General features: G+C 34.2%; 4 protein-coding genes across 8 annotated transcripts in view; 1 reads left to right on the top strand and 3 right to left on the bottom strand.

Annotated features, from left to right (window-relative positions):
- Positions 1-5,224, bottom strand: part of LOC117333230 (universal stress protein PHOS32-like) — a 10,745-nt gene extending 5,521 nt beyond the window's left edge. The window contains exon 1 of the mRNA XM_033892420.1: positions 5,037-5,224. Within this exon, the coding sequence (XP_033748311.1) occupies positions 5,037-5,115 (79 nt within the window). The 5' untranslated portion in view covers positions 5,116-5,224. The remainder of the gene's footprint in view (positions 1-5,036) is intronic.
- Positions 5,225-13,650: 8,426 nt separating this feature from the next.
- Positions 13,651-19,702, top strand: LOC117332530. The gene is made up of 4 exons (XM_033891477.1): positions 13,651-13,977; positions 15,480-15,694; positions 15,981-16,097; positions 16,578-19,702. Exons 1-4 carry the CDS (start codon positions 13,729-13,731, stop codon positions 16,696-16,698), a joined length of 702 nt encoding a protein of 233 aa, XP_033747368.1. The 5' UTR covers positions 13,651-13,728; the 3' UTR covers positions 16,699-19,702.
- A 470-nt stretch (positions 19,703-20,172) lies between these two features.
- LOC117332528 (B-cell CLL/lymphoma 7 protein family member A-like) lies at positions 20,173-32,105 on the bottom strand. 5 transcript variants are annotated; one of them, XM_033891471.1, is made up of 8 exons: positions 31,900-32,105; positions 29,327-29,385; positions 29,034-29,056; positions 28,479-28,572; positions 26,388-26,525; positions 24,268-24,444; positions 21,805-21,861; positions 20,173-21,535 (listed from the first exon to the last, which is right to left on the bottom strand). In XM_033891471.1, exons 1-8 carry the CDS (start codon positions 31,989-31,991, stop codon positions 21,444-21,446), a joined length of 732 nt encoding a protein of 243 aa, XP_033747362.1. In that variant the 5' UTR covers positions 31,992-32,105; the 3' UTR covers positions 20,173-21,443. The 5 variants fall into 5 exon arrangements, with proteins under 5 accessions (XP_033747362.1, XP_033747364.1, XP_033747363.1 ...); XM_033891473.1 differs by having other exon boundaries at positions 26,475-26,525; XM_033891472.1 differs by lacking the exon at positions 21,805-21,861.
- A 23,121-nt stretch (positions 32,106-55,226) lies between these two features.
- LOC117332526 (alpha-(1,3)-fucosyltransferase C-like) lies at positions 55,227-69,747 on the bottom strand. Its single transcript, XM_033891468.1, has 3 exons — positions 69,528-69,747; positions 61,043-61,128; positions 55,227-57,206 (listed from the first exon to the last, which is right to left on the bottom strand). Exons 2-3 carry the CDS (start codon positions 61,063-61,065, stop codon positions 56,027-56,029), a joined length of 1,203 nt encoding a protein of 400 aa, XP_033747359.1. The 5' UTR covers positions 61,066-61,128; positions 69,528-69,747; the 3' UTR covers positions 55,227-56,026.
- Positions 69,748-72,089: the final 2,342 nt, after the last annotated feature.

Below are 72,089 nucleotides of genomic sequence, written 5' to 3'. Positions count from 1 at the left end.
AGGATTCCGATGGATAAATTGACGATAGAATATTATAAAGAATGAAGTGTGGTAACGGAACGTATTCATTTTCGAAGATTTTAGTTATTGTCCAATTGCAATGAAATTTAAATTTGGTATGTAGGTACATCATGGGACACTGGCTACTCTTGTATAACCTCACTTAACAATAATCATATTTTACCGAAAAGGTCGCCATTTTCTAGCCTCTGATTGGTCCAAATCCTTTAGATATTGTTTGATTTCATTGAAATAGGGGTATTATGGGACAGAAAATTAAACTTAATGGGTTTCATTTTCTTGGCAACAACACAGTTTTACTTATTTTTTTAACGTCCTATAAAATGCCAGGATCATTTAAGGACGTGCTTGGTTTTCGTGGTGGAGGAAAGCTGGAGTACCCGGAGAAAAACCACCGACCTAGAGTCAGAACAAGGTATCTGCCCCTTGTTTGTTTCGAACTCACAACCCAGAGGTGAAGGGCTAGTGATAAAGTGTCGGGACACCTTAACCACTCGGCTATGGCGGCCCACAACACAAGGTCTTATCTTATTGGTCGAAATGTAGATAGAGAGCGATTTTGATGAAAACTGCTGGAACAGAGTTATCGCCCCTCACTACACTTCATTCTTTCTGTGACATCCTTCAGGTGTCACCCCACTAGTAATTAAATAAGAAGTCATAATCTGTATCTAGGACCATATAAACCAGGTCACACGTGTAAACTGTCCGAACTAACTGGGGAAGCCTAGACACCAATTGGGACTTAATATGATATGTACAGTGCATAATGACATAACGACAGAAGGTCCATTTGATCACGTGACTAGTTAGCTTACCTATTGATGTAAAGTACAATATTATAGCAAAGGATGTGAAAACCAAAATCAAAACTATATGTGTAGAGTGTTCGGGATGATATCTGAAATCAAACGACTCAATAACGGATTTGATAATTTTAAAAATATTCTGTAAATATCAGATTTTGGTTTGCCTTACAACATGATAAGCTGATCATGAATTGAACTAGGCTCCAGACGTCGTTTGTATTTCCTGGAAAAATCTATATCACTGATGCAATTGTAAAACATCCTTTACCAACGCTATCGATCTGTGCGTTACGGACTTAATTAGGTCGTCACAATATTCACTGGTACAGCCTCACGCAATGTCATATAATAATCCATCAGTTCCATAGGCTGGCTTTGTGTCTGTCCCAAGACATTTTAAAAACTAACATTGCATTTTTATCACCGCTGACTTTCTCTATCTAATCAGGGTTTACTCAATCGTGTAGTCTGAGCATATATTGACGCTTCACGTAGTTTATGAGTAATAACGGTGTATTCACGTGGTTTGTGAGTAGTAACATGATGTATCCACGTGGTTTGTGAGTAGTAACATGATTTATCCACGTGGTTTGTGAGAAGTAACATGATTTATCCACGTGGTTTGTGAGTAGAAACATTATGTATCCACGTGGTTTGTGAGTAGAAACATTATGTATCCACGTGGTTTGTGAGTAGTAACATTATACATTTGTATATCCACGTGGTTTGATAAAAAAAACATGATGTATCCACGTGGTTTGCGAGTAGTAACTTGCTGTATCCACTTGGTTTGTGAGTAGTAGCTTGGTGTATTCACGTGGATTGTGAGTAGTAACATGATGTATACATGTTGTTTGTGAGTAGTAACATGATGTATCCACGTGGTTTGTGAGTAGTAACATGATGTATCCACATGGTTTGTGAGTAGTTACATTATGTATCCACGTGGTTTGTGAGTAGTAACATGATGTATCCACGTGGTTTGTGAGTAGTAACATGATGTATCCACGTGGTTAGTGAGTAGTAACATTATGTATCCACGTGGTTTGTGAGTAGTAACATTATGTATCCAGGTGGTTTGTGAGTAGTAACATGATGTATCCATTTGGTTTGTGAGTAGAAACATTATGTATCCACGTGGTTTGTGAGTAGTAACGTGATGTATCCACGTGGTTTGTGAGTAGTAACGTGATGTATCCACGTGGTTTGCGAGTAGTAACATGATGTATCCATGTGATTTGTGAGTAGTAAGATGGTGTATCCACGTGGTTTGTGAATAGTAACATGGTGTATTTACGTGGTTTGTGGGTAGTAACATGGTGTATCCATGTGATTTGTGAGTAGTAACAAGATGCATCCACGTGGTTTGTGAGTAGTAACATGATGTATCCACGTGGTTTGTGGGTAGTAACATGATGTATTCATGTGGTTTGTGGGTAGTAACATGGTGTATCCACGTGGTTTGTGAATAGTAACATGGTGTATTCATGTGGTTTGTGGGTAGTAACATGATGTATTCATGTGGTTTGTGAGTAGTAACATGATGTATCCACGTGGTTTGTGGGTAGTAAGATGGTGTATCCACGTGGTTTGTGAGTAGAAACATTATGTATCCACGTGGTTTGTGAGTAGAAACATTATGTATCCACGTGGTTTGTGAGTAGTAACATGATTTATCAAGGTGGTTTGTGAGTAGAAACATTATGTATCCACGTGGTTTGTGAGTAGTAACATTGTGTATACACGTGGTTTGTGGGTAGTAAAATGATGTATCCACGTGGTTTGTGAGTAGAAACATTATGTATCCACGTGGTTTGTGAGTAGAAACATTATGTATCCACGTGGTTTGTGAGTAGTAACATTGTGTATACACGTGGTTTGTGAGTAGTAACATTATGTATCCACGTGGTTTGATAATAAAAACATGATGTATCCACGTGGTTTGCGAGTAGTAACTTGTTGTATCCACGTGATTTGTGAGTAGTAACAAGATGTATCCACGTGGTTTGTGAGTAGTAACATGGTGTATTCACGTGGTCTGTGAGTAGTAACAAGATGTATCCACGTGGATTGTAAGTAGTAACATGATGTATCCACGTGGTCTGTGAGTAGTAACTTTTTGTATCCACATGGTTTGTGAGAAGTAACAAGATGTATTCACATGATTTGTGAGTAGTAACAAGATGTATCCACGTGGTTTGTGAGTAGTAACAATATGTATCCACTTGGTTTGTGAGTAGTAACATGATGTATCCACGTGGTTTGTGAGTAGTAACAAGATGTATCCACGTGGTTTGTGAGTAGTAACATGATGTATCCGCTTGGTTTGTGAGTAGTAGCATGATGTATCCACTTGGTTTGTGAGTAGTAGCATGATGTATCCACGTGGTTTGTGAGTAGTAACATGATGTATCCATGTGGTTTGTGAGTAGTAGCTTGGTGTATCCACGTGGTTTGTGAGTAGTAACATGATGTATCCACGTGGTTTATGAGTAGTAACATGATGTATCCACGTGGTTTGTGAGTAGTAACATGATGTATCCACGTGGTTTGTGAGTAGTAACATGATGTATCCACGTGGTTTGTGAGTAGTAACATGATGTATCCACGTGGTTTGTGAGTAGTAACATGATGTATCCACGTGGTTTGTGAGTAGTAACATGATGTATCCACGTGGTTTGTGAGTAGTAACATGATGTATCCACGTGATTTGTGAGTAGTAAAATGATGTATCCACGTGGTTTGTGAGTAGTAACATGATGTATCCACGTGGTTTGTGAGTAGTAACATGATGTATCCACGTGGTTTGTGAGTAGTAACATGATGTATCCACGTGGTTTGTGAGTAGTAACATGATGTATCCACGTGGTTTGTGAGTAGTAACATGATGTATCCACGTGGTTTGTGAGTAGTAACATGATGTATCCACGTGGTTTGTGAGTAGTAACATGATGTATCCACGTGGTTTGTGAGTAGTAACATGATGTATCCACGTGGTTTGTGAGTAGTAACATGGTGTATCCACGTGATTTGTGAGTAGTAAAAAGATGCATTCACGTGGTTTGTGAGTAGTAACATGATGTATTCACGTGGTTTGTGAGTAGTAACAAGATGTATCCACGTGGTTTGTGAATAGTAACAAGATGTATCCACGTGTTTTGTGAGTAGTAACAAGATTTATCCATGTGGTTTGTAAGTAGTAACATTTTGTATCCACGTAATTTGTGAGTAGTAAAAAGATGTATCCACGTATTTTGTGAGTAGTAACAAGATGTATCCACGTGTTTTGTGAGTAGTAACAAGATGTATCCACGTGTTTGTGAGTACTAACATGATGTATCCACGTGGTTTGTGAGTAACAAAATGGTGTATCCACGTGGTTTGTGAGTAACAAAATGGTGTATCCACGTGGTTTGTGAGTAAGAAAATGATGTACCACGTGGTTTTAGAGTAGTTACATGGTGTATTCTCGTGGTTTGTGAGTAGCAATATGATGTATCGACGTGGTTAGTAATAAGTGCATTATATGTCTACATGGATTATGAGATCTAAAATCGATACAATGATTGTACTAAGAAGAAAAACAAAGATGTTGTCAGATCGTTAACCTTTTGACCTTCAGGCTTTGATAGCTGTCATGTACGAATGTTAGCTCGTTCACGCACGTCATTCTACGAAAAATATGTAAATGCTAATTGATTTAAAGTATTACTGGTTTTGTTTTAAATATTGTCGTGGTTTTAGACCGAATCGTTTGAACACGGATATTTTCGATGAAACCAATGTATCATAATAGTTCAATATTTTTTAGTTTCATTGGGATATGGAAAAAAAAATGTTAGCAAACTGTATGAATCCGCAAATTGGATTTTTACAAAAGTTGGCAAACATTTTTTTTCATACCCCTATGAACCTAAACAATATTGACACCAATGCTGATGACTTATTTCTAAAATTGTATTTGGAATTCAAAACACATGCGTCGTCTAAAATATCTGTAAAAATGCAGCAAAAAGGAATTAAAACATTTTCGCTACATGTAGCTACGTATACATGTAGTTAATTTAGGTAAAAAGATGAATTGTTGTACCTTGAAAATGATATCAGACAAATTTCTGTAAAATCAATACATATATATACATATATAATGACGTGCATTTTGTAATTGAATGATATTGTTCACGTGCATTTTACCTATCTACTTACATTGGAAAGCTTTCTTAGCGCTAGGACTGGTATCCATTGCTATGACGACTGATCGGCTTTGTCCAGCTTTCCCCTCCATCTTGCTACAGGTCTGTCTAACTGGTCAGTACACGGCGATATGTAGGAGATGACCGGTTGCTCACCTGTGTATCTACCAGTAGCATTCCCTCTCCTGTCTATTCCGTTTTGACAATACATATAATTGCTGCGTTAACATCCACTACAGTCGCTCTGTGATAAACACAGGGGCTTGGCACAGACACAATCTGCAGTCACACATGTACATTTCGTATATATTGATTATGACTGGGTTACGACTCAGTGCCATGCCCCTGTGATCGGCCAACGAGATTATTTAGATTGTATTCGTCTTCATTCTCAGCAAATGTACAATATGTGTATTGTGATTTCCCTTGGTTTGAACCTCAGGGGTCCGGGAGACAAGTAGGACCCCGGGAGGACTGTATTGCAGTGTATGGCACAGGGGCTTGGCACGATTTTCCAAATGATAGTCTATCTTTGGAAAATCGTGCCAAGCCCCTGTGGTGTATGGTAGAGTATCGTAGAGAAATGGTAATAACAAGTCTAATTTTAATTAGATTGTGACTTTGTAGTAACGCATTTCCTGCAGCATAAAGGTTAATAAAATGACAAGTTTATTTAGACTTCTCAGTGACAAATGTTGACATGTATACAAAAAAGGTTTGCAGAACTAGAAACTTCTTCAAAAGGTCAGTTTTATTCCAAATTAAAAAAAAAGAGTTTACATTTGAAATTTATTTAACAAAGATATCAGATCAGAATAGAACCACTATTACAAAATTACGCACTTCAAATGTTAAATTTCCCATTGCAACGGGCCCGATGGCATGGTATTCCAAGAAAAGACAGGCTCTGTAATTTATGAAGACAGTACATGTATTTAAAGCAGAATGTATATATACGAGCTCGTACATGTACACCTGTAGTTACCCTACCTCTGGGTTGCGAGTTCAAAACCTACGTGGGGCAGTAGCCAGGTACTGACCGTAGGCCGGTAGTGTTTTACTCCGGTTTTCCTCCACCTCCAAAACCGGACGAGTCCTTAAATGACCCTGGCTGTTAATATGACGTTAAACTAAAAACAAACCAAAGTTATCTGTGTCATGGACAATGTATAACCATCGTGTCATGCTTATTTCTTTTGTTTGTCACAAATGTCCTCATGTAACACATTTGTATGCCTCTGAGTGAATCAATAAATCCCATTAATACCTTATAAATGTGTTACTATTAATTGTACATTGTATTGATGACAAAACGAATAAAAAGAAAATTATATATTAAAAAAACCATGTGTAAATTAAAATATATAAACTGGTTGAGAGTTTGTTCAGAGATGGAATAATAGTATCTGCTGCAGTCAAAATGAAAAAAAAACAAACAATTTTTTCAAGTTCATGAAGCTTTAAGCCATTTCGATAGCGCGATACTTTATTAAATACCATACATCAGCTGTGATATTTTGGCAATGCTATACAATATAATTTATTATTGTAAAAGGGGTAGGTATTACACTTCAAAAGTGGCCAGATGTTTGATTTTTCTTATTTGTTTAGATCTTATAGGTGGTTAAAACAATATTTTACCAAATTTTGATTGCAGTATGCATTTTTTTCTGTTATAATACTAATCAATACCATTCCAAAAAGTAAAAGTTAAAACATATTGAAAATTCCTTTTTGGATAAAAGCTGTTTTTTTTTTTTTTTTCTTTTCTAATAAACAAATTATAAGAAACTCATTTTTATTATAAATGATACAATTGAATAGGATAGCAATTGTTTGCTTTACACATTTTTTAAAACAAATATGAAATAAGCACTATCTTTTACACCTACCAGTCTAGTAAAAATAATTTCATCACAGATTTTTGAAGACATAAGATTAACGAATTGTTCTCAGAGATTAAAGGTGTCAAAAGTGTTTTACAATATCGTCATCCAAACGAACATGTAACCATTTGACACCAGAAAGTGGAATATTATATTTGACAACATAGATGAACTGGCTGGTTTATCTTAGTACCAACAAATAACCGAGTCGATGAAATCTGGAGTAGTTATCTCCCCTCTTTGTTTCAGAAACAATAATACTCATATTTTTGACATGATAACAACAATATTTCCTTTTTTCTTGTGCCCAGCCTGTGGTATCTTGGCTGTATGGACTTAGTTTGAATTTGTCTATATGGACTTAGTTTAAATTTGTCTGTATGGACTTAGTTTGAATTTGTCTATATGGACTTAGTTTGAATTTGTCTGTATGAACATAGTTTAAATTTGTCTATATGGACTTAGTTTGAATTTGTCTATATGGACTTATTTTGAATTTGTCTATATGGACTTAGTTTGAATTTGTCTATATGGACTTAGTTTAAATTTGTCTATATGGACTTAGTTTGAATTTGTCTATATGGACTTAGTTTGAATTTGTCTATATGGACTTAGTTTAAATTTGTCTATATGGACTTAGTTTGAATTTGTCTATATGGACTTAGTTTGAATTTTGTCTATATGGACTTAGTATGAATTTGTCTATATGGACTTAGTTTGAATTTGTCTATATGGACTTAGTTTGAATTTTGTCTATATGGACTTAGTATGAATTTGTCTATATGGACTTAGTTTGAATTTGTCTATATGGACTTAGTTTGAATTTGTCTATATGGACTTAGTTTAAATTTGTCTATATGGACTTAGTTTGAATTTGTCTATATGGACTTAGTTTGAATTTTGTCTATATGGACTTAGTATGAATTTGTCTATATGGACTTAGTTTGAATTTGTCTATATGGACTTAGTTTGAATTTGTCTATATGGACCACTATTGTCCCACTCTCTAAGCTAAATTAGTATCCTTGACTTTATAGGTAGGTTTATTTTTAACATATGTTTGGCTTTGAGTTACATAATTCAAACGTAATACCAAATGTGTGTGGTTCTCGTCAGTGGCATTTACCTGGCCTGGCCTTCCGGTGTTTACTCAAATGTATCTCTCTAAAACCTATGAGAGTTATCTCCCTTCCCAGTGCCAGCATCCGAACCTATGATCGGAGATCTCGTGTATTGATGGATTGATGATATACATGACAGGCTGCAGGACCCCTATAGTTTCCAATGTATATAAAATTGCCAAATATGGAATATATTGGCCATTTCATGATTTCACTTGTAATTTTACATCTAACACGTGCATATACATGTATTGTTTAAATACTTAAAGAGGTATGGTATGGTTATATGTTATAGATTTAAGGTTTGTATTCAAAAACTCAGTTTTTAACATTTATTTTTTTTAGTTTGAAAACGGTCACCGTTATGTCGAAACAGGCCAATTTGCGCCATATCTCTTTAGTTGATATACTTGTGTGTGTACATATACTTTGTATTAATAGAATTGTTTTACTATACTGTACGTGTATTTGTCATGTAAATATAGTTCATACATGTTGTGTGAGCCAATCACATATCCATTATCCGGTTAGATAAAACTTTATATCTTTCATTTCTTCAATCACAGACTAAATAAGTCCGTGTTTCCATTTACCCGTTGGTATTCTAAATATCATCAAACTAGTCTGATCATTCATATCTTTTTCCTCTGTACAAGTTACTGAATTTATAGGCTTTATACAAGGATTGTATTTTTTTCAATTTCATTTTGGAATATAAATAATTCTGGGAGAAGTCGTTTATAAGTTGGTAAAACTTGCTGACTAATCCCTTTGTCATTATTATATGTCAATACAATATGTTTAAAGTAATAATTCATTTGATGATATGATTAAATACGATATCAATATAATGATGGAACCTGGAAAGGCGATCACCCTAAAACATATATAAAGTCAGAAGTGATAGTGGAGGATTTATTTTATATTTACAAAACTCAATTTCGGGGGAGTTGGACTAATTGAAATTGCCTAGTTAAGATAGACTTTGGGTTAAACAAGATAAAAATATATTTGGTAAAAGTAAAGATATAAGTATATCTTTGTTTAGTTTACATACCTCCGTATCATCTAATTAATATTCTAAAAAAATCTAATTAATGTGATGATGATTACATAGGTCTAGAGGCAGAAATAATCAAGGAAGACAATTACTAAACATGTAAGAATTCTAAATGGCAGGTTTCATGTTGTTTAATTCTAAGGCAGTCATTTAACTTTATATATACCTATCTCCTCCTCCCTCTTGCCCCCCTTCTCTCTCTCTCTCTCTCTCTCTCTCTCTCTCTCTCTCTCTCTCTCTCTCTCTCTCTCTCTCTCTCTCTCTCTCTCTCTCTCTTATTATATTTTCGTTTCTTTATCAAATTTCTGAATATTTGTATATGCCATCATGTGACTATGTTATTGTTTATTATTTTGTTATTATTATGGGAGAAGTCGTTTATAAGTTGGTAAAACTTGCTGACTAATCCCTTTGTCATTATTATATGTCAATAAAATATGTTTAAACTAATTCTAAGGCGTCTGCTTCTGGTTAGTATTTATAGAAAACATATTAGCCCCTACTCCCTACTACATCAACATAGTAAGAGTAGGGGCTATTTTTTTTCTATAAATACTAACAGAAGCAGACGCTTGTGGGTAATTTTAACTGCTTTAAACATTCGGGGTGTCTCGTTGTTGATTATTGTTTCATGGATGCTGACCTGCTTTCACTGCGGTTCCATGTTTTACTGTTAAAAACCTTAGCTACATGCCAGCTCGTCATCAAACTGTTACCAGAATTCCATGTAACTTCAAGAATCTGTATTTCATAAGCCTAAACAAAACCACATTGAAAATTTAAGTATGTATAGTGACAGGTCCAAAGCGATATTACTTTCTGCACTATCAATGCCATAATCAAGTAATGGATAACGTTTGAGACTTTCACCAGCAACTTTCGAAATTGTGAAAAAAATTATTGAAGCGTCAACGAACCGCCTAGCAAGAGATCTACCACAATCTGCAAAATTCATGTATGAATATAAAGAACAACAAAAACAAGACAAGACAAAAAGATAATAATGAAATAAAATGAAATCAATAAAATAAATAAATTAAATAGATAAAAGCGCAAAATATTAGTTATAATAATAATAATTATGGACAGATAGAGAATATATCGACCTGCGCAGTACGTTGCCAAAGAACTAAAGCAGTGCCGCAATGCCCAAACAATACATCTCCTTCGTCAAAGTTTGTATTTCAGTCAAAAAAGAAAGTTTTCCGCAATAAATCACGTGACTAAATCAATAACATTTCACCACACGATTCCAGTAAATTCCGGACTTTTCTCCAGTCAGCGAGTAAAAATGAGGTTGAACAAGAAGACCCAGTGAATTGACAAGAATTTGTAGAACATCCTTGATTTGATGTTGATAAAGATACTGGCCAACCTACTACAAAGCTTTTTGGTATCTTCACTTAGATATTGGGATATCACCGAGCCTATTAAATAGCGCAGTGATACGGAGATCCTACTTCAGACCTGTTTATTTATTAAGCAGTCGTTAGAGCTGGGGAAGAAAGGTCTACATCCAGTTTTATTGAATATATTATGGGAATGTCAAGAAGGACAAACATTACCAGAAAGTCTTGTTCCATTACTGAAAGCTATTTTAATCCGATTTTTTCAGGAAAAAACAAACAAACAAACAAACAAAAACAAACGACGACGACGAAAAAACAACAACAAACTTTTTGGTCTTCAGAATGTCCTGCCCAAAATTCCCGATGAGTGATTACTGTCTAATAGGTTAAATGTGTTATGTAAAGACATGAGCAAACTGGAAAAGTTTAGATACGTAATGTGTGCACCAGATATCCGAAAAAATGTAGCTACCCAAATTTCACACACGTGGAGAAGGAGAAACATATGTCTCCCATCTATAGCTTCTGTAAATTATTTTTATTATTGATAAAATGTGCAAGCATGGGGCGAGGGTTATATAACTCAGTCAACCACTGTCTCAATCTTTCACCCTGTAATGAGTACAAGGTGATAAGATAATATTTTCCTGTTGCTGGTTATAACAAGTAACATGTACTTTTATTTCGAACATATTGTTTTAGTTTTAAAAACCCGGTTATTGTTATCACATGTCCGAGACCGTGCTGTGAATGTTTTAAATAGTTGATAATTAGCTTGTACTTTAAATGTATCTAGTGTATCAAGCTGGATAATATATACGTTGTAGTGATATCAGGTATACTATGTGTTTTACACGGAAATAAAATATTTCAACTTGAACTTGGACATTATGAAATAAAATCATGTATATTGCTGATGGTAAGGATGAAAAAGCAGGACATGAATTTGAAATTGACGGGGACAAACTAATTTAGTTATAACTTTTTTATGTAATAGATTTAATGTACTATTTGTTGCCTACTATTTTAGAAGTGAAATAATTATATAGCTATATATAACACATCCGATTATTTGCAATCTTATAAAAAAAATGAGAGGGGGTCGCGGTGACCGAGTGGTTAAGGTGTCCCGACACTTTATCACTAGCCCTCCACCTCTGGGTTGCGAGTTCGAGACCTACGTGGGGCAGTTGCCAGGTACTGACTGTAGGCCGGTGGTTTTTCTCCGGGTACTCCGGCTTTCCTCCACCTCCAAAACCTGGCACGTCCTTAAATGACTCTGGCTGTTAATAGGACGTTAAACAAAAACAAACCAAATAAAAAAAAATGAGTAACTCAATTGTTGTGTTTCGTCCGTTATAGGATCAGATAAATAAGAACAATTACTGAGTGGACCAAACTTGAAGTATATCAACATCTTGTGTAACACATGTAATTGAGAAGTTAACGGTTTTGCATTCGATGTACGGTACGGATTAGTAAAAATATCAATAAAAGTCATTACATCGAAGAAACAAAACATTTAAACGTCGAACATGTTCGCTTTTGTTACATTTATAAAACATAATATTGAATCAATCAACCTCAATATCGATAATGACTTTGCAGTAATGCATTAGAGTATTATTTGTGAAAGATTAACCTAAACACATTTGACAGTATGAATGTTCAAAAGGGGACTGCATGTAAGATTTTAAAAATATCTTCAGCAAATAAACTTCTATGATCATTGATTCGGTAGCAGAATATATATACATACGAAGATTTTTTTAATGATTCTATTTTGTGTATGCTTGTAAAAATCCCCTTAGATAGGCAGGTATTCGAAATGTCTGTCACGTGTTCTGTGACTGTACCCACTCTCCGGTGTCCATATTGATTAAGTTTGGAAACGAAAAAATCTGTCTGTACAGAAAGGAAAGCAATACCTTGAGTTCATTCCTGCTGCTGAAAGAAGGAGTGCTAATTTGGGCCCTCTGATGGCATCTAAATACCTCGAGGTTAGGTCGTCATGACATGACATGCAATTCAGGTCAGGTCAGACACTAGCGGATCCAGGGTGTGTGTGGGGGGTGGGGGGTGGGGGGTGTCCTGGAGGTCAGGACCCCCCTCCCCCCCTTTTTTTCGGAGGAGGACAATTTTTTTATAGCCATAAAAATGCCTTGGCGGCCCCCAGACTCCCCACAAAAAAATTCGGCTCGCGCCTACAAATAAACAAACCCGTAGTAAAAGAAATGACCACAGTGACCTAAATATATAAAAGCCAATTTTGTCAAATATTCTATTTTATGCCTGTATTGTTGTAAAATAGTGTCGAAATTATTGGAATACTATTTTCATTATCTGATTTGACCGACACTTGATGGAAAGTCCTGTGCAGATTAAAAAAAAAATGATATTGTTACATATAATCGTTTTTTGATTGTTTAATTGTTCTCAAATCCTTCAAATCGGCCTCTTAATTATATCCGATGGTCTATACCAGAGACTGCTATATTTCATATATTTGAGTCCCTGTCTGTACCAGCAATATTGGTGAATTCACGGTGTATACGAAAAGCACGCCTTTGTTGTTATATTTACGTTATGCCATATTAATAATATCCATTTGTTTATTTATTACTTATTCAGCAAATGGTTTTAATAAAAATCAAATTCTATATACTTTTTTCGAAACTTCGATACCCCATAACATTAAATTCAATAATTTAATAAATTTTAATGTTTTTTTCTTTCATTCTATTTTGTACTAACACGTCGCGTTTGATATTACAAATGTTGCTTTATATATAATTATCATATATGTATCTCGTCCTGAATTTATGGCCAAGTTATTATTATGCATTCAAAATATACGTGTATATGTGCAATCACACGTTGTGATTTTAATTAGAGTATGATCGGCGTCAAATCTGCACAATGCAAAAAGACGTACGTGTAATAATTATACTTCTAAAACATCCATGAATGAGTTTAATTGTCCTTGACGTACAAAATCACCTATTATCAAATGTATCGATCGATTATCTACGTCCAATTAGTGTAATATATGTGTCATCATGTTTTTCCCTTGTCCATATTAGTCCAGTGGTGTTGTTATCGCCTAATTAAGTAGTCTAATTGGTTGCCTAGCCAGTAATCATATCGCCCAGTGACTCTATACAGCACCAATCAAACGCGCCCAAGATTCAAACCCACGTGACCACTCAGCTGATCGTAGTAAATGGTAAGAGGTCACAAAGCTTGGCGGTTCATTTAAAACGGTCACAACACCAACAGAACTTGCAGGATGTCTACAAATCTCAGAAAGTCGTTCCGTTTATCGTGGTTGCCAGGTAAAAAGTATAACGTTTTAGAAGGAAAAGAAAACATGTATTTCAATACTCCAAAATACAAGCGTGCGATCTCGGAAGGCGATATTCCAACACAGCGGCATGCAATTCATCCGATCAGAAACCGTGGAAACCAGAAACCGAAGTTTGAAAGGAATTCAACACTTACAAAGTCAGTTAGAGAAGCTGTTGGATCTTTGAAACAGGTAAATGCTATATATGTTCGATTTATTGTAACGTGAGATATTTGTGTACATGATAGATATCTGAAACAGCTTCCATCTGATCACGATCGATCATCATCGGATTCAGTAATTTACAAAGAATCAATGATGACGACGCATCGTTTTTGTTTGCATTTCTATAACATTTTCCTGCTTTATGCTGATATTGAATTCTGTAATGTTAGGGGACTAGATTCAATGTTACTTTTGAAATTTCAAATTTCAAACGGTCCGTCGTTGCTTCATCTTTTTATATGAGTCACCAAATTTTGTATAGATCTATACAGTACAGATCTACATGGATATGTTGCATTGGAATGTTTTTGTAACGCGAAGACTCAGGCGTCCTTGTGTTTATTTTGTATAAACAATAAAATGGGTTTACGACTGGTGTTTGTTTAGTTCAAGTGTTTGTGTAGCAGCTTATTTTATAAAAACAGGAATGTACATGTCAGATCAGGTGACAGGCAATACAATTCAATATACGAAACGATGCGTTTTGAAGTATCATTACCACTACTCATACGTATATGAGGTCTTATTCCACCTGATTACATTGGTGGATATTGCGACACAGCCTGTCAAAAGCTTCCTGTCGTGTAAACCTCTAATATTATTGGAGTACATTACCACCTGACATAACTCTTCAAAGTAATGGCATAAGCATAAGACATACACATAATGTGCAATGCAACTTTATTTTCAAATGTAAAAAAATAAATAAATAAAAACAAATGCAATACAGCCACAATAAGCCTCCAGGCAGACAAGATAATTGCTGGAATGTGCGTAATGACAGGAGTACTGAGTCTACTGACCCATATTAAATTACACATTTATTATCATCCCCTCAATCTAAATCCAGCTTAATGTATGTCTCCAGAGAGAAACCCTGGAGTCATGCCAACTTTGATACTCATAACCAGTAGTGAGTCATCTCTGTTATATGCCTTCAGTACTTCCCGCTCAAATTCAAGTAGATTGATATTTTCTCCAAATACCAAAGTGACACCTAGTATATGTAGCCATCATGTTACAACTGGCCATGACAAATGTCAAGGGTCACTTGCCACATTGAATGCTGAAGTGAAGTGAACATGTACATTAGGTTTTGATTATTATCTTGAATTTGAAATTTAAAGATGTCAGTTAAAAGTTTGTTTTCATGGGAGAGTACACACACTAGAGACAGCCTTTTTACGCAGAAATGCCTTAAAAGGTGAAGATGTTAAACTCAGGTTTTATAAACTTGTATTCTTCATAAGATGCATTTTAATTAAACAAACCTAAAAGTAACTTTTTATTCTTTGGTTGTGATTATTTAGTTAATTAATTACATTGTATATAAAGCAACCCAGATTGTGACCATGGCTGGCACCTGTACCTATTTTTATGAAAGTTAGATTTGAAATGAACTAATGAAATTATAGAATATATTTTTAACGTTTGTTTACAAAGTTTCTTTTTTTCTTATTAAATTTTAGAAATTTCGTGTCTCAACAAGAAAGCTGAAGAGATTGACTAATGATACAAAGAGTCCATCGCCTACTAAAGGTGTTCGTCATGGAAACAGAACATCAGGCAGGACCCCACCCCGTCCTGTTCACCATGATGTGAAGATGTACTCCCCATTTTTGATTGACACACCAAGCACCAGCCGAACACCTACCAGATTACGTACATCAACATCTACAAGATGGTAATTAGCCTACCTTTTCCAGTTTGGCAGTTAATTATGAACTAATATCAACATTATTTATTGGACTGTGCAATCTCGGATGACGATTTGAGGTGTGTGGTTTATAAATAAGTGATCAGTTGTTCTTCTGATCCCCATCATCAAACAATACTAGTTTATTTTTTTTTAGAAACTTACAAAATGGTAATTTTTTTATAAAAACCTTTGCATTAGTACATAAACTGCACTGAATTATAACATGATGATGAAGGAGTATGTCATGTTTTTTAATTTGATGTTTCACCAGGACAGACAACATGGAGACACCGACTCGACTACGGAGGGAGGTAGAGGCTCTCACCTCCAACATGCAAGCTCTAGCTACCCTTACTCCAGGGGGTCTGCAGCAAAGACCCAAGACAAGGTGTGTATCCCATTGGAATCTATATACATGTATAGTAATTATGCAATATGCATTCAGTGATTCAAGCAACAACATCTCTCATTTCCTAATTAAATATTCTTTTACTTGAAGAAACTCTCCCATTAGTCCATATCATTGTGGCTAAAACAAGCGATCACATTATGAAAAAAGTAAAATTAACATACTCTTCCACATCAACAGTGAATGATGTGATCTTGTCCAAATCTTAATGTAAAAAGTTGAGATATTATTATTGAAACCAAATTTTTAAGTGATCAATCAAATCACCGATACAGACAAATAGCTGGAGACCTCAAGTAATCAGTAGGAAGCTTTTTATTTTCATTCTCACAAAGCAGTAAACTAACATATTACCATACTAACAGTCTGTTAAGAACTTTGAAGACTGCCATGTACTTCCCAGTAAACTGTCTTTGATAACAGAGATTTGACTATGTCGGGACATTTTATAATTTCCAGGCGATCAACAATTTCTCCACTGACAAATGGCAGTTTGAGGACACGCCCAACAGGTGAACGAAGTAGTGAGAGGTTACAGACTAAACAGCAACGGATAAGGACGTCCGCTCTAGTGTACTGAGTCAGAGAACATTTCCGGTGCTTCATGATCACATTGAATCTCTTTATTAGTGCCATTACTTGTAACAAGTTAAATACAACTCGGTAATTAGACATTTGCTGTGTCAAGTAATGTGGTGCTTTGTATTGGTTTTAAAAACCATGTCTACATTTTCCGCTGGAATCCAGCTGCATATTATGTACGACAGATCTAGACTTGAAGTGATGATGATACATGTATTAAGATGATTATCATCCAATATGACTCTTGAGATTCTAGATTATGATTATTTTGTACCCAAAATAACTTTGGACTACAATTCTATAAAGCTTTGCCATTTTCCAAGTTAATATGTCAAATACATCTATACAAATGTATTTGAATTTGAAAGTATTTTAAAAATGATGTAAGAGTTTTTGTAAAAGAATAATGTTAAGAATTTTAATATCATATGCAACTAAGGACAAGTCAGTTCATTCTTCATTTCTCAACAATACTCTTGTTAGTTGAGAAATTACGTAGTTGTATATATAGTGTATGGCATTAATTATCTGATAGACCAGTGCTACATATAGGTAGCTAGCTTGTTAGTGATTGTTTTAGTCCCAGCAGTTTTTTTTAATCTCTGACTTCCATACACTTGCCAGTCTTTTGATATTTTATATGTGTACGTATACTTTGTAGTATATTACTGTTTATTTAGTCTTGTAATGCAATGAAATGAAAATCAATGTGACCTTTAATATTCTTTTTTTGTGCTCAAATCTGAAATGGGATGAACTAATTGACATTATCTTCAAAATGGTTACAATACAATTAATTGATTTCATTTGTATTTTGAAAGTTAAGCTTTAGTTCCAAATTATAAGCTCTTCCTAGAATATCTTCAAGTAGAAATGTTGATATTATAAACAAGTAAATTATTTTGCAACCATATTTGAAGTCACAAAATGGTTGTATATGATCAGTTCTGTTTGTAAAATGTGTGATGCTAAGTTTTATTTTGTGTATTTATTCGTGTCATTAGACCTTATTCTTATGAATGTCTTCTCCAATGGACAGTCATCTAGACAAACTGTGTATCCAGTATCACTTATTTCTGTATTTCTCTAAAACTATCTTTCCTTTAGAATTCCTGTGTAGATGATCTACATTACAAACATACATATCTCCTTGTTCTGTGCCTGTGGAGGGGTCGCAGTGGCCGAGTGGTTAAGGTGTTCCGACACTATCACTAGCCCTTCACCTCTGGGTTGCGCGTTTGAAACCTACGTGGGGCAGTTGCCTGGCACCGACCGTAGGCCGGTGGCTTTCCTCCACCTCCAAAATCTGGCATGTCCTTAAATGATGTTTATTACGACGGTAAACCAAATAAACCAAACCAAATCTGTGCCTGTAGAATCAATACTGTATGAAAGTTACAGCCTAGATGTTACCACACCCCTGTAACTTGTTATTAGTTGATAGAGAAGAATGCGACTTATTTCTCTCATTATATACGACCTTGAATCCGATGATTTCCATGTTCTGATACCGGTACGCTATTATGTATGGAATAAGTTCCAGTGAAATTCAGCCTGCTATGGCAGTCTGATTTATTTAGGTCATATAACATGTATTTTTTTTTTATTTCATAGCTATTATGTAAAATATACCCCCTTATTGTTAAAAAATAGAGTTATGTTGCTTGACGTAAAACATACTAATCTGAAGAACTTTTTGTTTTAATACTTTACAGTTGCAACTGCATGATCTTTGTTAATTACACAATTTGTTTTAGTATTATATTGTATAAGTTTCATCCAAAGTTTACTCCTAAGATTTGTTGCATACATGTATTAGCCTGAAGCTAATAGTTTGATGATTGATTATTATACATAACTCTACATTTATTTATATAATACTACATAGTACTTATTACATATTACTGATCTTAGTCACATTTAAAACTAAAATAATCCAATTTTGTTGGTGAATTTGGTATTATGCTAAACAAAAGCTATACACGAATATTGCCTTTTTTGTCACTACTCTTTTAAAAGTTTAAACTGACTGCTCGTTACTGCATACATATACTATATATAAAACAAGCTTTGTTTTCCGTGTAATATTTTATATATATGTAATACCATATATGGCAGTAAGTTAGGCTACAGTATTCAAATACTCATTCCTGGAGATATACTTCGGCATTTCTTTTTTGATTATATTTCAGGATCAAACAGTCTGTGGTCTGATGTTCATAATTAGCAGTCATTGATAATTCCCATACCAACAGAAACCAAGTAAATGATAAAATGGGCGAGGTGGGGGGATTTGTCCGTCTTGTCTAGAAAAGAAGTACAATTGTAAATGATTTTGCTTAAAGTTGCAGTTTTTAACAAGAACAAAGTAATGCATTGAAGTGATTTCTGTGTTAAGTTTTCAAAGAGAGCATTTAATACAACAGATGCTGGTAATGTTTTTATATTACTTGTAGTTTTACAAGTACCTGAGCATTTTACGTGATTTTTTTTACACTTCAAAGTTTGTGTCCATCAAATATGTGTTATTACGCATGAATTTTCGTGTTGTTTTGATATGCTGCATGATGACATTCTGAAATGGTGTAAACACATGCATTGGTTAAGTGTGATATGACAAATCATTACTTTTACTTTCAAGTCATGTGTTCCCACAAACTTTTATTACCAACCAGTGGGAGGGGGTGTCTCTTATCAACAGTTGATATGATGAGAAATTACAAGTTTTTCCGACACTTTTATTTCACTGTTGGTATACGTATTGGAAGAAAATTCAGAACTTCTTTAGAATGTAAACATGTATCTGTAGTGAAATATTGTGTAAAATCAGCAAAACCCAAACTACATTTTGTTGAAGTATTATTCATTTAGATGATGCTGAATTGGTATAATGTATCAATATCACTAGACATGAACTGCTGCTCTGTTTAAGTATTTTACTCGTAGCAATATTTGTTATATATTTCAAAAGGCTATACAATAAAGCCTTCCGTTGACAATAAGTACTTGTTGTGTTTTTATTAGCTCGTTACTGATAAACATTTTTCATCATATCCTCATTTGTAAGTTGTATTTGGTACAGAATTTGAAGACCGAAATATGGACCTGTATGCAAGTCACATTTAAGATGTCTGCCATAGATTCCTTCTTGAAAATCATATCTACAACAGAGTAAAAGTTACAGCCTGGCTCATCGACGGATGCCATTCTATTTATCTGTCGCCAAGATTGCATTTAAATTGACAATTAATACAATCTAACGAGCGTTTAATTGTAAAATTCATGTAGAATGAAAAGAATGAAGTGTAAATTTCAAATGGAGTAGGTCTTTGTCTCATGACCAACCTGATATGTTATCCCGAACGAAGTGATCGATGAAACGATATCCAATCCTTAATGTTTTGTCTATCCTTACAACTTGATAAAATGCAGTGATATACATACATACATATATATAACAAATATGTTTAAATATTATTTACATTTTATTTCATACGTCATATCATACAAAACGCTGACCTATAGACAAAGTGTTGATGATCATTGTAGTTTAGTTGTTGCCATCATGGCAGAAGTCTAGACAACACATGATTCATCGCATACTGATCACAACATTTACATACAGCCACTCAACCGAAAATAGCACCCTCCCTGGCCATTAGTGTTATCTATAAAATACAGTAGCCATGAAATATTGAACTACCGAAAATTACTTAAATATTACACAATAGATCTAGACCAGAGTTTTGTCTACTTGTTCAAGAATGATGGATATGATCATGATTTAAGACATACCTAATGATAAATGGATATGATAAAGGAAAACATTTAATGTGTCTGAAGGTACAAACTTCCATGTTTATTTCAATCTGTAAGTATTCAATAGATATCATTTTCCGCATCACTTACACACAATCTCAAATAGTCATGGTCTATATGTAGTGTAAAAATAGATCTTGTAACGACAACAGCTACAAATATACCAATAAACAACGTTACCAGTTGGCTGAAACAACTGCTCTTTATAAAAATACAAACAATTGTTATCATGATTTGCATGTTAATATCCATTTCTGCTGAAATCATTAACAGGCCCCAGTTTCATTGAAATTCCTTAAGTTAAGGAAATCCCATAACTTAAATTTTTCCAGGAAAGCATAACAGAATTTAAGGAAATTTCCTTACCTAAGATTTCCCTCTTAAATCCAATGTTTTCATATAGATATTTTTGAATTAGTTTAAATAAGAAATTTCCGTAAGTTAAGGAATGTTGATAAAACCATAGCCAGCTAGTTTAATATTAGTAGGCAGTGAGAGTCACCATTATTTGCAGTGAATCAAAAGACCTTGACAACTGTACATGTCATACCAGAAAATCAAAAGTGCATCCATGCAGACAACTATACCATGTCAATGGAACAATGAAAACCCAAATATGTGTGATGTCCAAGTAATCTTTTCTTGTTTCACTTTTAAAAATCAATATTTACCCAAAGTTGTATTTGTCCAATCACTAGTAATGAAAGTGTGTAGTAATTTTCAACATTATGATATATCTGCTGCATCATAGGAGATGAAATTCTTCCGTCAACAATTCACAGTTAAGCTCACATATTTGCTAATACAGTACTGCAGAAAATCTGTCTTCCAAAAATGTTTGAAGCACATACATAGTACAAGTGTAATGGAGGCTATATCAGATGTATGGAAAATGAACACAGTGGATGCTAGTGATTCCAATTATCAACTAGACTCCGATGAAGATGACTTTGGTTTTTTGACTGGAGGATCATCAGATTCATGGTCTGTCGGAGCAGTAGAGGAATTTGAATCGCCTTGAAAAAATAAGTTAATAACATTAAAGGAATGATCATATCAACAGCTTAGCTTTTATATGTATCCATGAAAAGACATATTTAACATTACTATGAAGATATAGTGTTAGATGTTGTACACTGTTATGCAGGATATTTCATATTAGCTGACTTCTTGATTTAAAATACCAATTTATAAGACCAGACAGAATGATATAAAAGAATTTTGTTCATATGACAAACCAGACAGAGTTAAGTGACTTTGTCAAGTAGGATATCAACAAACTAACCACTGTCTTTCTTTAAATTACTTTCTTCTTTTTTCTCATCTCGAACCATACTCATAGCTAAAAGGAAGGATAAATACACAGATTAGTATCATGGAAAAAGTCACCATATCCATTCCTCTATCAGTCATCTTGTTTGGTAATTTTGTCAAAAATAAAGAGGTTATACACTATCTAATCAGTGTAAACCTTTTAAGCTTATATCAATCATTTATAAATACCGTATTTGACCTAGGCACAGTGTGCTTACAAAAACAATAAAGGGGTGCATTTTATAAAACCATTTACAAAGAAAAAGTTTCGGTGCTACATCTAGGCAAAAAAAACAAAAAACAAAAAAAAAAACACAAGAGGTCACCTAGTTTCATGAGCTATGAAACAAGAGTGATGCTTAAGTATTTTTGTTGCTGGTATTGCTATGTCAATATATCATAAGCATTTTATATGGGTACATGTGCATTGGTTTTATTGTAATTCTAAAAATGTCAATTTAGCCAAATTGACCACTTTTGGCCCCACCCCTCAGCCCCACCGGGGGGTAAACCCCAACATTTGTACAAGAATACCCACCCCATAACCATGCTACCATACAAATATGGTTTTAATGCCAAAAAGTGCAATTAATCCATGAAATGAAATTGACTTTGGGCGCAACCCCATAGGAATTTGCTACCACACAAATGTGAGTGATATCCATTGCTTAGTTCAGAGAAACCTAATTGACCCCTTTTGACCCTGCCCTCTGCCCCCGGGGGGTCAGCTCTTTCCTTAATGCAATTTTGAATCCCTACCCCAAAAGGATGCTACCAGTCAAATATGAGCTATATCCATTGATTAGTTTCAGAGAAGTTGTTTAAACAAATTTACCACTTTTGGCCCTGCCCCTCAGGACCCTGGGGGTCAGCCCCACCATTTGAACAATTTTGAATCCCCACCCCATAGGGATATGCTACCAGGCAAATATGAAAGATATCCATTGCTTAGCTTCAGAAGAAAAGTTGTTTATCAATTCTGCCAAACTGACCCTATTTTGGCCCCGCCCCTCATGCATCAGACCCCCGGGGGTCAGCCCGTCATTAGTACAATTTTGAATCCCTATCCCAAAGGGGATGTTATCAGGCAAATATGAGCGATATCCATTGCTTAGTTTCAGAGGAGAAGTTGTTTATATCAATTTAGCCAAATTGACCCCTTTAGGTCCCGCCCCTCAGCTCCTCGGGGGTCAGCTTTAATCCTGACCCCAAAGGTATCCATTGCTTGGTTTCAGAGGAGAAGTTGTTTATATCAATTTAGCCAAATTTACCCCTTTTGACCCCGCCCCTCAGACCCCTGGGGGTTAGCCCCACCATTTGAACAATTTTGAATCCCCACCCCGTAGGGATGCTACCTTCGGACCAGGTGACAAAAAAAAAAAAAAAAACTTTATTTCTCCCATTTAAATACCTAATGTATCAAAAATAATCTAGAGTGTTTGGTTAAAAGACTATAGATTATAAGGTAGATCAGTGAGGTAAGAACTTTTTATATGATTCAATTAATGTACACAGCCTGTTTTCCTGAAAAAAGTTGGGGATGCACTTATTAGGCCAAATACGGTACACTTATACAGTATATCTACTGTTTTGCTATCTTTTCTGAAAACGGTAAGCAAATTCAAACGTCCAAATCAAGATCAGTTGTATTTCAGAGTAGTGTCAAACTTCCTGGTCCCAGTTTTATCACATTCCTTAACTTAGGGAAGCTTCTTATCTTAAATTTTTCAATAGGAAAGCTTTACAGAATTCAAAGAAAATTCCTTAGCTAAAAGATTTTCCTTAAATCCAAAAATGCTTTCCTATTGACAATTTCAAGTTAAGGAGTTAAGTTAAGGAACATTGATGAAACCTGTGCCTGAGGGAATATTCAATATGTGTGCCCCACACTGGACAGGCAGACACAACTGTAATACCACTGTTCAAAAAGAGACTACTCAAACTGGTGACTTTGATGAATATGAAACTTTACAATCCAGGAGAAGTGCATGGTAATATACAATAAGTGTTTCCCAATAAAGTCAAAGCTATATCATATAATTTTATTAATCAAGAATTATTGATTATATATCTAAATAGCTAAGATAAAGATTACGCTTTGTGATTGTTATATACAATGTAATAAATTATGAAAATATCAAATAAATCAATATGTTTCAACATTAACTTGCATCTGAGCATAAAGACAGAAAAGCTATTATGCAGAATACCAACAAGCAGCTTTTCTGTTACACGTATGACTTAAAGCTCCTGGAAGCTTAAGGGAAAAACAAATTGTAAAACCTTTAGAACAAAAGAAGTTTTGTGATGGAGTGTGTGCAGGATATGTGGCAGAAGCCAAAGCCACACATATATTAGTCAATTAGGAAGAGATGTTAGTAATTTCTGATTTTAATATGATAAATTCCTTCCTGTTTGTTGTTCGCCACCTCACCTAATCTCATATCTGCCTCATTACTGTCATTATCGGCATCTTGTGAGAATGGAGGGTTGGTGTTCTGTGTGTCGGCAAATGACAGGTTTGAGTCCTCATTGATGGTCCCGGAGCCTTCACTACAATTAGAATCTGGTACGGACTGCTGTGTGTTCTCATCAGTGTAAACACTGGAGGCTGTGAATGTAATCGTAACATAATTATCACAGGAAGTTGTAAGATTACCGTGTAAATAGAATTTTAAGGAAGTTATTTAATGAGTGAAAATGCCCTAATCATTACCAAAAACACTTCTAAACAGGTTTTTTTTCATCATTCCTAGAATTTATTTAAGTAAAATCTCAAAATTATTAATACATTGTTATATATACAATTTCTATGTTCCATTGGTATTAAATCTCACTCTGTACTGTCTCTTTATACATACAATATTTTGGCTTCAGTTTTAAATTCATTTTGGAATAAAACCTACTTAAATTCAGGATCCATGCACATTACAGGTCAGTTGAAGAACAAAATTATATGGTAACTCAAAGAAATCTTAAAATCATACTACACATCAAGCTTGCAAAACTGATTTAAAACAAAGCATAATAAAAATTCTTGTTACGTATCAATTTGCATATACATTGTATGCATTTGATAGCCTCTCCATAGCTACGGTGTTAAAATGTATTAAGTATATAATTGATATGTGATTAAACACTCACAGTTAATCAGAGTAAAATGCAAATGACTTCAAAAAATTTGATCTCACAATCATTTTATCACAATGAACATCCAATCTACTGATTTGTTTGAGATTAAACCGATTATTTTAATTAGCTAATGGATTAACATTGAATAGCAGGGTAGGAAATGGAAAACAGTGCTTAATTCTATATGCACAGCAGTAATAAATACATTAGCAGCTCCAAGATATTCTTCCCATTCTAAGGCAATTCAAAGTGATTTAATAGAATGAGGAATATTAATTATCTTATCAATTTTTTATACAGTTAATCTTCAATCATTATGATGAATGAAATTCACTAATCTCTTTAATTTCTATATATTTACATTCCTAATGTGGTTTGCTGATATGAACATACCAAGTGAAAACAACAAACATATGACCATGAATACACTATGAAAACCGTATGAAAACATTGTCTCTCGTGCAAATCACCTGATTAATCGGGTCATATTAATACGCCATTGACAGTAAGAGTAGCTTCCCTTGGATCGATAACGTTGGTACGAGATAAGTGTTAAAAATATTGAGAGAGCATATACATTTTAATTAATTATACCATAATTCAAGAATTAAATTAAACAAAAAAGACCGGAAAATGCGGAACAACATTAAAACAATGGCGTGGTGCATAGGCGGGATCTCCCGGCTGTTCTAATAATTTGGCGTTTCGTCGTATACATGACAAATTTTTCTTTTTAATAAAATTTCTCGTTTTCTCGATATAAATTTCTTAAATCAAGGTTATGTAAATATATGAATTGAATAGATTTTTTAAATTTTCATTGTGGCTATGAATACCAGTAGCTAGCTACATATCCTCCGAGGCGCGCTACCGCGCGCCACGGGATATGTAGCTAGCTACTGGTATTCATACAATGTAGCCGCAATGAAAATTTAAAAAATCTATTCAATCCATATATGAAAAACCAAGGAGAGAAAATATCCCCTACTAATGAGACAATTAAATTTTTACATTCACAGAAATATTTTATTTTCGTTTCTTTCTAAAGAAAATAAAACAATGATGCTTGATTTTGTTTAGAATTTTCTGGACAATACTACACCTGAGATAAATATTTTCTCTAGAAGTAAATAATATCTGTGATGACACTTCCTACTTACGTTCAATTTCAAGGAGATTTTCTATTTAAAGTATGGGCAGACAAGATAATATGTTAACTAAATGACAATTTCAAGGAGATTTTCTATCTATAGTATGGAGGGATCATGCCCAGAATGTATGATATAATTTAACAACAGAATTTAGAAAACTGACATTTTCTATGACATCAAAATGACATCCAACGTTAATTCAATCAAGCTTAATATAAAGCAGAATAACAAGAAAGCAGAAGCATGTGAGGGGTAAGAACTAAAAGCACACCTATACAGCCTTTAACGGGATTACTTTTCCCGTTAAGCATGCCTGCAGCAGAGCATTCTGGGGTGGAATTCTTGGCATGCGACTCACTTCTCTTCCCTTGGCATGACTCTTGGTCTACTGCTGAAGAATTGGAGTTTTCTAAAGAAAAAAACTACAAAGTTAAATCCTCTTAACATGCAGATTTCAGATTTATGTCGGAACCGTGACTTATCACAGATTGAAAAGTAAGCATAGTCATGCATGTCATATCACCAAAAGCATAAAATATATGTTGAATGAAACAAAATTAACCAATATTGCAAGCATACTGAGTTGGTATAAGTCCCATACCAGCTGCAACTAGCTATTACACTGTACATGTAATGACTTATAAAGATGGTGCTCTTTCTGTTAATTAAAGAAAACAAAAAGTGTACATATTATCTTGTCATAAAGGTTTATAATACCAGAAATTGGAAGATTATGACAGACGAATTATACAAAATGAAAATAAAATTTTCTAAAAATAGTAATGGTAATATTGACCGTACAAACCTGAAAGTCGAACTTGTTCAAGATATTATGGTCCTTTGTAAGTTTACAAAGTTTACTCAAAATCCCAAAAGGAATGAAGGCGCAAGAGTGCTGACACTAATTTTCTAAAAATAGTAATGCCAATCTTGGCCTTGACCTAACAACCGTCAAATTCTTTGTCTAAGATATTATAATTATTTGTAATTGTGTGAAGTTTGATCAAAATCTCTTACGGGATGAAGCATGAATATAGCTAGAGTGCAGGCAATGGACTTTCTAATAAAGCATGAAGGATTAAAATAAAGGCAAAAAGCAAGTACAGTAGCTATAGTATATAAATATAAATTGGCAGGAATTGAAACACAATGTATGTTTTTTTTTTGTGGGGGGGGGGGGGGGGGGGGGAGTTTATGTGCATTCCTGGATAATTTACTGATAATCATCATGTTATTGTCAAGAATTTAACTGACTTTGAAAAGGCTCGTGTTGTGTTAACACTCTGCAGAATTTTTTTTTTAAGCTCATTGAATTGGCATGCATACGTATTATGATCAAGTTAAATTCTTAGATTGGTGGATCTTAGCGTTTAAAATGTCTGTCACATTTCCTGATAACTCACATCAGGATTCTTTGCAAAATTTCCGTAAATTACTGTCTCACATGTACATATTTTTTCCTACGTTTTTGAGAACGTTCATTCAATTTCCTGCATTTTTTTCTCCAGATATTAATTCATCTGGATCATGATTAGATATTTGATCTTTGATCACTTTCATTAGAAGAAACCTGCCACGGAGGTTTTTTGTTTGTTACAGATGAATGGGCCTACCTTATCCGTTTCAGTGATTTGTTGAATCATGCATTCATGTTATATATACAAGCATTTTATTATTGACTGCTTTAAACCAAGCAACCTCTTTATTGCTATCAGAATCTCCAGTGTGGAAAATGAGTTAGGTTTTCTCCTCATAAACATTTTGTCTAGCTCATCCACAACATACTACTAACTATTAGAAAAAACAACAACCTTTTTTACCTCTTACCTAGCACCCCTGTGCATCTCTCAAAACCTTGTTATTGTCAGCATTGATGGAGAGGTTTCACATAAGAAGCAGCATGGTCATTTTTATATTTCTTGGAAATGATGTCAGAACCAATCAGAATTATCCTACTTTCATTTTAAGTATTGAATAGAGAAACAACCAGATATTACACTTATTGATTGAAAATTAAAAAGTGTGAGTCTAAAAACAGTAATCGACTGGTGATTGTCATTTTTATCAACCTATGATCAGGTGACTTTATAGCATCGCAATAAAAAAATCAACGAGAGTATGTACGCGTTATATAGTATCTCCTTTCTGGCAGTAGGCATAATAATTTGTGCTAAAAATAGTTTGGAATACTCAGTGATAAAGCCTGATATTGTCTATGATTTTAATTTTTTTTTAAATTTTAAATGCTTGCTACCAGTTGAGTTATCTTTAATGCTATATAATTACACTGTATATATGTAACCATTTGTGTTTCCCAGCCAATTAAAAGATGCAAATATATATATACATATACTGTGTGTACCTTCCTGGGGGAAGTTGCGTTCAGCCTCTTTTTCATTTTTCCCACCTTTCTGTCCTGTAGATTGACCTTTTATACCTTTTTTGATCAGTGATGGCTGAAACATATAATTATCATCACCATTTTCCTGTATAAACATCTGTTACTTTACACACATAAATAGACTTAAAATAATGAAAACAACAGCTTTTAAAATACAGTACATGTAGTACTATCTTTTTGCATTTTCAACAATGTTCTCACATGTACAGTCAAGGGGCGGGACCTGCTAATAATCCTCCTCATGCTGGGAATTTGAATAATCTCAATTAATTTCATCAGTTTCATTTTCCTCCATTGTAATGATAAAAAGCCAGATGTATGAAATGATCTGGATTCGTTACAGAATTTTGAAACATTTACCTGTTTACCCTCTTTCACTGAATACTTTATAATCTGAGAAACTTAAATTAAAGCAGATAATCAAAAACAAGGTTCCTCACAGTGGTTTAGATTAAATTTTATCTATATACAAATGTATTTGGTCTGTGTAGACAGTGAAATGCATAAACTATTTACCTGGGTCGGCTCTGGTGACGATACTGCAAAAAAAAAAAAAAAAAAAGGAAATAAAATTTAAGGAAAAGTCTTATTCTTAATCTTATATATATTGGGTCAAAGAAACATGTAAAAATCAGTTGGTAATATTACAACTACATGTATGTCAAAGGTATTCTAAGATCAAGAAAAAGACAAAATATCAAGCTTCATAAAATCACACTTCCTAATTGCACATTTTCTTAATTTTTTAATTATACATTATGTTGGCATTTTCTTACTAAAATGAATCTTTTGATATCCTTTATTCATACCTGGAACCCACTTGAATATACGCATTGTGGTATCTCCGATAGTAACCCATTTCTTTTCCCTAAAATGAAAAATTTAAAGGCATAGACAGAAAATCATTAATAATAAACCTGTATGTCAATTTTATTGCCATATTTGGATAAATTTACTTCATACTATATTCTTGTGTGTTATGTGTCAATTAATTACTATGCATAAAGAGTGAAAAAGTGGAAAAGCCACTATAAGTTTCCTTTAGGAACACACGGCTTAGCATGGATAGACAAAGCTCTAGTGTTGCTGCAAAATACCTGCTACCACTTATGGAGGATAGCAGGACAAGGGGACACAACAAAGAATTAAAGAAAAAATGATCCAAACAAAAATTTGATGCTGCTCAAATTCATTCCCTATCTGGGTAGTGATCATGAACATATGGAATGATTCCAAAATCAAGTTACGAATTCAGTAAGTTTGAACTTGTCGTGTAAAATCTGGACTAAACAATGCATGGGAAGACCATAAATCTAGACTGTTATTATAACATCTCTCAATCTGAGGATAGGGAACTGGAAGCCATTAGTGTTACAATTACATGTATATATTTTTCACTTACACAGTATTTTTGGTTTGTTTGGTTTGTTTTTGTTTAACGTCCTATTAACAGCCAGGGTCATTTAAGGACGTGCCAGTTTTTTGAGGTGGAGGTAAGCCGGAGTACCCGGAGAAAAACCACCGGCCTACGGTCAGTACCTGGCAACTGCCCCACGTAGGTTTCAAACTCGCAACTTAGTGGTGGAGGGCTAGTGTTAAAGTGTCGGTACACCTTAACCACTCGGCCATCGTGGCCCCTCACCATATATACATAGTATAAAGTGGGGATTAAGTGAATGGCCATAGAAGATAATCATCTTGTTAAAAGGATGTCAAGAAACAAAAATGCTTACAGAAGCTTAATAGAGCTAGAGTACATAATTATTATATTGATGCTATAACTAGATGATATCAATAAATGACTTTGTTGATCAGTAATTGGCAAAAAACTTTTGTATGAAAATTTGAGAAAAGTTGACTAGTCGACGATTGTTTGGTCTGAATGGGCTAGCCACATGCTTACCTATGCCTGGTTAACTTACACACCTTTTATGTAAAACTAAAGAATTCATTTTTAAAATGATTATTTATGAAACAGTTACAATAACATCATATATATTATATACCAGTTAGAGTATGGATTTGTTACTAAAAGAATAGACAAAATTGATCAAACAGTAAATTTTAGAATATTTCATTAATGGTGATTTAATTCACGACAAGGCAAATAATATTTTACTAAAATATCATTAATATGTCTATCTAGATACTTGATGTTACACTACCGGAAGTATATAATTTTATTGCATCAATTTTTGGTATACTTTCCAATATGCAAAGACTTTTGCAGTTGTTTCACGAGTAAATAAATACAACTAGGACAAACATTTGTAGTAGGAGTGGGAAAATGTACGGCCAGACCGGGGTTTGAACCCGGGACATCCAAACACTAGCCGGATGCTCTACCAATTGAGCTACCTGGTCGCTGACGATCGACCCAGTCCAGTTCCGCTACACTCTTCCCTCCCTTTTAAAGTTATTGACCCTGAAGACCTAATTAACAACTTCACAACTCACAACCCAGGTTCGGGTATATATCCCCTTGTCAAGTATTCACCTCACTTTAAACAAGGTTTGGTCACAGGCACCAAATGTAGTAGGAGTGGAAAAATGCATGGCCAGACCGGGGTTCGAACCTGGGACCTCCGAACACTAGCCGGATGCTCTACCAATTGAGCTACACTTTAGAGTGATTTTGGCTATATTTAGTAACAAAACTATATCTAAATTGGCGTATAATAAAGTTGCGTATTAGATGCAAGTTAGTGGTTTCCCCAACCTGATCTTATATTGAAATATCTGTTTTTAATGTTTCTGTAGCTATCCCTTAACGAATGTATAACATCAAAACATTAGTGGAGTGGTTCATCATTGATTACAAATTAAAACCGTTTGGTTATTTCTCAAATCGTTATCACGGCACAAGTGTACCATTACTGCGGCTTGACTTTTTACTCAAATACAAATAAAAATATATATTATACTTAAATACACAAACATTAAATACAAATGTATTTCACACACATAAAAAAATTAATATAAGCGAATTAGCTCTGATCTTGCAAACTATGATACCCGGATCGGTTGGGATATATTTAGGCTTTAACGAAATTGACTTGGAATTATCGAAATGGAGGAAAATGGGGCTTAGATTTTCCTATTTTCAGAGAACGGACACAAATATATTACTGTACTGTACATGTACACGTACAATCACCACGTTTTAGTGATGCGTTTGCAGTCAACTGAAGTCTGAAGCAGCATGAACGTATATACGGGGACTGGTACATTATGTACATGTAATCACAACTTGCAAACTGATAACACGACTTTACGTAGATTTAAAAGATGAAAATACAAAAATACTACTGTTAGTCTGCAGCCAATGCAAACAGTTAAAAAATTAACAGGCAGTCAAGACCGACAACATCTGAAAACATACCACTTCCGGACTTTGTCGATGGCACTAATAACCCGCTTGATGTCTTCCTTTGCACGACTTCTGGTCTCTGCTCTGATCGACCGCGACAACATGACTTTGAAAATTGCGCTAAATGTAATCAAATAGGTACTTTGCCTCTTCCACCATAGATTTTCCACCGGTAGTAAACAAAAGAGGGACCCGGATGTTCTATTCGGACTCTGCTTATTTTTCCTGAAAATTCTAGAGAGTCTCGAAAGAATTAAAGAGGCACAAAGGCCCGAAAGGATCTACTTCGTTACTATTTATTTGTTACTGTCTCCAACAAGTTGTTATTTTTTGTAACTACTTAATTTTTGGTACGTATTTGTTTCTATTTATCTATTACTTCTTAATATTTTTTACTTGTTTGTTGCTTTTTATTTATTGCTATAATAATTAGATTTGTTACTTCTTAATTATATGTTACTACATATTTGCTACAATTTATTTTGTAGTTCTATATTTGTTACTATTTATCTATTACTACTTATTTGTTTCTATTTACTTTGTTATTCTATGATTTGTTACAATTTGTAATATTTGTTTGTTTCTTTTTATTTGTAAATACAAGTTGATTTGTTCATAATTAATTGATTATCTAATTAGATTTTTGTTACTTCTTATTTGCTACTTTTTATTTGAACTAATTTGTTGCTATGTCTATTTATTTGTTACTGCTCTGTTATTACTTATCTAGCACTGTTTATCTGTATCAACTATATATATAATTAGTATTTTTGTTACTATTTTTAATAATCTGTTTCTTTTTATTCAAACCTACTTATTTGCTAGTCATTTGTAACTACTTATTTTAAAATTGATTTATTGCCACATATCTTTTTTTTCAGTTCAATTCAATACAAACTTTATTATATAGTCGGTACATATTTAACAAATCAACATTAGCTCTAATGAGCTATTAAAACCGACTCCAACAGTAAAAGACATGCACAAATACAAAATAGAATAAATGAAAATAAATAAAACATGAAAGCATACAATTGCATTTACCTGATCGTGAGTTAATGATAATAAATAAAAAAAAAACATTATAAAATTGTAAAAACAGATAATTGCAGAAAATAATTTTTTGGAAATATATTTCTTGGAGTTAACTGTTTAAATATAGCAGTAGCACTTTGCAATATGGATTTTAAACACGAAGCATTACATTTATTTGCTGTTTCTATTTATTGGTTAATACTCATTTGCCACTATATGTTTACTGTTTATGTTTGTTACCGAGATTCCGTCACTTTTCTAACATCACAATTATTACAGTCTACAACCAATAGTTGTCTAATGGTACTTTAAAACCACATTTCTTCACCAAATTTATAAATGAAATGACATTTGAAGTTTCACCATACTAATCCCGTTATCTATTGACCTCAGCTGATTCAGGAAAATTATTAAGTAACATTCATATATCATATCATTGTAATAAGAGCAATACGCGTAAGTTATTTGTGTCGACGAATACGATTAACGGCAGATTTGTACATTTCTTTTACCCGGCGATATACTAAATACACTACATTTTCATTTAAGTATAATGACACAATTACTAGTTTTAAAATCTAAAAAAACATTTTATACAGTTTCTTGATAATACATTTATATACAATGTATATATATATAAGAACAAAAGTTCAAAGCGCGAAAAAACACATGCAGTTTTTGTCTACATATTGTGAACAAAAGTTCATGTGCAATATTTTTAAATAAGTGTTGTTAAAAGATATTTTTCAATATTTTGGAATAAATATCTTTTTAAAGAAATGTAAAAAAAAAAATACAATAATTACATTCTTGATAATATTTTTAAGAACGTATTACAGTTGCAATTCAATTTAAACGTTATATAATATCTGTACTATGATAGAGTATCGCTTTTTCTAACCTGAAATTGAACACAAACACTTACCCAAATTTCATCAGATATGCACTTGAACAGAGAGAACCCAGCCATGTTGAATTGCAACAGCCAATGAAAAACAATTACATGTGTCTATTCAAAATATTGAACGCATATTTTTACCGCATTTATATTAAACAAATATTACACATACATTTCAATTGTTTGAGCAAGAGAAATAATGCATAATTCTGTTATATATTTGTAAGCTTTGAACATGTCAATTTTATTGTGTTTTTTTTATAAATATACATAGAAAATTATTGCATGTATATTTGAAAGTTTCGAACATTTTTTTTTGAATCCATATTATTTTTTGAATATTGAAACGTTTGACGTGCGCCACAATGGAAAGTCTAACAAATGAGTATACTTCACTTAAACAGTCACAATAAACTTCTCAAAAATATCATATAGTGTAATCATCATAGTTCACAGAAGCTTCGAGACCAATGCTAATCCAAGGAAACAGAAGAGAATGGCATTGGTATCATTGTCGACAGTAAATTAAGATTCAGAATTGATGCACAAGCCGCCGCAAACAAACCGAACCATACATTTGGAGTTGTCAAATGAACATAAAATTATATGTACTTGATAAAAAAAAAAAAAAATCATTCTGCCTACTTTATAAAGCTTAACTCGATCCCATTTAGATTACAGAGCATGCATATGGAAACCATACATACAGCATGACTTCTGCTGCTATGAATTAAAGATTCTTCATACAAGAAAAAATACGTGTTAAACTCCCGTCGATATTTTATGGGCGTTATAGGGAAGACATGATTGAAGTTTTCAAAATCTTGACGGGAGGCTTTGACACAACAACATTACAGGGACTATTGTCAATAAAGCAAGGTCAAGGTTAAGCACTCAAGGACATTCACTCAGCCTTGATAAATCTGGAAGCAGACTGGATGTCAGGAAATGTTCATTTACTCAACGAATTGTTAGCATGGACAATTGGAATTATCTAAATGAAAATGTGATTAAAGCGCCAACTGTAGTAGCATTTGAAAACTGCATAAATAATTTTTCGAGGAAGCGATGGAAACAGATTGACAACAGCAATGGAGTAAAGTCATAGCAAAAACATGTCTATTATGTTTAAATACATACGGACTATGCTTTGAATCAAGAGGCGACTATGACCACATAAAGAATAAACTAAGTTAAACATAAGGTAATAAAATTAGAAACAGACCTCCCAATGTTTGACCCCTTCCACCTCTCCTGCATTCTTGACATTATTTAAAAGTTAAAACCACCTGTTGGCACCCCTGGCTATTTTCAGGGTTCTTTCCCTCTGGATTAAATATATTGCAATAAAATCCCATGCAGGCTTAAACTAAGAGGTTGTTTTTTTTTGCTATAGGTAATGGTTTTATGGGACACAGGGTGCTAATAGGAATTTTCTACACCAAAGCATTCGGATGTTTTTATTCTTAATTCTGACAATTTATTTTGTGTGCCTAATTTAGGGACGTTACCAAACGCTTCATAAAAAATTGTGTAGAACCGTTGACCTTTTCTCTTTTAACACTTGTGAACAGTTATTTCTGTTCAATGTTCCTGTTACTGTAATTACAGATATACTATCACGTTAAAGCGGGGTCCTCGGGAAAGGATGCTATTGCGTCATGATAAAGGAAGCTGTACTCTGGTATATTCTTAATACTGTTATTACCCTCAAACGTTTGAGCGTCTAATTATATCTTTTGAATTTCAAGTGGAAAGACATTAAATTCCACCCCGAAGAAATTACCGTGCTCCGGCTTTATAGTTTGTATTATCTGACCAACAAACCTGTTGACTTTTTCGTGGGATATGCAAAAAAGGTTATTCTATTCTTGCGTAAGTAAACCCATACGACTAGCAGAGTTAATTCGATTAAATTCAACTCAAAGTGCATCATCATCACCACCACCACCATCATCATCATCATCATCATCATCATCATCATCATCATCATCATGTGAACATTGGTATAAACCTTCAATTTTTTGTTTATATATTGTATATATATATGTATACATGTTTAAAGACACTCAAGCATTATTAGCCTCAGAGATATGTATGTTTATGTATATGTTTGATAAGTTCTTATATAAAATATATCCCGGGAGTGCCTCTAATAGCCCTTTCAAATATTATCGACTTTGATATGATATTATTTTTTTATCATGTACGGTTATAAGAATCGTAATTTGTCAATATATCTACGAATGTAACAGAAAAAAAGTCAATGTTTGACATTGTTATCCCATTTAAAGCAATTGTCTGTATATACATGTATTGTTATTACTTAAGAAGGAATACGCAGTCTTTTTCGAATCAATTAGGTTTAACCTATATTTTATCATTCTAAATTCTCTGATACATTTAAAGGATATCGACCTAATTCAAATTACACCACTGCATTGCAATTCCACTTCTTAACTTCTTACAAAAGTGTAAGTATACCCTCTCAATATCCATACCTTTTATAAATCCCCAAATTTAATATGCATAATGCAATATACTGCAAACATACGCATAACATCAATTCGATATTGTTGTATAACTAGGACCATCTTAGAATAGATTGAAAAAGAGCAAATATGACTTTACGTCCTTGATCTGATCACAGTTTTTGTATATGATTGAACCTATTATTGAATTTAAGTTTTACTCCTAAATACTTGTAGCTGAAACATCTACAATATCCATCCAATACCATTATGCATTCATCGTTCTCTATCTCGTTTAAGACCTCCATTTCTAAATAATTTTGGATTTCTCTGTAGAATATTAATTCAGATTATCTCAAAGAATGAAAAAAAAACCTTCAACAGTTTCCGAAAACAGTACTAAGCCATCCGCATACACTAACAAAAACAAAATTACATGTACATATTTCACCAGAGTCATAGCCTGTTTTTAATAAATCCATTAACAAAAACCGAAAGAAATAAAGGAGGTAATATTTCACCTTGTATTAATCCAATAGTGTTCTCAAAATTAATTAGAACATTTATCGTTAAATGATGCACAAGATTTAACTGATTTGTACAATGACTAATGATGGATAGCATTTTACGTCGTATACCAAGCATAGTCAGCTTACTCTATAATACCTAACGCTTTCGATAAGTCAACTAAGCAGCAATATAAATGTTTCTTTAAAGATAAAGTTTTCGTTATAATAGAATGTAATGCGACGATTGCTCGAATCGTATTATGTTCTTGACAAAATCCGAACTGTGCATAAGGTTATATTTTATTCATAAATGTACATCTTAAGTACATTTATTTAGTACAGAGGCTATAAGCGCACAGATACAGCTGATTTAACTAATACCTCTAAAATTATTAGTGTAATTAAGAACACCTTTCCTATGCACAGGAATAACTAAGGCTGACGACAAATTAGAATGAAAATAACCAGATTCTAGTATACAATTAAACACTCAAGATAAAGTTGTAACAAGTAAAATTTCGTCAGCATTTAAACATTAGGTCAAATATGACTTATCACATTCCAATTCCGAATAGCATTTTTTCTTCTTGTAACGAAATCTGAGCATCCAATTTCTCAAACAGTGCCAATATCAGTAAGATTAAACTCGCCAATATGGACAATATACCTATCTTTTTATACAAAAGCCAGATTTTTGAAATGTTTGTTCAGTTGATTACCATCTGACTACTGGTAATTTATTTTTTTCTACAAACGTTCTTATAAAAAGCCCCGGAGTGTGTTTTCCCATAGACACTTTCAACTCAAATGTTGCCTCTTTAACATACTTTCCAGAATTTTGATATATTGTTGCTTGCGGAAAAGAACAGTATGCGTGGAGTAACATTTGTCATCAAACTTACAGTGTATTTCAATGTTCAATGTTCGCACACCATGAATTTGAATACTTAAGTTACGTGGGTAGCCGAGGATGCATTTCCCCCCGAATTTATTTATGCGGGTTTTAAAAGTACTGCATTTGGTGCTTGAATCACAGGAATTGCAGTTGTCCATACTAACAATTCGTGGCGTAAATGTATACTTTGTTACATCCAGTCTGCTGCTTAATTTGTCTAAGTTTACTAAATATTACTAGATGTTTAACCTTTGTTTTCTTGAATTACAAAAGCCCCTGTAATGCTGTTGTACGATATCCTCCCGTCGTCAGGATTGGGAAAAAACTCCATGTCTCGCCTATCACGTCAATAGAATGACGACGGGAGGTTAAGACGACATAAGGTTTCCTTGTATGAAAAGCTTTCATTTCTAGCAGTAGTTCAATGTCATGTTGTTTGAATAGTTTTCATATGCATGTTCCATTATCTAAATGGGGTCGAACTAAAACATTATAAAGTAGGTAGAATGATATTTTTATCGGCATGTGCATGATGTTATGTCATTTTGATGGCTCCAAACTTCATACAGTAGACAGAATGATGTTTTTATCGTCGTGTACATGATGTTATGTCATTCTGATGGCTCCAAGTAATCGGTTATCGGCAAATGACTTTAAGATTATTTCAAGGTTTTTCTCTTCTGTTTCCTTACAAAGTGTTATTGTTGTTTTCGGGCGTTAATGCAACTTATTTGTAAACATTAATACCTGAACTGATGATATTAATTTTGGTGTAAAAATGTTAAACCTGTTACAATGACTTAGGTGAGATGGTACCTCATTGAATCATAGGGACCAAGGGGAATCTACTCATTAGGTTTGAGAAATATTCTTTGAGTTACATCTCAAGAAATGACGATGGCAAGACTTGTTTACGGACTGATGGACTACGGACGATCTGAATAGGTTAAAATGTCATAATATATACATCTAATGATGTGGAGAGGGGCTCGTAGGTTGTCAGAATCAGTCTCTCATACATATGTATCACATATACATATGCTTATATCAAATCACAGTGGGTTTCCTTGCAACTATGCTCTGCAGTCTAATTACTCAGCGTGATAAGTAAACATTCATATGCACAAATAGCAAATATATTCATGCGTTCACATACTTGAGAGAAGAAAAGCATGTGTACTTTCTAGCTTAAATGCTTTAATTAAATATTGAAAAAAAAATCATTTAAGAAATTATTGATATCGCAGCATTGCATAAATCATCCAAAAATGATAATTTTTGATAATTTCACTACAATGTTGCCTTGGAAAAGTATTTACATGTGTGCCATGCCCCTTGATCTCAAGATGGTCATACTCTTCTGAAAATAACCAAACAGGAGCATTATTTTTATATATTCACAGCCCATTTTATTATTCTCGAGAGTTGAATAATTGCTAACCAAAATTCACCCTTATTTACTTATTTGTTCTACAATAATTCAAACATATTACTACAACAAATATTAAGCTGTTAAGTGTATCAGATACACTTACATTCGTATCTGACGTTTTCATGTATTCCGTTAGCTTCAGAGTCGTCTTATTGTGATATCATAATGTCATAGCGGATTCGGATTGACGATGATGAATGTTCGAAACGCAGGGGTCTTTGTCATTTTTACTTGTCGGTTTACTTTGAGAAATAAACGATATCTGATATAAACAGAATAAAAAAATTAATAGTAAGAATAAAACACAGTTCCTATCTTAGAAATGTCAGAAAGTAATAAAATACTCATGGTAAAACATATATAATAAAATAAATTATGGCATAGCATATGATATAATAATCATGCCATACAATAAAATAGGATACTCATAACATATCATGTAATAAAATATCTTACCAAAACTTACCCCCAAAATCTTTAAAATGGATCTTGGTGCCAAAAAAAGTCCACAAAATGGCAAAATGCGGAAAAAGTTTTTCTGCATGATTAACCGTAAAATCACTAAATTAGTAGGGTGTGAGATGTATACTTTTGGATTTAAAAGCTTTCAAAAAACTTATCTAAATTTTTTTAAAGTGGGGTGGGACGCCGACGCCGACGCCGGGGATACAGCATTAGCTCACGGTTACTCGTAACCGGTGAGCTAATAAACAAATATATCTCTATGATTCTAAATTTTCAGTTTCTTAAACTTTGATCAAGGAACATACTCTTTTTACTTCTTAGGTCACCGTCTTGGCTGTTCCATTGCCTGTTGGTGAGAAGAGTCTCTTATCTTTTCAATGGCTAAGAAGCAGAACATTTGGATTTATATTTGTTTATTTATAATGAAATAATTACGGCACATGATATACACTTGCATTCGGAACACTCGGGAGCTACCGAGTTCCCCTATTTTCTTTTCTTTGTATATATATATCCCGCTGAGGTGTGAAATGCAATCAGGTTTGAATACTTTTAGTCAAATAGTATCAGATATGCATTGGCGATTTTAAGTAAACACGATGAAAGGTAAGTTCACCGTGCCGCGACTAATTACTGACCAGTGTTTTCTCTTGTTGACTTGTACATCGATGGAAGCCCAAGCGACGGGGAATTCATAAAATCAGCCTTCACAATGCCAAGAATTTGATGCTATTTTGTGTGCATTGTTTTTAAAGTTTAAAAGTTACATAGTATTTATAGTTTTTTAATCAAATATACTAAATCTAGGACGCTATCTTAGACCATTTTCTCGATTTAACTCAACGTGATGTTGCAAATTTACTAGACCTAGATTTAATCTAAATTTTATTTCACATGCATAGATTGAAATGAAACAATGAATTACTTTATCAATTTAGTGTAAATATATAACACGTATTGCTTGTGATGGTATAGAATAAAACACACTTGAAAAGCACAGGGGTATGTGTTGGTTCCGATTACAATTGGCCTATGTACGATGACTTGAAAATTCTTCATTTCAGCTTGAAATTTTCACCGTCATCTTAAATTCGCCCTATCATCAAAGGGCGAAAATGGCGAAAATTAAACGGGGGTATACAGTATACTAATCATGACAAAGCATATAACTAAATTAATTACGGCTTACCATACAGTATAAAAATAATAATTACATAATATATGCTAAAATAATTCTTAAACAACAAATAATAATCATGATATGACATATAATAAGATAATCATGACAATGAGAAAAAACAATACTTTGCTTTCAAAAGAAATCATTTCATCTTGTCTGCAAGTCCTTTAAACATAGAGTAAAGTAATCAACGAAATTAATCTTGGCAGTAAAAATATGATATGGAATACATGTTTGATCGGCAGTAATTTGTCGCAAATCTATTTCCTCTGGTATATACATCAATGTACTTGAATATATTATGTATATATTTATAACATCTGACGTTATCTTACCTCCAGCGAGTGATGTATAGGCCAATGCTTATCGCAACAGAAGCAGCCAGTAGAACACTCAGGAAAGCTACGGGAATAACGAAGCTGTTACCACGAGGTCCTGGAGTATTTACTTGACGTTCCATTTTGAGGCCTTTGTTAACAAAATATCAAAACTAAAGATGAAAGAAATTCCAATTAGATAACACTTCAAACAAGAATTTAGGAAGTTCAACATTACATAATGCAACAATTCTGGAAAAAGTTTGGTAAAAAGGAAAACTAAAACTTTTTAAACATCGAAGAAAATGTTTAAGAGAGCTCATTTGCTAACGTATCTTTGAGACAATTAACGAAGTTATGGGACGCTTATCAATATTTAAAATCTATTTCTAGCTCAATATAGATAAATAGTGGGCAAGATATGAACTCAAAATATAGATGTTCATCGAGAGCAAAGGTACAAGGAGAATAATACCAATTTCCCGGTATGCCGAAGCACCAAATGCTTAATTTTATTTCTAATCTTATTGTGTCAACCAACTCATTGTGTTTCAAAGATCTGTGACCCTGGAAGTGCTTCTGTTTGCATTATATTACATTATATAGTGCTGCCCAAGTGCTACACTCGCATAAATAAACAATTTTGTTCTATAAAATGCAATGAAGAGTGAAAAGGAAAAGGGGGGATGGGTATATATTTCCATTCCAAATGACTCAACGCACACTTTTATACATACTTATATCACAAGATTGTCCCCTCCATCCGGATTGACAATCACCTGTGTTGCACAAACCAGTTACAGGATCACATCCGGTTACTAGGCAGTGACACATCTCTAAACAGTTAGTACCGAAGTAACCCCTGTCAACACACTGTAAACAATTTCAATACACATTTATATTTCTATGTACAGTAGTTTGTATTCCAAAAATTCAAAGAAACAAAAATCTTTACGGAGATACTGTAAAGTGTTGTTGTATGTAATGTAAGCATGGGTTTCGTGCTGAATATCGATGTTTTTATTGTCCAACGTAACAGAAAAACAACTTCCAGCGATGCATGGACACGAATCGCTAATACAGTACACTAATATACAAAATTGACAGGTTCCGGATATGGTATATATAACATCCCTCCGCAAATCTAAAATTGGTGTCCAATTTCTAACTTAACATCAAGTGAGTGCAAGAAGATTTCTCTTAAGAAATATATGGATTTATATAATGTACAAAAGTAAGTTTCCTTTAAAGCAGCAGAAATTGAGGTGAATGATAAAAATACATGAAAATTGAAAATATTACTACAGAGCATAGTTACGTTCAAAACTCTTATAATTACATGAGCTGGTCAAGCTACAGGTATACGTTCACACTCTCATACACTATCTGAACAATTTGTCAACTTTATCAGAAAACAAATGTACTTAGCATAATTAAATAACTGATTAAAATATCTTAGAGCAATTGCTTCAAATTCCGAGTCTTTCATAGCAATGGTTAAATCGTATTTAGATTACAATAATGTTTGAGAACATTTTATCGAGCTCAATATTCAAAAAGACAATGCATAATTAAATGACATCAAACATATTTGTTCTGGTTATACTCCACTAATTGGTTATATCACTGCAGTATCATCATGTTGCATCATAAGACCATGCGATTAAAAGTTAGAGAGTTATTAACAGTAGTAAAACTTTCAACAAATCAATCAATTTATAAAATAAAAAAATCCTTTATATTTATCCTTATCAGCCTTACCCAAGCTTCATATACGTGATAAAAATTCTCGACATGGTCTTATTGTTCAGCAATAATCACACAAATATATCTCAATATTACTGAATAAATTCAAAGCATAGAAATCCAAGTCAAAATATATAGCATACAACATAATATCACCCTAAATCTATTTAATGACATATTTTTATCAATTGTAAACCAATATAACATCACAGAATTATAAGCAGAGATATCTCCCTTAGTCAATAGTTGTTTCTGATAAACATTTAATTAATATGAGAAAACATTTACAGCATTCGGGGAAAATATGATGTTGTTCAATATGATACTGTCGGAATATGACTAGAGGGTAATGATAATTTTTAAACAAACATTGACAAATCAATGGCTAGATAAAAGATACATGTGTAATATGTTAATTTCTCTTTTTTTTCATATTCATTTCAAATTCGGGATCAAACAACATATTTCTAGCTGAATTTATTGATTCACAACGAGGTTAATGCTGTATCCGTTAATTAAAATATCATCTTAATCCAGAAAAGAATTAGAATTATTCAAATAAATCTATTTTTCAATCACCATAAATACACTTAAACAATTTATACACTGAAAACTAAGAACAAAACTTCAACGCGATGAAACTAACTCGACATTTTTTTTGTTTTTGTTTTTTTTTGTTTATAACAATCCGCGCAATCCCTTTAATCATTTTATTCATCCCTGGGGGTTGGACAATGAAACTACTGGTAGCATGTTGTCCTTGCGCGTGTACTTCTTTTCCAGAAAGTTCCTCACCTCCATAACGCTCCTCGCTCCAAGGCATATAGAATAAATAAAGCATGGCGATGTTAGTAGGAAAATGAACACTTTACATACCCACACTGGTAGCCCCCAGTTACACCTTTCATCGTGATTTCAATGGGACTGCAGACAGTCTTTGTTGCTGTATCAGCACTGCTGAACTCGATGGTGTTTTAGGTTTCTTATGTACCAGGGTATCCCTAGGTCCTGTGATTGTAAACTTGACATGACAGAACTTCCAATACGGACGAACCACGTGCTCCATCACCGACATACAGTATTTCTACAATATGTGTTCAATGCAAACTCACTCACATCTTCATCTGAAATTTAGAATCTCCACCATGTTGTGGTGTAATGTATGCATGGGGATCGCTTGACAAAATATCGAACACTTGTTGCAGTTTTTTTTTTATCTCCAACCTAGCTAAAACAACTTCCGGTTATTGACGAACACAATTTACGTTATACAGTACACTAACATGCAAAATTGATCGATTCTGGATACTTGTACTCGCTCGATGTAAGAACGTAGAGTGAAATGTTTTTTGAAAGAAAGGAAGGAAGGAACCTTTTACAATCTTAAAATAGCTTAAGTTGAAATTCATTTCAAGTATCTGTTCTGTTTCTCCAACGCAAATATTTGCACCAATACCTTGACTGCATGAGTTTCCAACCCACCCTTCTTCACAGACTTCTTCCTGGTTTGTACAAATTCGATTTACCGGGTCACAACCTGAAGACCTGCAATGACACCTGGAGGAACATAAATTACCGAATGTTTCTTTCCGCACGCAGTTGCAAGGACGAATAAATAGATGATACCGATATGTAACCAAACGTTAAAGTTATGAACTATTGAGCAATTTATACATGGAATATTGAGGACATACACGTGCGAAGAAAATATACAGAGATCAAATCTAAGGGAAGTGATCCTCTCAATTAGATATAAGAGATTATATATTAGAGATAATATGGGAGTAGTTTAATCAAAGGACAAACAAAACACAAACTCAGCTTTAATTTATAAACTGATAGGGCCAATGTATATGACTGTATAAAGGCACAAATGATTACCAGTTTTTTTAAGTACATAGTAATACCTTGGTCACATCTATCTCCTGGCCATCCAGACAATCTCGAGGTGTTCCACATACATTGTACTCCATTTACTGGGTTACAGCCTGAACATCAGCTGTGGCATGTATTGGAATATGACTCGCCGAAGGTCTGATATTCAAACGCTAATGGCATAAACCATATCGATACTCAGAGAACACTAAATCAGTACTTTGTCCTCATTTAATAATAGAAGAGTGGTACCAGTAATTCTAACTAAGCATGGTCGACTGATATAGGCTTGAGTATTGTTCTAATTAGGGTGTAACTTTATAAATATACAAAAGCATTTTTAACATTGATTTTTCAGTCACACATACGGGAAAGAATGTTTTTTTATTCTGACAAACTGACAAAGTTTTAAATACCTTGGTCACATATATCTCCTGTCCGCCCATCAAAACATTTGTACAGACACCGGTGACCGGGTTACAACCGGAGATTTTGCAGTTGCATGTAGTAGAACAGGACTGACCAAATGTCCCTTGACTACACCCTGCCATACAGAGCATGATGTTGTGGTATAGTATGACTGAAGCTTTTCCATCTCAGCGGATATGGATATATTACGGCTGATCAATATATAAAAATACAGTTTGATCATTGTATTTTAATAACTGCAATTGATTTCCTTCCCACCCACCGTTCATATATTTTGATTTCAAACTGTGTACAAAATGCAACTGTAATTTGAAAAAGAATTAAAAAAATCTGCGAGCTCATGGAAATTTGATTTCATGAATCTATTTCTGGTTTAAGAATTTTACGAAAATAAATAAGTAAGAAAAAAAATGCAACCGGGATAAATGCAAATAACTGCCCAACTTAAATTCTCAGTATGATGATGCCACTTCTTTAATATTTGATGGAAAAATCAGGTATGTACTTAATATAACATTCTGACTTAAAGGTAAATACGAGAAAAAACTCAAATTGTCTGGAAAGGCAGTAAAATACAGTCAAGGCTTTTTCCTTGATGATACGTTTACACTTCTTGGGGTAGAATTTCACGTTAACATACATAAAATTTCTCAATTGAATCTTGATCAAAAAGTTAATTAAACTAAAAACTCTTATCTGGAGCAGAGGTCTGATAGGAAAGATAAGCATAATAAAAAAATCCCTTTAAATAACATTTTTTTTACTTAATAGCTAACCCAAATGAAAGATTCATACCCAAATCAACTCTTAAGTTCTTTATATGTTTTTATGTAGTGTCGAACGTGACAAAATACCACTTCTAAAATTATGTAAATGGTGGCTTAAAAATGGTTAACATAATGTCTCCTATTAAATCTTTAAACATAAGTTGGATCAGAGGAGTTTCAGGAGAGGAAATGGTCGAGTACCTTAAAGACTCAAATATATCCGGATATTAAAATTGGTAGTGAATATTTGAATCGAATTAAAACTAATTTTAAAATAAGTATGCTTTGGAAAAATGTCTTTATGGTCTGGTAGAAGCTAATATCAAAAGAAGTCGTGAAGAAAGGACGCCACTATGGCTTTACAAAAACGCAACTGTCGGAAATAAACATCTACTTTCTATAGCCGTTGGCTTCTGCGTTATCGACAAAACCCGCCAAAAAAATCTAGGTCAAAGTCAGGTTATGTCACAATCAAAAATGAGAATTAGAGTAGTGACAACTGCACCATTTACCACACCAGCAAGCACCGACAAGTCTGACTTTATATCGCATAATGAGGTAGAGTATTTCAAAATGAGATCATGCCAACCATAAAAATTATCATGGTTTTTTATCTCATCTGCAATCCCTCAGTTATTTTTCCACATGTTCATTATCAAACGCCTTCCACTGTTCTAGCCCTTTGCAGTAATTTAGTGAGCTCTATATAATACATTATGTATGAAAAGTGTCTATTACCTGAAAGAAACAGGTGGCACCAGCATAACATTCTCTCATGATTGTTTCTTACTCATGTGGGTAAATGTTACGCCCCATTCTTATGCTTATACGTGTATAAATGTAAAATATACATCGTTGTACATTGTTGCATCGATTTCATTCCGATGATATCATATTGTTGACAAGTCCCCGTTGTGTCTGCACTGCTTGACACGAAGGCTGAACGTTTTGTTTTTAAGTGTTATTGTACTTTTAATATGAATGAATTGATTCAATATCTTCTATATATGTATATATATACACACACACCTATCATCCAATATTTTTGTGTAGGTGTATACGTGTCAGATTCAGCTTTATGTATAAATCACTTTATCCAGTTTTGCATAATCAACCTTTAAAGAAACAAATTTCAAAGCATTATTTTATGGTGGAAAAGGAAGTTTGTTATGTTCCTCCTTTTCCCAAAACTTTGTTCTGGATCTTTTACTGAAGAATGAACTGTTTTATTTCTGATTTTTATTGAATGTGTGTCAGGATGTTTACATTTAATTGAAACCTAAATTAAAGCGGTGTATAGGAGAAGAGGAAATACATCAGTCATTGCTAGCAACAATACAGACAATTGATTCATAATACTAGTATATATCTAATTGATCATTACTCATGTACCTATAACTATGGACAGCCAGATGTGTCAATTGTTAAATTTCAGTTGCAGAATCTACAAGTATCTGCTGCTCAGAATATACATGTGGTTCTATTCAAGCAGGTAAGTTTTAACTTAATTATTGTGTAAACAACATTGCAATAAGCGAGGAGTTACTTTTTCAAATCTAAACACCACACAGAAATAGGAAATGTAATGGAAGGTAATGATACATAGTTCAAAAATAAATTAGGCACAAAGGACACACTTTCTTAGCTGCCAATGTGATCAGAAAACCTGAAAATTATCATCCGTTACGCCAATAAACATACTCTGAAGGCTGTAATTCAATCAATTGTAAAATATGTTTCATATTTCATACACATTTTGAATGATTTAAACACTTGACTTATTTGCACAGATCATTTAAGATCAATCATTTTCTGTTGATTTTTGCTTGGGGATCAGTTCTATGATAATCAATTACGCTGTCACTTTGCGAATTTAAATAAAAAAAACTGCTCTTACTTTTTACCGTTGTCAATGGCTTTACCTATGTCATGACATAAACATAACAATTGATTTACAGTCACCTGCTATAAAACCAAATTGGTGGTTTGTAATGATATTATTAGTATTAAGAAAATTATAAACATGTTTATAAACGCATCTTTCCATCGATTTCCCAATTATACCTAATAATGATATAGGGCGGTAAATCTTGATAAAACTACGATCGGATTTTTTGTGAATAGGAGTAACATTCGCTTTTCCCCACAAATCCGGAAAAGAGTTAGTAGACAAAGATTTTTTAAATAAGATTTTCAGGGGATAACAAAGGATATGTGAAGCTTCTTTAAGTAGGCGTGAACTCATAAGGTCAGGGCCAACTGCCTTGGAGATGTCTTTGATATCGTCTTCAGATGTAATAAATTTGTTTAAAGTGTTGTCGCGTAGATTGTGGAGGACTGGAGTAGGAATTCCTGAGTCGTTCACTACAGACTGATAAGAAAAATAAGAATTGAAGGCCTCAGCCTTGCTGGCATCGTCGAGATACTAGGCGCCCTTAATGGTTGATACTAGGGATAGAGGACTTGGTTGAATTAGCGTCCAAAAGAGATTGGGCTATTTTCCACCAAAGCCTTTGATTATGAGTTAAAAAAAATAGTTGAAACTTGCTGTTAAACCTCGACTAAGGGGCCGCGGTGGCCGAGTAGTTAAGGTGTCCCGACACTTTAACACTAGCCTTCCACCTCTGGGTTGCGAGTTCGAAACCTAAGTGGGGCAGTTGCCAGGTACTGACTGTAGGCCGGTGGCTTTTCTCCGGGTATTCCGGCTTTCCTCCACCTCCAAACCTGGCACGTCCTTAAATGACCATGGCTGTTAGTAGGACGTTAAGCAAAAACAAACAAAAAAATCTCGACTTTGCTTGACACGCACAATTGACACATTTATTACGGATATACTTAAAATTGTTCCAAGCAACGACCGTGTTTAGGTTTTAAGCCTTCCTAAGTAATCGTCTACGTTTACGAATGAGTCTTCGAACAGTATTACTCATCCAAGTGGGATCACTTTGTCTAATAGTTACATATCTATTAGGAATGCATTCCCGGGCAATAGTGAATATAACATCATTAAATGCATCAACTTATTCATCTAATTTTGGTTTGTTTAGAGGTGACACCCAACAGACATTCCTTAATTTATCGCAATATTTATTATAATCACCACGTTCGAAGAGCAATATATGACGTTTGACAGGAGGTTGTGATTTGGAAAAATACAAAAAACAATAAGTAGGGCAGTGGTATATGAGAGGTTAGTATATGAAATTTCCACCTACTATAACCTCTTTTATAATATTTACATTATTAACTGGAACCAGACTTATTAATGAATTAGATGTACTAGTGAGTTGGTTATGTGACCATCTGCACAAGGTTATACTTTGTTATGATATTGGCCAAGTAGCGCATATGGGGAGTTTGTTTAGAGTTGTCGACATTGAAGTCGGCTATGATAATGATATCATTACAGTTCGTGTTTAAGATCTATCGAGTGTTCAATGTTTTTCCAGAGCGAAATTGGAGAGTTAAGAGGTCTGTAATAGGCTCCAAGTAACAAAATCGTACCAGAGACATGCAATTCGACCCATACTGATTCAACGGAAGGGATCACGAGCTCTTGTCTACGTTTAACATACAAGTGTACGTAAACAGAGACTCAACCTCCAAGTCTATCTGGTCTACATTGGTGAAATGAAGTGTGAATGACTGGAAAGCCAAGCTCTTGCGTAATATCAGTGTCTTTTAGCCAAGTTTCGATAAAAACAAGAACAGAGTAATGAAGTAATTCGAACTGAAGTCTCAATTTTTGGTAGGAGACTTCGGATATTAAAGTTGACGAAGGAAAAGTATGACTAAGCAAGCAAGGAAATTTCGTCAGTAGATTAAGAAGACGATAATAATATCACCTGATAATAATATCAAATATAGTGCAAGGTCGTGTAAAACACAAAGACTGACAGCTTTAGTAGTAGCTCTACTGCAAAGTACAATTGGTACATATCCAATTCCGAGGATTGATTCGTATATTGACAAAGTCGGTAAAAGTAAGTATGCCAGTAAATTGGATCTATTGAAAAGATATTGGCCGGTTCTTCTCACAGAAAGCGCAAAGGAAGTGTCGGCATTCGTCACATCACAAGGCCTGTACCAGTATAAAGTTATGTCGTTTGGTATGAAAAATGCTCCGACAACTTTCCAACGTCTTCTGAACACCATGATATCAGATTTTGAAGGCAGTAATGGATACATAGATGGTGTCATTATCTGTCATGACACATGGAAAGAACATCCGCGCGGGTTTCGCGACTTCTTCGAAAGACTCGCCATCATGCAAGTAACTGTGAATTTGCTTAAACGCGAGTTTTGTCATGCAACTGTAGAATGTTAATGTCATGTTGTTGTATAGGGCATGCAGGTAAAACCTTTCAAAACCAAAGTAGTAGCAATCTTAGATTTTCCAACTCCTGGAAATAAGAAATAGCGTATGAGATTTCTTGGTATGGCTGGACATAATCGAAAATTTTGTCATAATTTTTTTTTCTATTACAGCAGCTCCTCTTACTGTCTTGTTAACGAAAAATGAAAAATTCACCTGGCGAGGCGAATGTCTGCTTTGAAAAACTGAAGCTATACTATCAAGCTCGCCATTCCTAACTGCTCCAGTAGGCAGTTTAACCTTTTTGTTGATGCCAGCGATGTTGGTGTTGGAACTGTTTTGATGGTGAACAAATTGACCACTCCATTTATTATTTCTCGAAAAAGTTTGACAAACACTAGAGAAATTAACCGACCATTGAGAAAGAATGTTTGGCATTGATTTTGGCTCTGAATCAATTTGATGTCTATATCTGTACTACTATCATGCCTGTGGTTGTTTACCTTATCTAGGTGTGATTTTATAGTTAAAGAGAGTTTCCTTTTCAAGAAAAAAAATCTTTTCTTTAAGGATGGTGTGTGTAAAATATATCAGTGGTTGAAAGGAGACAAACCTTATAGAAATACAAAACTCTTGCAACCTTATATGTAAGGCAGCTGGCACGCGCTAATGACGTTGCTCACAATAACGTACCGTCACCATTGTCCGTTAAGTAACCAGGTTGTAAATGGTGACGTCATCCATGTGCTGTCTATATCCGACGCTGTAGTTCACCATGCTGTGTCGCCTTGGCCGGGTCTTTATTGTTTAAATTATGTATCGAACTTTTTTTTGGAAAGAATACTTCAGTGCTGTATAAGCGTAGTAGAGGAAGCGTTTGGTATTTGTAAAAAAATCTATATAAAGTACACCTCTCCCGCTCCCTAACACAAGAAGCCCATTATATAAAAAAGACTGATATGTTGGTAAAGACAAAATGTTTCACAAATCACAATATTATTGGGCTGTCTTTAAACTTTAATCTTAAATGAGCAGAATTCTCTCAAGTGTTTAATGATCTGTGTCAATAATTGTTTAATGATCTGTGACAATAAGTGTTTAATGATCTGTGCCAATAAGTGTTTAATGATCTGTGCCAATAAGTGTTTAATGATCTGTGCCGATAAGTGTTTAATGATCTGTGTCAATAAGTGTTTAATGATCTGTGACAATAAGTGTTTAATGATCTGTGCCAATAAGTGTTTAATGATATGTGGCAATAAGTGTTTAATGATATGTGGCAATAAGTTTTTAATGATCTGTGCCATTAATTGTTTAATGATCTGTGTCAATAATTGTTTAATGATCTGTGACAATAAGTGTTTAATTATCTGTGTCAATAAGTGTTTAATGATCTGTGTCAATAAGTGTTTAATGATCTGTGACAATAAGTGTTTAGTGATCTGTGCCATTAATTGTTTAATTATCTGTGTCAATAATTGTTTAATGATCTGAGCCAATAAGTGTTTAATGATCTGAGCCAATAAGTGTTTAATGATCTGTGACAATAAGTGTTTAATGATCTGTACCAATAAGTGTTTAATGATCTGTGACAATAAGTGTTTAATGATCTGTGCCAATAAGTGTTTAATGATCTGTGACAATAAGTGTTTAATGACCTGTGCAAATAATTGTTTAATGATCGATGTCAATAATTGTTAAATGATCTGTGCCAATAAGTGTTTAATTGTCTGTGCCAATACGTGTTTAATGATCTGTGACAATAAGTGTTTAATGATCTGTGTCAATAAGTCAAGTGTAAATGATCTCTGTCAATAAGTCAAGTGTTTAATGATCTGTGACAATAAGACAAGTGTTTAATAATCTGTGACAATACGTCTAGTGTTTAATGATCTGTCGGAATTATTGCAGTGTTGTAGATCAATCGTGTAGTGTTGTAAATGAACGAACATTTATTCGGAGGCAGAGTATAGATGTTGTTTCTCTGATTCCAGGTAGCCGACACAAAATAACAGATACAAGCTGGTCCTTTTATATCTGTTTACAGGCCAATGCTGCTGACACGTACTATCCTGAATACTGAACTTTTGAACAATATTACATCAAACTATTATATCATCTTAATTACAGGTATTTGTTAACTTGTCAATAGGGTAATAACTGGCCACCTGACTCTTTACCGACGAAGTTCAGTACAACCATCTGACCCTATACAGAGAAAGGTATTTACACAAGTAGATCAATATTAATGTTCACGAACATCTGACCATGTAAACACGACGTTCAGACGGGTTTTTACATTAATCAATTTTACTTATTACACTACTGTATCACATATCGCCCCTCTGTACTAATCGATCGCCAAATTAGTAATAATATCGGTGTTAATATTACATGAGCCCATACCGCCTCTCTGTTGTAAAAACAATGAGTAGCATAATTTAAAAAAAATAAACTTATCAAATCTTTCGAATGAATATAAAAATATTTACATGATAAAATAATATCATTATTCAATGTACAATGTACTTGAAATGAGGAAAAATAATAGATCAACATGTGAATTCAGTTTTAACCTTGGATATAGGTTTATTAAAAAAAAAATATATATCGCTAATGCTTTACAATACTTTTGTATCATATTATAAATGCATTTTAAGCGTAGGTAACAATTAACACGAAAGCAATGTCTAAATAAGATTCAGTGATATTAAATTCAACTGGTAGCATATCAAAACTAATAGTAGTAGGGAAAGTATTTTAAAAGTTGAAAAAAACAAAATTCTTCACTTAATGTCACTGGAAAGTTCATTGAGGAATTGTTTATAGTCTGGAACAAGTAGCTAGCTGACGTTTCAGGGGCGAATTTATCTAATGAAGACGTTGAACAATATATCTGAATAAACAAAGGAAAATTGATATGTTGTGAACCTCGTATTGAAAAGGTACTCAAGGGTGTTCTTTTAAGTCCTACTATTCTCTGACTATACAGGCCGTGTACTCAAGGACTGGTCTCATTTGGTTAGTTTATCGACGAGGTAGCACTCTAAAGTAAACAAGCAAGCGTCTTTTGCAAAATTGTCATGTCTGGCATTCACGATTGTGGCTTTAAATTGATTGAGCATCCGCCTTATTCACCTGATCTCGTTCCTTCAGATTTTCATCTACTTGTATTTCCAAAACTGAAAACAGTTATTTCAGGTACCGACTTTCAGTCTGATGATGACGTCATACATGCAGTGGATGTCTTTCTGAATAGCCAGGAAAAGGAGTCATATAAAAGTTGTATTGAGGCCTACTGGCAAAAATGTATAGATACTGAAGGGGATTATGTTGAAAAATAATACGATATGTCCGAAATAAATAAAACCCTTCAAAATGAGGCTCACAACATATCAATCAGCCCTCGTATGTATATAGGAAAGTTTCTAGAATCGACGTACAACAGTCTATTAAAATCCAGGATAAAAACGTCTCGCTAACAAAAAGCTTAAGACAGGGAAATATGACTGAGTTCCTTGTAAACTTATAGGTAGATAACACTTGAAAATGTTCCTTGAAAAAGATCAAATTCCATGAAATAAGACGAATCAGCTGTTAATGGGAGCTGGATACAAAACTTCAGAGGCATCTCCGGCATAAAAATGCATCAGATATGTATCTTAGTCCAACAACATGATAACTGACGAGAGTTTATGATAACCAAAAATAATCCGCGTTATAACAACGTGAGGTAAATCGCTTCATAAAGATGACAACCTATAAGTGTCTCTTCACACTTACAGGTAGAATGGTTTTGGTTAATAACTCCTGTTAATACCACGTGAGTTATTCTCCTAGAAGGCTGTTGACATGTTTAAAGATGACAATATTAACGTTAACTCCATGTTAAAACCATGTGAGATAAAACTTCTTCAGAAAGATGAAAATGTAAACTCCGTATTGAACCACGTTGGGGCTTCTCATCTACGGATGTGGACACGGTGATGATATCAAACAAGGAACTCGGTTACGAAGGTTAATACATTTTTCATCATAGCAGTTCAAACTGACTAGGGGCCGCGGTGGCCGAGTGGTTCACTTTATCACTAGTCCTCCACCTCTGGGTTGCGAGTTCGAAACCTACGTGGGGCAGTTGCCAGGTACTAACCGTAGGCCGGTGGTTTTTCTCCGGCTACTCCGGCTTTCCTCCACCTTCAAAACCGTGCACGCCCTTAAATGACCCTGGCTGTTAAATGGACGTTAAACAAAACAAACAAACCAAACAAACTGACTCTTCAGTGATCTACGGAGGAGGCATGACGTTTTGCAGTATTGGATAGAGGTGCGTTGGTGGAATGAAAGGTTGTGACATGGCCAGCTGGACATCAGAGGTGTTGGTTGTTGGTTGATAGCAGGTCATAATTTGACTTTGTTGTGTTTTTTCTAAGGCATGTTGTTTTGCGCAGATCTAGTTCTATTTTTGCTTCTGCTCGAACACTTGTATCATATGTATACAGTAGTGATTAACAATATATTCGAACCAATAGCCAACAGGAAAGGATTACTGATAATCCGAAAATGTAGTACTGATTGGTTTAACTGTAGAAAGTTCGTCAATGAATGATTTCATTGATATCGTGTTCATTTCTTGCAATTTAGTAGGGATACTAATCGTAGACAAATTAGGAAATTTTCGTAACATTTAATTCCTGGTGTGGTGAAAACGAGATATCAAGGGATTGGGTTTCGAAACTTTTCCTAAATGAAGCAGCTGAAGTTAAATGGTCACTAGACGCAGAACAAGTGTTTGGTACACGAGTTATTAAGATAGGGGTTTCAACAAGTATTTCGGAAGATTTTGCGGATTTCGGACAAACAATTGAAAATCTCATTTCGTGTTTGAGTTAATGCCCAAATTGAATGGACATTCCTGCACCAAGCACTACAGATAGACTTCCGAAAGTGACCTAGCTACAATTCAAAACACTATAGGTGTAATATCAAAAACTCAACAAAAGCATGCCACAGAAGAATATGTATTCATACTAAATGCAACACGATTTGATACCAAGGCCAACCACCAAGAAATAAACTCCTTGATTGATTCCTTTGGAATATTTAAAGATATTGTTTATCATGAAACTGACATTTTACACAAAATATCATCAAACTATTACTACTTGATGATGACTTTGGCTTTTTATATCTCATTTCAGATTAATTTTGGAAGAAGCAATTATCGCATGCCAAATCTAAAACTTAGACTGAATATGCTTTCATTGAATCATCTATCTCCGAGCACAATTTCACCATCTCAACTTAGACAAACACCGTTAGGCATTCAAAACTTACTCCCACGTACACTTGCACTACCTAAAGATCCAAATACAAACCTTTGGCAATGCTACCAAAACATTTAACTTGTATCATTTTAATTGATGCTTGACGGATTATTATTGTTATTCACGTTCCCTTAATGGACGCTCCAAATAAGTTTCGTTTATACAATGTATTTAACATTCCTGCAACTATGTCTTTACAATCGGGTTCTGACTCCGTTACAAGTATGCTGCATGCCATTTTGTTGCAAAATACACATTAGAGTCTACAGCTTTTGCTGTCGACCCAGAAATAATATTTCCAGGGCGAATTCACTGGATACCCTGTCGAATTATGATGCATATTCAGCTTACGTACATGTATCATTTCTTGTTTTCTCAAATGAAAATATCCACGTTTAATTTAAATCATAATACTTCTATATATCTATATCAGGATATCAAACACGAACAAAGTAACAAATGACAAACGTCCTTCGGATATTTATTTGATGTCGGAAACCTCACGACACATAGGGTTATTCTGGTCCCCGTGTACCCACGTGTCCAGATTATCGTACAGTCTGCGTTTGAGTGGAATTCTATGGGCTTCAGCACACAGCTGACAGAAGGCCCGGCTACCAGTTGGTTCATTATAGTAATATTTTCTCCATTGGAAATAATTTTCAAATGCAGTTTGATTACTAGCAAGCTCCATCTGGAATGCCGCTAGACTTGCAATGTTGTTGAATTTGATTGTGTCTATGTAGGAATTCGGAGGGACAAACACAGAATAATCCGTCACACCTCGAACGACAGGAATGACGTCAACTTGGGACGCATATATCTTAAAACATTTTTCTGTGACGTAATCGCGACATAAAGAGTTCTCAAACGAAAGATAAAATTTATATTTGTCACTTAATAACTTCTCACAATCTTTTATTTTATTCGTAGGACACATCTTTGGCCCCGTTCTCGAGTAAATGTCCACATTGATGTTGTCATGCAAGATCTTTGCGTATTGGTCTCGTCTGCTCGGTACGTTTGGATGAGACACAAACCAAGCATTACCTTGCGTTTTCTCTTCCCATTTACTCTTGAGGCTGACTCTTTCTGTCTCTTTTACTTCTTTAAATACCATTGTACCATACACATGAGTGAAATCTGCATCTCTTCTATAGGAAATTGTCCAGTTAATCTTACGTCTCCAATTCTGTAATCTAGGCTGAAGAAATGGCGGTTCCATGCCATAATGTATCCATATTTGACCTGCTGGTTTTCGAGGGGGGTTATTAGGAAGTGTTGAGCTTCCATCAAATATCACGAATTGGCTAGAGGAATAATCCTTAAAATCACGTCCAAACGTTATAGAACATTTGTGGGAACACTTGTTAAAGGTATCGGGACCAGTCCACTGGTTAGGATTAAAGTAATGTATGCGGATTTCACGGTCAGTGACATTGTAAGTGTTGTTTATTTGTGTACTAGAATTATTCAATATAGTATATAATGTAGAATCGTTGACTTCCCCTTCATTTTTAACAGGCGATTTTATAAACGAGAAAAACAACCCATAGCACGTACGTTCCTCACAAAACAACGAGTACGACTTCACAACTCCAATGTAAAGCAAGCCAGCGATAACTATCATTGAGGTCAGCCTCCATGTGTTTTTCGAAAACCTGCAAATAAATAAACGATGCATATAATCAAAAGAATTAAAGTGACAAGAAATGACGAATTAGATAAATTATTGTGTCGGTAATATATCAATAAAGATTTAGTGTAGTATATTTGTGACGAATTGCTCTGTGGCTATCGAGAATGATAAAAAGGTTATTTGATTTGATTAAAGGGAGATAATTCTTGTATTGAGATATTACGTTTCAGTTGATGGAAGGGAGCTAATTCTAGTAGCGAGATATAACGTGTCAGTCGATGTAAGAATTTTAATTCTTGTAGTGAGTTATTACGTGTCAGTAGATATAAGGGAGACAATTCTACTAGTGAGTTATTACGTATCAGTTGATGTAAGGGAGAAAATTTTAGTAGTGAGTTATTACGTGTTAGAAGATATAAGGGAGATAATTCTAGTACTTGTCAGTCAATGTAAGGGATATAAATATAGTTGCTAGTTATTACTTGTCAGATGATGTAAGGCAGATAATTTTAGTACTGAGTTATTACTTATCAGATAATGTAAGGAAGATAATTCTTGTAGTGAGTTATTACGTTCCAGTCGATGTAAGGGAGATAATTCAGGTAGTGAGTTATTACGTACCAGTCGATGTAAGGGAGATAATTTTACTAGTGATTTATAACGTCTATTGCAATATGGCTTGAGTGTTTGCTTCATTTTCATTGGCCAATTTCCTATTTTTTTCACAAGGACCTATCAGTGAGTAGACCTATTACTTTGGACAACAGCCAATCAAAATGCTGGAATCAACGTTTCGCTACAATAAACGAAGACGACTTACAAGATATTTTGAGGAAAAATGACTTGTTGAACATCAGGAAAATACTTCAGGTGCAGCAAGACTATTCCAGCAATACTCATGTAAGGTCAGTCTGCATGCTGACATTGAAAACTTTAGTCAACATGATTTGGACAGGCACCTTAGGATTTTTTTATTCAATTGTTTTAGTGACAATAGTCACTAATCGTATAATGTAGACCGTAAATATAATCTAAACCGTCTGTGTTGGATTTATATACATGTTCCATCAACGTATCGGTGATCACATAGTACGAAAACATACTACACATTTGTTTGTTAGCTGATGTTAATTTTCTTTCCTCGGTGTGTGTCGTTCAGATAGCGTCTTAGTGTGTGTCATTCTAGGTGTACCTCTGTAGATATGTGTGTCTCTCTTGGTCTGCCTCTGTAGGTATGTGTGTCATTCTAGGTGTACCTCTGTAGATATATGTCTCTCTTGGTCTGCCTCTGTAGGTATGTGTGTCATTCTAGGTGTACCTCTGTAGATATGTGTGTCTCTCTTGGTCTGCCTCTGTAGGTATGTGTGTCATTCTAGGTGTACCTCTGTAGATATGTGTCTCTCTTGGTCTGCCTCTGTAGGTATGTGTGTCATTCTAGGTGTACCTCTGTAGATATGTGTGTCTCTCTTGGTCTGCCTCTGTAGGTATGTGTGTCATTCTAGGTGTACCTCTGTAGGTATGTGTGTCTCTCTTGGTCTGCCTCTGTAGGTATGTGTGTCTTACGGTGCATGTGTAGGTATGTGTTTCCAGTTCTCTCTCTCTGTCGAGGTAAGATTTGTATGGCTTACTTTGCAACCACCCCCCCCCCCCCCCCCCCCCCCCCCCCTCCAGTTACTATGATTTGTGACAAATGTCGTTGTCAACATATTTAATTGAACTCAGCCAGAGGGCCATGTTTCATGGTACGAATTGTTATATATCGGAAAAACGTCAGAAATATATATGTATAGATTCTATCTGTATCCCATTGCGTTCGTACCACCGTAAACACAATGAAAACAATCACTAAAGAGCATTAGCTTTATATAATATTGTATATGTCTCTATCCCATCGCGTTCATACCACCGTAATCGCTATAAAAACATCGTTCAATGCGTTAAGTTACATCAAACAAATCGCTGAAGTACCTTACGAAGAAAACAAAAGTAGAGATGTGTTGCGACGTTGGTAACTACAGCAGCCGTGGTTGCTAAGATAATATAGTTCCATTGAATCTACGAAAAGACACAAGTATTAATAACAAATTTAAAATTTACATTTTACTTTTTCAATTAATTAATATATTTACAATTCACAATTTCCGTTTTGGATGAACTATGGTTGTCAAGAACAGCGGGTATTGACACAGATTTAGTAGTAACGTGAGCCTTTTTTCACTGCGTTTACGCTCGTTTTAACGCAGTCAGAGTTTAATACGATCGATTCTCTATAGTGTGGCATTATAGGTTAAGATGTGTAAATTCCATTATGCATCATATTATGTAGATATTGTCATTTGTTTATCTACTAAACATTTAAAACCTTTTCATGTTCTATGTCTATATGTGATCGTTTGTAATTTACTTGTGTCGTGATAAAGGGGCGGATTGCCTCGCAAATTCGATAATTTACTTGACCCATAGTGTCTGTTTGTTTAAACATATTTAATTTGAAAATATTCAAAAGGAATCGGGCACAAGTTGTACAACTTATAAACGTCCTTTTCCATAAAGATGTAGACAAAGGTAGCATATGTGATATAATATAAAGATATGTACATGTATGTACACTATAACAAGTCAAATATTGGTATATTACTAAAGTTAGCAGTATATAATATTCGCATATCGTATAATGGTTCAGTTTCCTGGTAGCCTGATCAATATTGTCAAGGACTCAGCTTTCGTGTTAATAATCACATATCGCAGTTTTAGTCTTGGACTAAAAGCATATATTTTCCTTATATTTCTAAGTATATCAGAACAATGAAGTGTGTATAGGTGGCTTTACATAACTGCGAATGCTATAACATCTACAAATTAAATTTTACATCAAGTACGAATGTAAAATCCATCCATGTAAATACGTTTGATGAATATAAATTAATTATTACAGTAAATATCATGCACAATATAATAAATAGAAGTTACACAACGAGTGGTTTTTGTATATCGTATTTCTTTTACTCGAGTTACTTATTTTTCAAAAGTAACAAAACACCAGCTTTAGCGAGCACCTTTGTACACGTGTGTGCCATCAAGCCTATTTGATAACATAATTTGACAGTTAGCGGAAACTTTAATTTTGATATGAATTTCACATCAATCGTAAGAAATGTGCAAACTCTTACGGACCACAGATAACACAATTAGTTTTCGCTGTATATTTCTTCAATAATTAAGATATTCCGGATTTTAACAGCTAAAATCTGCTGGGTAACTGCGACAGTATGCTTCAGTGAGGTAGCACTATAAATCGGCAAACGTTCCGGATTTTCATAAAGAGACGAACATACGCACTCACCTCAAGCATGCATTTCCCGTGCACGGAATGCCGTCCTAAAATGACCTTTGCGGTTGGTGATTGACCGCCGGATAACCCCGAGAAGAATGTGAGAATGAATCTTACATGGGTCTTTTTCGTGGACATGGATATCTCAAGCCAAGTGTAATAGTTTGGCAAGTCAGCGCGAGGCTTGCCGAGTGCTTGCCGGGCAAACTCTTACACGAGGGTTGAGATATTCTTGTTTGCGGAACAGACCTCTCGTGTATCCTTCGTGTAAGAGTTTGGCTGGACAGCACTCGGCAAACCTCGTGCTGACTGGCCAAACTCTTACACTTGGGTGGAGAAATCCTGTCCACGGAACAGACCCATGATAGATTCTATTAATCTTTTCCCTAGCAACCGCTGGATAACCATGTATAGTATGCGAGAAAACCGGATTTATACGGATTTAATGTAAAACTTTTGTTACTTCATATCATTAAGCAATGTGATTTTATATTTATTCATGATTAAGTGATTTAAACAATAATTACCTCAGCGAACGGCTACACAGCATGGTGAACTACAACGTCGGGTATGGACAGCACATTGATGACGTCAGCAGATGGAGAGGAATACCCTGAAGTGATAATAATAAAGGTACTGTTGTGAATGTACGTGACGAGCTGGCATTAAGGGAAGGTGTTTATGTCACCTCGTCCCGGAGTTGATGTTCGGTCGTGTTATTCGTAGACTACACCTGGGCCGGAGTTCCCCAGGGCTCGATTCTCGGGCCTCTTCTTTTTCTCATTTATATAAATGATATAGCAGATGAAGTAGAATCAACAGCTCGTCTATTCGCTGATGATACTTCTCTCAAAATATCACTTCTTCTTGTCGAGAAATAGAATTAGCTTTAAATAGAGATTTAGAAAAAAAATAAATAGGTGGGCGAAAATATGGCTAGTTACTTTTAATCCAGACAAAACTGAGGTTATTTTTATATCAAATTCTGATGATATTGATGATGATCTTAATTTAATTTTTGATGAAAATTTCTTAAATTTCAGTAGTTCCCATAGACATCTTGGAGTCACTTTCAATTCAAATGCAAATTGGTCTGATAATATTGATGAAGTTTATAAATCAGTAATGAAAAAATTGATCTCTTGATTAAAATTAAGTATATGCTAAAGCGTGATGCTCTATGAAGAATTTATAAATCATTTATATTACCTGTCCTGGAATATGCGTGTGAGGTTTGGGACGGTTGCTCTCTGGTAGATTCAGAAAAGTTAGAGCGGGCTCAGCGCGAAGCAGCGAGAATTATAACTGGTTTACCTTCTTATGCGAAAAATGAATCTTTATATATTGAATCAGGACTTGAACTACTTTCTGATATAAGGAGGGCCAAAAGAAAACTGCAATTGTTATACAAGATGAACAGTAATTTGACTCCAAGTTGTCTATCAAATGTATTACCCCCTCAGTAGGTGATCACAATCCATATGATTTAAGAAATAAGGAAAACTTCAGGATTCTAATTTATTGACTTTCTGCAACCTGCAAATCTTTCTTACCTTCTACATTAAGTTACTGGAACTCTTTAGATGATGTTATCAAATCCCTACCTCTATCATCTTTTAAATTAGCTCTCTCCCAAAATGTTCCCAAAACTCAGCCCTGCCTCTATAGTTATGGGGAAATATTATACATGCTAGGCTAAGACACCGTTGTAGCTCCCTTAAAGATGATCTCTTCCATGTACAATGTGCATATTGTGGGCATTTTTGTGAAAATGCATACCATTTCCTTTTCGAGTGTCAATACTTGTCCACTGCCCGTTCAGAAATGTTTAATGCTTTAAATTACTTGAATATACAAATTAATCTAAATTTGTTACTTTTTGGAAACGAAGACTTTGCTTTGGATGTAAATAATTATGTGTTCGAACATGTGCAGGCTTTCATCAAATCCAGCAAGAGATTTTAAACATGCAAGTTGTGTTTATCTTTATATCACTATTTGCATAATTATGTAAAATTGACTTATTTAAACTTTGACTTTGTAAATGTCTATGTCATCAATTGTGTAAAATGTTTTGTTGATAGTAGATGGCTTCATAAGTTGTCATAACTTGTGCCAAATCCTTTGTGTCTATTTTGGACAATAAATATATTTAAAGTCAGACTACACCTGCCATTGTCGGCAATATAGATATTGAGTATATTACGGAACGCCGACAGGGTCAAAATTCGAACTGCTTCTTTTCTTATTTTATTTGCTATTTTTAATGTTTATATTTCATTCTAATCTACAGTTATGCTAACGTGATGTTTGTTGTTAGCGATATTGCTTCATTGTATATATCTAATCAATTTGGGAATAACCGATAGACTGTTACAAATCATATTAACAAACAGGGTTATCTGTCGTGTTACCAGTCCTAAGCGTTACCCATTTTTTACAAAATAAAAAGGAAAGAAAATGATGATATCAAATTTTAAAGCAATTTGCTCTAGTTTGATTTTGTAGAAACAGCTTGTATCGGGCTGTTTTCCAATAGTAAGCACATATTTTAATTTTGAACACGATTATAAAAACAATTTTTGAATTATGATGTCTCTGGTGTTACCATGGTTTTGTCTTTCATGTTATCAAATCTTTTGTAAAACATTCCATAATTTTTGAAAATAATTTCTAATGCAGTTTATATAGGGGAAATAAGTTGGGTTATAATCAATATTTTGTTATTTCAACTTAAAATTTCTACCGTTGCATGAATATGCCCAAATGGCAGAAAAATCAGTGTATTTTTCTGTGGTGTTACTAAATATGTCTGCAGTGTTACTTTTGCAAGTGTTACACCACAGACATTAACACCACAGACGGTAACACCACAGACGGTAACACCATAGACAGTAACACCATAGACATTTATCATAATAATCTAGCTCATCGTGTAATTGCTAATGCGTATACAGATTCATAGGTTATAAATAGACTTTCAATCACTGTACTAGTTCTGACAAATTTCAAAATATCAGTATAAGATTTCCTTTGGCCAAAATCATGGTAACATCACAGACATTCAAAATGCACGCATGGGGAGGGTATTTATATATGTCTGTATGCCATGCTGGTCTGTACAGGAATTGAAACTGCTTCCAATGGTGTCATGGGAATTACTTCAGCAAGTTGGTAAACATCCTTATTTGAACCAAAATGTGGTAAGGTAACATGACAGATATGGATATCTTGGACATACTATTTTCCCCGATTTAAACAGGAAAGACAATAAAATATATTTAATTTTCACAATGAAACTTAAATTTGAATAGTTTTAATTACCAAGCAATATATACATACATTAATATCATTTCAGAAACTGTAAGAAATTCTTTCAACAATCGGTCAACCCTACCAATGGACAAACTAAGATTTCAATTTTTGGAATAATATTTTAATTTTTTCTCATTAAAATGTCATACTTTTATATTACCATTTTAGTAATAATGGTATTATGTTAGAAAAAAATGTTATAAATGAGCAGGTATTGTATCTCATCAGATGAAATTTGTTCAAAATGCATGGTAAAAAAATTGGCCAATTTCTTTTATTTTCATTTATTAAATTAAATCCCTACATGGATTTCAGAAAATGTACCTCAAAATAAATGTTTAGGGATTATAATTATGAGAGGAAAATGGACTTTTCATTTATAAAGGGTTAATGTTGTAATAGGAAAGATATTTCAAACATATTTATTTTCCAAAATATTGATGATTAATAAGAATTATCTTTACTTTTTTTTTTACTATGTTGAGTATTTGTCTGAATAGATATTCAGTGTAGTATGATATTGTGAAGATTTGTTTTGAAACTATAGGCTTAATATAGATTATTAAAAATATCAACATCATTTTTTGTGTCGGATGAATGATTGAAAATTAATTAAGCATTTATCTTCAATTATTTATAAGTCTTTAATTCATTTGTTTTAGTGTTTAAATATAATAAATCAGGAGATATACAGTGTACTGTAATCAGACTTTGGTTTGTTTCTTCGTTTATAAGGGACATAACTCGTTGAACCTCTATATAAAGGACACCTCTCTATAAAAGACACTTTTGCCTTGTCCCTAAGGTGTCCTTTATACACAAGTTCGACTGTACTTTGCATTCCCGTTTGCCCTATAGTCCATACTTGCTGAATTATGATATAATGCTTCATTCTTTGTTGCATTCTGAATATCCTAACTACCTTCTTGGTAACGTTAACGGGGATGAACGGACGGGAGATACGCTAGCTGACGTCACGAACGAAGCTGGAAACCTAATGGTGTTGGTTAAGCAACGAAAATCCTCCTCGGGCATCTCCCCTAATTCAGACGGTTCTCTGACCTCACCGCAGCAAATGCCCTGTAGTTTGCATTGGGATTGTGCGGGGCAGATATCCGTAAAAATAAAGGCTCCGAAGGAACTCGATATTTTAAGGGGAGTTTCTATTGTAAAAAGGCACCGGAGGGGATCAACTGTCATAATGAAGCCCCCGAAGGGGAGCCCCGGTGAGAAGGCCCAAGTAGGGGACTTTTCTTGTATAGATGATGCACCGGAGGACTCATGTTTGGAGACCCAGATTGGTGTTTTTTTGCAGGGAAGAAACTCTGGATATGGATGTCGGTGCCACAGAGGTTCAAGCTTTGGGAACCAGTTGTTACGAGGTCCTGGTTGGGGATGCCTGTTGTGAGGAGGCCATGGATAGGGGTCCCTGTTCTTAGAAAGCCCTAAATTTAGATTCAAGTTGCAAGGATGCAATGGGGGCAAGTTCCCTCTGTGTGGATGTCCATTTAAAAGATGTCAACACTCTGTTTTGCCGCCCTTATGCATGAGGTGGATGGGATATTGACGCGTTCAACGCACGCAATCCCTGTGTTCTCAATCCCCGGGTCGATTGAGCAATTGAGGGACGACGGATTGTTAGAGCAGTCATTGGGAGGCATTGGAGGCAATTTTGTGCCAAACATGTCAGAATTAAATGGCCAAGCGACATTGCTGTTGCTAGTTTGGGGATCGGGCACAGATGATCCCTACACGTACTCCCAACATGCTGCTGCTGGGGTTGATGTAAATCCTATGTTGTTTGGTTGGTGGTCCTTGTTCCATCACAGCATCCCTTCTGGAATATGTATGGGTATGATGTTAACTGATAAAAGTGACGAACTGCCAGGAACAAGTTGTTTAGATGAACAGTTGGAATGGATAACTTCACACCTGGTCATGCTTGTACAAACTACGTGTATTAGGACATTTCTTTGTATATTGCACTTGGACATGGGAATCTGTTTCCGTCTATGTTTATCAGGACCTTCTCAGTATATATCACAGGGACTTGAGAATTACAGCCTACGTGTATTAGGATCTTTCTAAGTATATATCACAGGGACCTGAGAATTACAGTCTACGTGTATCAGGACCTTTCTAAGTATATATCACAGGGACATGAGAATTACAGTCTACGTGATAGATGCGTATCATTAATACCTTTACACAATGATAAAATACACAGAATTACACACAGTATACAATACCTTCACACAATGATAAAATACACAGAATTACACACAGCATACAATACCTTCACACAATGATAAAATACACAGAATTACACACAGTGTACAATACCTTCACACAATTATAAAATACACAGAATTACACGCAGTATACAATACCTTCACACCATGATAAAATGAACAGAATTACACGCAGTATACAATACCTTCACACACTGATAAAATACACAGAATTACACACGGTATACAATACATTCACACAATGATAAAATACACAGAATTACACACAGTATACAATAAAATACACAGAATTACACGCAGTGTACAATACATTTATAAAATGATCTACATGTAGTAAACTTACAACTTTTTAGCTGGTAGTACGAATATATTACGGTTTACTCATGACATGATATATAGGAAAAAATTGTGTGAATTGTAATAACGTATGCTAAACATATATATTTTTTGTTCATGTACAGTCAAACCTGTCATATGTCACTTTCAAAGGGAGTCAATAAAAAAAGGTCACATATAGGTGATCTCTTAATCCAGGTCCAAAGAAAATGGCACGAAAAGGAAAGTTCATAATCCTGCCACATATATCAAATTTATAAGCTATAAGTACCAGTACAAATATGAAAGAGGAATTTCCTCAGTCATCAAATATATAAAGATGATATATAGATCTAATATTAAAAAAAAAAAAAAAAAAAAAACAACAACAACTAAAAAACCCAATTCACTCTCCACTTGATAAAATGCCTATATTAATGAACAATATATTTAAAAAATCCCCAATTGTACAGTTAGATATTTATTTTATAATATTATTCAGTTTCTTTTATTTTCATTAATATATATGTTTTAGAAGAAGAAAATGTACTATGGTATACCAAGATGACAAATTACATCCCTACCTATTTGTATATAAAAGTGTACGTCATTCACCCATTATTTTAATTGCCTTTTATGTGATCAAACATCTTATATAGTTTGTCGCGAATATTGTTAGACGGTTCGATGAGTCCTCATAGATGGGGCCATTTTGACAAAGCATTTTCGTGTTTTGCTTATCCTGACTTAGGCAGCAGACTGCGATTGTCTGAACTAAAATACCGGTAACAAGCATTTTTTTTATGATTGAAATACCTCTGTGATCAGGGCCAAAACAGAACCAAGCCTACGTGTTTGCCATACATTTTAATTTTTTTTTTAAATTTTTTATTAAATTGATATTATGATGACGATGATGGGGGTTTTGGAACCTGTCTTGCACTTCTCCCACCCTCGTATATAGGGTCTATATTTTCCATGTTCATGTACAATAATATGTTCTGGACCTTAAGTGTCTCGTAAGTCAAATTTGGCTGGGCATGTTTTACAAATATGTTTGTTGAGGTCTGTGAAAAAAATGATGTAAAATATGTGTGACAGGTAAACAAAATATTCTATTTTATTATTGTTATATTATTATTGTATTTAGGTTTCCAGTGCACCATAACTTCCGGAAAAAAATGATTCATCAAAACCTTGTCATGTATCCAAACAGTACAGGGAGGGTACACATCCCCAGAATCGAGTGTAATTTCCTTTGAAATCACATCTTTGAAAATAACAATTTATAAATTCTGAGTTTCTCTCCATTATTGATACAATATGTTATTTCATCCAACGACAGTTAAAAACATAATCCAAGAAATATAGATATGCAATAGTATATCATTGATCAACACGATTTAGATGCCGTCGAAATCTTAATTTGTGTGGTTTTCATTTTCTTACAGATACAATCCCAGAAACGTATTTTAATCACTTTTTCTGCAATAATGTAATCGTAGTATTTTTGATAATTTTGTGACAAGGGTCATCGTCAGTGTACGTATATTGGACGCCCTATACTACCACAACCGAACCGGTTATCGTGGATTGTTTTTTCAAACTTCATTTTCCATGCAAACATACTTTTTGTTTAAAATACTTTCTGTTAAAAACGAGACGAGGACTCTCGATTTGCGATGAAAATTTATAAACCACATAAGTCATTGTTTGACGGAACTAATTAATTATTAATTTTACATCCGTTAAGTTGTTAAAAAGTTAAATTATCGTTTTTTTTGTTTGGAGCGAGCGACGACCGCCATCTTGGGAACTTGCCTAATATTCAATTGTGTTCCATTATATAACACGTACCTACTTGATACAACAGGTACGAACCCGATCAAGGAACACACGGTAAATCTCGATTACAATCAATAGCTCCATGCTTGATTGCACATACTCAACAGACATTCAAACTTTCTTATAACAACACAAAGTAAAGGTGGGTTTTAAACTGTCAATACGGTTTAAATGTTGGACAGTCTTCGTCAGATTTCGTAAACAAAAGTGTGACTTTTTGTGTGACACTCTGTGTGACACAGCTCCGAAATAGATCGCCCGTGTCGATTAAGAAAAGACTGCATAGGTACTCTATCAAGGCCGTATGAAGTTTAGCAACATTGACAAATTAATTTTTATAGGAATTTTTCACTGCCTATCCATGTACGTCCCTCGTGGCCGTGACAGTTTGTTTCATTTTACTTTCAATGGATACAGAGTAAATCTTTTATTTTACTCTTTTCTATCCAAACTTAAAATTTTCCTTCTCAACATTTTTATCTTTATACTAAACGATTTTTTTTATCAAAACTACTTCAATGTCTTTCAAATATGTTCAAGAAAAAATAAATGGTAGTAAGAGGAATAAACAAAATATAAAATGAGATATATTGGGGATCATGACTCGAACTCTGAACATTCAGGCTGCTTAGCAGACTTGTTGAAAAATGAAATTGATATTTTCATTATAATTTCCAACACCAGTCGACATCAAATTCGCCCTATCACAAGATGACAAAAACGAATATACCAAAGCCCCCAAATCACACACACTAACCACAGACAGGGATCTTATCAACTAGGGATGTCGTCATTGATTGACCATAGCTGTGGATACGACATTCAACAATACGGCACCAAATCGCTCTATGTCAAAAACAGATTTGAATTCGGAAAAATACCCCTTCGAAAATTTTAAATAGTCCTCATTCGAAGGTTGTTGTATTAGTACGACATTCAACAATACAGCACCAAATCACTCTATGTCAAAAACAGATTTGAATTCGGAAAAAAACCTTCGAAAAATTTAAATAGTCCGATGAGGCAACTTTACGGTCAAATAATGAAATATTGCAATAAACGAACACATTTTTTTCGCAAAATGAATATTGATATGTTGTACGTTTAAGATTTTTTTTTTTTTTTTTTTATAGTTTTAGTTTGAATACGATATCATCATGCCAATATTTGCTATACCTCTTCTAGCCGGACCCACTGAAACGTCTAATAATGCCCTGTATGTACTTGGTAGATCCAAATGTGCCTTGATTATAACAATGTACCTGTAACTGATTACCTTTCTTACCTTGAAATCAAGATATAATAAAATGAGGCCGACGAATCCAGCTTTACTTCCCATCACTATATACGACACACGTCTTACTCTGTAGACGTCTATTCCTCACACACATGACCAGTATATGACCGTGGCGTAGTCCGTCGATATTCAGTCATTGAAACCGAAAGGTCTTCAGGCCTTAGCAGTGAACACAAAGACTATGTAGTAGCAATCGGATTGTGGCTTAAATACTCGCCTTAGCAATAATAATAACAGGCATGTGTTTGCGCTTGGGATCAATCCCTGAACAATCAAATGAACACACTATAGTCACTTACCCCTGTAGCGTGTACTTTGCAAGTCCGTGAGAGTTGCAAGTTCCGCTTCCGGTACTTGTAAGTTTCACGGAGGGGGCACCGGTCGCCGTGAGAGTTGCAAGAACCGTGAGACTTGCAAGCCAGAACAGTTTGTCATTGGAACAGGTCATGAGTTGTGTGTTTTACGTCATTAAATATGTTAACAGATATTGCACTGTTACAATGATCGCGTTACAATGTCGGCGGCGACTGTCATTGCGTTTTTAGAATGACTGTGTACAAAATAGCCAGTGTAGGCAATATACTGTACCTGCATATCGATCGGAGTTAAATATACTCTAAATTACGCCATAGGGTAATCTTACCTGCCGTGAAATATTGGTCAGATAATTATATATTCTACCTGCTGTTTTGCCTGAGGAGACAGAGGGAGGGAACCCCCGGAACAGCATGATCAATAGCCTACCCCTGACAACAGGAATCGGACTGTCGAGATGATGGGGGTGTCACCACAGGCAGCGACACTTGTTATATATCCCTGTCACATGTGGGCGTCACTGTATACTTTACATGAGCCAAAATCTGTTGTTTTTCTTTATTTGATGAAAGTATTTATGGACATATTCCAAATGAATATTTATAAACAACACAGTTTACTGAATTGTAAATCATTTTTAAATAAAAATAGAAAGGATTAAATAAATAATCGCATACCTCATGATGCATAGGACATAGCTGTTTTGGTGATACATGTAGCTCTCATATTATTTGAAAACAATAACCCACATTAAATCCTGGTACCATGAGTATAAACTATGACAAGCTACAAAAAAACAGTATTTGGGTTTTTACCTATTTAATTCAGATATCTGTATTCAAATAGAGATGCATATGCAAGCACAAGTTGAATTAAATGTCAAAAATCTGTTTTAGAAAATATAAATGTTATATAAAAATTGCCGTTACCGTGAGAATTGCAAGTCGCCAACAAAAAAAAAAATCAATTGTCCATGTCTAAGGACATTTCACTGCATTTTTGTCACCCAAAGATACAAGTTCTTCATTCATGTTACCAGACACGGACCGAAAAAAACATGGAATTTACATCATTTTCAGAGAGAATGAACTCAAATATGTTCTTCGATGCCCACTGTATATGTAAAATATATGCTGTGTTTATTTGACCAAGAAGTATTTCAAATCACATGCTCTCTCGATCTCTCTCTCTTAAGAATTCACAATTAGCGGCTGTATGAACTGTCAGTTTAATTACCGAAATGGACAATAATTTACCCATATCGATATTTGTTCCAGTGATTTTGGAGAAGGCAAAATGTAAATAGTTTATGGATGCACAAGAGATGTCGCACTTTGTCTCAGGTGTCACACGAGTTACTTTATGCACTGCCATCCATTAGTTCTGTCAATGTGTAGGAAGTATTTTCAAATTCAGTAAATTAGATTTATTAATTAATCAATACCCTGATAGTGCTGAATTATCTCATTCTGGCTATGTCTGACTGCGGAATAGAACCTACATCATCATTTCCTATGTGGGGGATAAAAAATACAAACTAATAATAGGTATACCACATCTTTTTAAAAAATTGATTTCATTATAGCCTGAATTTTTAAATTTAAGGGTTAACTGTAATATTTTTTTTTACATTATTGAGCAATAACGCAAAAAAACTGGGGTGTACTCTTTTCTTAAACCGCGAGTATGTTTATTTTGCTCCAGATATTTAAAAACACATCGATAAATACAAAATCCCGTGAATGATTACTCCGCTGACGTCACAGTATTTTTTTTTATGTTATGAGATGATAACATAATTTTTTGAGCCAATGAAAATGCTTGTTACAAGCAAAATTAAATTATATATATTTACCAGCGAATGTCCTCTTCATAGCCAGAATTCCAAAGAAGTCATTAGCAGGATAGTTAAAAAGACCATTTTGTCTGATATTACTTTTAAATATGATACTATTCTAAGTCAATTCATATTGATGATTGTAAAAATCCTCAACATGCAAGATTATTATTATAATAATGACAATTTTTCACTTCCCATGATGATCACTAAAGACATTGTTGTTCAGACCTTAATCTTTGGTAAAAGTTTTGATTCCAATTTAAAATGTTGATATCATTTCATCAATGAAATTAAACATTGAATATAATACATGAGCATTTATGTTGTTTTCTTTTCTTTTACAAAATGGAAGACTGAACAACTATGTCTTAGTGCTTTTAACACTTTCAAGATCC

This window comes from Pecten maximus, chromosome 8 (assembly GCF_902652985.1).
Source record: "Pecten maximus chromosome 8, xPecMax1.1, whole genome shotgun sequence".
Taxonomy (NCBI): domain Eukaryota; kingdom Metazoa; phylum Mollusca; class Bivalvia; order Pectinida; family Pectinidae; genus Pecten; species Pecten maximus.
Note: the sequence above shows the minus strand (reverse complement) of the source record. Positions and strands in the feature narration are given on the sequence as shown.

Bases quoted from the DNA above. Each gene is read 5' to 3' on its own strand.
- LOC117332530 (XM_033891477.1), top strand. From the start codon at position 13,729: ATGTCTACAAATCTCAGAAAGTCGTTCCGTTTATCGTGGTTGCCAGGT. The intron at 13,978-15,479 runs GTAAATGCTATA...ATTAAATTTTAG, and splicing joins CTGTTGGATCTTTGAAACAG to AAATTTCGTGTCTCAACAAG. The intron at 15,695-15,980 runs GTAATTAGCCTA...ATGTTTCACCAG, and splicing joins ACATCAACATCTACAAGATG to GACAGACAACATGGAGACAC.
- LOC117332528 (XM_033891471.1), bottom strand. From the start codon at position 31,991: ATGTTGTCGCGGTCGATCAGAGCAGAGACCAGAAGTCGTGCAAAGGAA. The intron at 28,573-29,033 runs GTAAATAGTTTA...TATATGTTTCAG, and splicing joins CGTCACCAGAGCCGACCCAG to CCATCACTGATCAAAAAAGG. The intron at 24,445-26,387 runs GTGTGCTTTTAG...TTACATTCACAG, and splicing joins TCCCGTTAAAGGCTGTATAG to CCTCCAGTGTTTACACTGAT.
- LOC117332526 (XM_033891468.1), bottom strand. From the start codon at position 61,065: ATGCTGTGTAGCCGTTCGCTGAG. The intron at 57,207-61,042 runs GTAATTATTGTT...ATTTATTTGCAG, and splicing joins CTGTGTAGCCGTTCGCTGAG to GTTTTCGAAAAACACATGGA.